We start from the raw sequence: 60,948 nt of genomic DNA, 5'->3' as shown, positions 1-60,948 counted from the left end.
GCTGTGTCCGACTCTTATTCACTCCATGGACTGTAGCCCACCAGGCTGCCCTGTCCATGGAATGCTCCACGCAGGAACACTGGAGTTGATAGCCATTCCCTTCTCCAGGGGATCTTCCGGACCGAGGGATCGAACCTGGTCTCCTGCATTGCAGGCAGATTCTTTACCGTCTGAGGAAAAACCCGCATATGGTTAAAAACAAATGTAAAACATACTAGAGAAAAGTGCCAAGATAAAACTTCCTTTCCTTTCATATTGCAAAAGTTTCAAGAGTAATTTAAAGATTTTTGTGCAACATAGAAAGTGCAAGTTGTCTGCAGAAACTAATTCAACAATGTTTAATAGTGGTAATAAAAGGTCTTTGGTAAACAGACATTTCTCCAGTTCCTGTAGCCTTAAAGAGGAGGGAAAACCCTCAGGCAAAAGACCTTCTCACATCTGACAGTAACATCCTGGATGGCCTGGAAGCTCAGACAAGCACTTGGCGGGAAAAGAATAAACACAGACCAAAATCTCACAATCTGTTTCTGTTTAGTTTATAAACTGCGACCGAGTCCGGCAGCTTTCGTGCCTTGTGGGACTTGAAGTCCGGAGGGGAGAAGCGATCAGGGTAGCCGAAGCGTCGAAGCCGGCGGCCCCTGCAGGTCTGAAGAGTAAGGACTACAATTCCCGACACACATCCCGAGGCCGCGCCGTAATTACCGGCAACCAACCGGACCGGAGCAGGATTAGCTCCAGCCCCCGGCTCGGGAGGGCTGCCTCCACCAATGGCAGCGCTCTCAGTGCTGAGCCTGCGGGTTAGGTTGTGAGGCTCCGGCGGGGGCGGGGAGGAGCCGAGGGGGTTCTGAACGAGCTCGGCTGCTGGGTGGGTCGGGGCGTTCGGCGCGCCCTTCATTGAAGCGGCGGTGGCCGGGCTGGGCGCCGGGAGTGGGAAGCGACGGCGCGGCTGGAAAATGCCAGTCCATTCCCGAGGGGATAAGAAGGAGACGAACCATCACGATGAGATGGAGGTGGACTACGCCGAAAACGAGGGGAGCAGCTCCGAGGACGAGGACACCGAGAGCTCGTCGGTCTCCGAGGATGGAGATAGCTCAGGTACGCGACCCAGCGGGCTGGGACCCCGAGTCCTCGCGCCAGGCTAGCGACAGGCCGCTCTCCGCACGCCGGGCAGCTGCGTCCTGCTGGGAGAGCGGGGCGGGGAGAGAGGGAAGGGGCGGAGACTGGCTCCCGGCCCTCCGTGGCACCCAAACTGTTCGCGGGGCGCTGCCCAGCTCCTGGCGGGTCCCGGTTGACGGGGCGGAGCGGGGCAGGGCGCGGGCCTGGACTAGTCCGGCTCACGGACGATGCTTGGTTCCGTTCTCGATCCGCCCCGCCCTTGGGACCTCTGGGTAGTGCCTCGGGCTATCCGGAGCGGAAAATGTCCCGCATCTTGTCTGGGAGACGCTGGAAATGCCTCCTCTCCCCACACCGCCGACTTCTTATTTTGCACCTTTGCAGCTCTTCTCAGCGTGTGTGGGTTGTCAGGATCCGAGGGTACTCACTCTTGGCTGGTTTAGAATTTATTAATGTCAGCTTCCAAGTCAGCGTGTCAGTCCGTACTGGACATTCGTCCTCTTTCGGGGAGCTGACGTGGGAGCTGGGTCATCTGCATCATTTCTGTGAACTTTTCAAGACTGAGAAGAAGAGCCCAACATCAGGACTGATTGGAGATCTTCATATGCTTATAAATAACTGGCTGGTTTTTGGCAGCTTTGAAGCTCTCCAAATCTTCTCCCCTGCAATCTTTTCTAACTTTGTGCTGGTTTTTTTGTCTGTTTATTTGTTTTTGTTTTCTGTTTTGAAGGGAGTGGGATGGGGCAGAGTGGAGGGGGGCAGGTTAACACCTTAAATCAATTTTTGCAATCTTTTAGGAATGGTTATTTTAAAAAGAAATTTATGATTACCTGGGTTCTTTTCCTTCTATCCATACGATGAAGATGAGACTTATTTCTTTGTTTTGGCCTGATTTTGACCATGTGAAGCAAGGATTGATGACAGGTTGACGACAGCCTATCACCGTGACACTGTCTTTTTTAGGCTTCCCTTTCAAAGAAAACCTCCATGGAAGTGTGTCATTTCAGTCAATAAATCGGCCACCCCGAATAAGTGTTTCTGGGTGACTTCCTTTTGCGGTATTGGGTTCTACTCAATGGAAGCTATAAATAGTTATGATCTGACCACAATTAAAGAGCTGTCATAGGTCACCACTTGATTCAATTGCCAAATGAACACTTATTTATAAACATTACTGTGGAAATTCAGAGGTAGAGGAAATCTTTTCAGTACAGGGTGATCAGCAAAGGCTAGTGGGATTACCTAAATTATCTTGAAGAGTGGGTGGAATTTGGATTGGAGTGGTAAAGTTCAGGTATTTCTGTAGAAGAAGCAATGTAAGAAAAAGTGCAAGGCCAGAGCTTAAGCCTTATTTAAAAGAGTGAGAAAACCAGTTTGGTTGGGAGAAGGATTTGAGCTAGAAAAGGAAAAGATATAGGTGTGAAAGACTTGAGAAAAAGCAGAAAGTGGGATTGATGACTACAAGTTTAGGAGTCAATGTAAGAAGAAAAACCCAAATACAAGGAGAATGGTGGTAGTTTGAACAGAAACAAACAAAAAAAAAGATTTGAGATGAAAGTAGAAGATAACGTATTACAGACATGTTTTCAAGGTCCTGATGGTATATTTGAGTCAGAGTGCCCAACTGACAGGTGGTAATGTGGCATTGGAGCCCGCCTGGGATGGGAAGCATAATTTGGAATTCACCTGCTTAATCATGAAAATAGGTGAGATTTCAAAAGTGAAGAATACAGAGAATATCTATACTATATGTGAGTACGTTTTCTGGATCTGTAAAACATTTTATCTTCACTTGTTCTTTGTTTTTGTTTTTATGGGAGTTAGGATCTCTCAAAATGACATCTATTTACTAAAATTCTGCCTCTCTAATTTTTATTTTGATCCTGTGGGTTTTTATTTTTTTTAACTGTTTTTTGTTCTGTCCCCCAAAATAATGGACACATTAATTTATGAAGAATATGATAATGATTTGAAGCACAAGTCAAATTTTTTAAGTACAAAGAAATTAAAAAAAATTTTCAGTTGTATGTTGCTTTTGCATCTCTTTTCTACCATTTATCTTGCATGTTAAACTCCCACAGTTTTATTCTTCTCCAGCCTGGGTACTGGGCCAGTCTTAAGGCTACAGAAAAACTCTATCTAGAGATATTGGGGAGTGAATCATCTTGAGGGACCACATTTTAAAGAGTCAAGGAATAAGCTCTTAAGAGCCAGAAATAATTTTAATCTGTTTCAGAAAAATTAAAAAAAAAATCATACTTTCTTGCTGTAGAAAGTAACTGAACATAATTTAATTTTTTCTCATAGTTTGACCTTTATTTGATGATGATCAATATGAACATCATTTTGTGCTTAAGTTATTCTGATGTTGTCAGCTATATGTGATATATTGACAAAAACAGACAATGTGAAATATAGGAGAGAGCTGGTAGCTGTCAATTGTTTTCCTTGAAAAGTTTGCTTGTCTTCCTCCTTCCTCTTTCTCACTGACTGACTGTAATGTGGGGAGCGGGAACAGTGGGGACCTAGGAGTAGGAAACCGAGATACTCTGTGCTGAACATAATGAGATTAGTTTTCTTTTTTTATTTGACTTGCAAATTATCCATGTGAGCATTCCATAAGCGGAATTCCCTAAGTATTCTTAAGCAATATTAACCTTTAAAGGACATAATCATTTTGGTGCTTAAGTTCTGGTGAGTTGGTGAAAAACAAGCCAAAAGTGGACTAATTACTTTATAGTTACAGTTTAAGGTCAGCCTTTTTCTTTTTGGCTGTGCTACAGCACGTGGGAACTTAGTTCCTTGACCCGGGATCAAACCTGTGCCCCTTACACGTGGGAGCACACTCTTAACCACTGGACCCCTGCCCCATCAGCCCTTTAATAAAATGATTTAAGAGTGAATAAAGAGGCTTCCCTGGTGACTCAGTGGTAAAGAATCTGCCTGCCAATGCAGGAGACACAGGATTGATCCCTGATCTGGGAAGATCCCACATCCTGTAAAGAACTGAGCCCATACACCACAACTATTGAGACTGTGTCTAGAGCCCAGGAGTCGTAACTCCTCAGCCTGAGTGCCGCAGCTGTTGAAGTCTGGGCTCCGTGGAGCCTGCGCCCTGAAACAAGAGACGCTGCCACAGTGAAAAGCCCATGTGCCGCAACTAGAGTAGCCTCCACTCATTGCAACTAGAGAAAGGCCCACACAGCAACAGAGACTCAGCATAGCCCAAAATAAATAAATACAATTATTTTTAAAAATGAATAAAATTAAGAACTAGCAACTCTTTTAACTCTTATCTGTATTTTACATTAAATCTACAGTGGAAATTATTTTCGATAAATGTTTAAGTCCTAAAGTACTACTTCTTTTTTTGTTTTTTTTTTTTTAACCATTCTAATTAACATTCCAATGTATTTGGAACATAGCATTAGTTTTATCTTTGATATTTGCATTTTGTTAACAGAAATGGATGATGAAGACTGTGAAAGAAGAAGAATGGAATGTTTAGATGAAATGTCCAATCTTGAAAAACAATTTACCGATCTCAAGGATCAGTAAGTGGTAATTTCTGAAGATCACTGTCACTGAATCTCAACCTTGTCACATGTATACTGGCATGAGAGAAATTATATTCATTCTAAACTATTTTCCTTTTTGTTTTTTATGGAACTGACTGACCTGAAAAAGGCTTCAACTGTTGTTTGCCTGCTGAAGGCCTCATTAACTAATTAAAGGTTTTGAGACTGGTTTTGGGGGGGAATTTAATAAGATTTTTATGTGGGTATTGGTAATGAAAGTGTTTTCCTTGGATCGCTGCACCCTTGGTTCTAATATGCTTCATTCATTCCTTTGTTAAATAACTGAATAAAGATAACATTTTTGTAAAAATTTGAGAATAAGAGTTATTTCCAAGAGATGGCATGGTGATTTTTATTTATATCTTAACATTGGATAATGTATACATTGCATGTTTTCACATGCATTGTTTAGTTTGTAAGGTTGGAAGATAGTTTTATCTCTCATTTACTCTTGAGAAGATTGATCACACAGGTTAAGTGATTTGTTCATAGTTTATCAGAAGGTGATAAATTAAGCCAGGCTTTGCATCTTAGGTGCTATCTATCGTGTTCCTTCCACTAAGGCACATTACTTTGGAGGAATCATGGTGGAATCACAGGGCCTGAATCCAGGCTTTCTTGACAGATTTAAAAAATATAGTAATAAGTTCTTTATTATCCACTGTAAAGGTTGAATGAGCAGTATATAAAATTCCCAGCTATTTGTCTGACATGTAGTGTGTGTTTACAGATACTGTTTTTTCCCCCTCTTTATAATGCCAAAACTCTTACGTAAAGTTGGTAACGCAAGAAGGAGCTCCAGTGATTGGAGAGAATAGAATAGATGCAGATTTTAAAGAAATCTTAAAGGTGAACATTCAGTTTGGAACTTGCTGGCAAGGTCATGGGGCATGATATACTTTAGGAAATATAAATGAAAGGGAGAAACCTTTGAGACCATAGATAGCTTAACTTATTCAGAAGCTGCCTCATCAGTTTATGGATTCTTTGTGATTTTGCTGCTTGTCCTCTTTCTCAAACTTCTTCCCTAGAGAGGCCCAAAGAAGAGATGAAAGCCCATTTAATATCTGGAATTGCCAGCCTGAAATAAGACAGATTTCATTACCAGACGAATCCTGCTGTTTATGCCATTTCTGGTGTTAACTTTCATTGGTATTAGTGATGAATATATAGATAATGTTCTATGCTAGTGTGACAAATTAATATAAGTAATCCAAAATAATCCATAGTGTAAAATTTTGCTTTTAAAAAGCATGATATTTTTTAATGCTAAAGATTTACATTACTAATTTGAAGTTAAAATTAGTTTGGATTCCCAGGAATCCATTATTTGGGCAATACAGAGAGTTCATTCAGTTCATTTGGGATCATTCTGGAAAAGAGGAAGCAAATTTGTATTTTAGCATAAGAAATCCATGAATGAGTGATTCTTAAACAGTTATTTAAGATACACGTTATTGAGCTTTTATAGAGCCTTTTTTGGTTATCCAAGAAATGAAAATTGTTGTAAAGCTCTAGTATAATATATTACATAGGATAAGTTTGCATCTAGTGAGTCATTTGGTCTAATCTTGTTCCCCTTGGGGCAGGCAGTTGCCTTGGTTTTTGCTTTCTCATGGCTCACCATGATCACCAGCCAGTTCCCCCTATCAGCATTATTCATTTCTGAAAGTATTAAAAGTAGACTAATTAACACTATTTAATAGGATTCTTTCTCAAGGAATTGGTATCTATAAATATGTTTTTGAAAAAAAATCTTGGCACAAGGTTTCTAATTATTTTTTTGTGTCTTACCCTGTTGCTTTGTTTTTTATTTTTGTCTTCTCATACTGTGTATCTCTTTAAGCTGTCTCAAATCCTCTTTGGAAGAGGTGGGAAATATAATATTAATAATAATAATAATAATAAATATCCTGCTTTGCCTGTTCTAGCACTATAGGGCACATATAGCACTCCTTTCCTAAGGCAGAAAATCCACAACTTGCAGTTTGTGAAGTGGTGGAAGGTGAGTTCTTCCACCTTCTTAAAAAGAAAGAGGGACTTGTCCCACCTACATGTCCATTCATTTCCGTGTTCAGCATCCAGCAAACATTAATTAGCTTCTGTTCTGTGAATAGTATTGTGGTTTCTGCTGCAGGACTCATGATCCTTGCCTTTGATGAGTTTATACTTGATTCCAAGGTTGTAGAAGTTATACTGATTTTGAGGAATCTGTTTTTTTTTAAAGTGAGTTAATTGAATACTGTTAATTCACATATCCTTTTCATTCAGGATGTTCACCTATTCAGGATACCTTATTATCCATATTTTGTATGAGTTTGATGTTTTTCAGGTGCAGTCATCTTTTGTATTAGTTTTTAGCATTTTGTTTGAAGTTGTATTTATAATTTCAAAAACTATTAGTATTGTGTTATACTTTTTGGATTTCATACATTGTATGTTGAGTTTTAGAAAAATTTAACCCAGACATGATAATGTATTATTTTGGAAGTTGATTCAGATAATTTTTCCTTTCTGGTTGTAAAAAAAAGAATATTAACTAGTATGAACACTCAAACTTGCTTTATTCTTTTAAAATCATTATATAAATCGCTATGCTAAATAGAATGATCAATAATAGGCAATATTAGTTGTCTTAGTTGGTATTTTCAAGAGGAAAGAGTGGAATATTATATGAATGCCAAGTATCATGTTTTCAATGGTCAACTGCTATTTATACAAACAACTATAAGCATGATCAGTGGTTTCTCCTGGGAGTTACTACATGCCATCCTTATGATGTATTATGAGATATTCACCTATGATGCAGTAATAAATGGCAAAAAAATTTTTTATATAATGATCTTAAATTGTTAATCTGCTTTGAAATTTTAGGATATCTTTGAAATGCCACAAAACCAAGGTTAGAAACACTTCTCATAAAGAATGACAGTTTCAACATTTTCTTGTTAAAAAAGTTCTATCCTGCAGGACTATTGGTAAAAATAAACATTGAGTTGCCTCACATACCATCTTTGATAATCAAGCTGAAGGTGTTGGTGTGATGGCTGTTAGATTAGGTCTCTTTGCACGTAGACTCTTAAAAAGAGCAATGGGGATTCTTTGCCCCACTTTTCACTTCCCCATCTGCCGAGCAACTCATGTTGTTATAGCTTCTTCATTCACAGTCTAGATGAGCTGAGTATGCCAGGTCTTAAGTTCCCTAGCCTTTGGTTTTACCTTCATCACTAGGCTTCTTCTTTGTTCTCTTAAAAATTAAGTAGGCTGAATATTGTTATACTGACTCCTTTTCAGGAGATTTGGAGATTCAGTAGATTTCAGGGAATTATTTATTTCTGACAGCTAGTAATGCCTGTATCTAAATTACTCAAAATGATTTGTTCCTTTTAAACTCAGTGTTTATTCGACCTTTTCTCTTAGAATTGATTTATTCTGCAGTTAAAAACATCTACAGTGTCCAGAGGTAGTTATTTTGGTTGTATTTTTTTGATTTGTAAATTAACCATTAAAAAACGATATATCTAAAAAATAGAAAAATATTTCTTTTTGATTATTTGCATAAAAGTTAAATGATGTAACTGTGTTCTTGTCACCTGAGATCAAGGAAAAAATACATTTGGTAGGCTATTAGAATATGAAGGATATTAAGAGAGAATGTATAGAAATGGTAAATTGTTAGCCTTTGCTGGGCTTTTAAAATTAATATCTTAATTTTTGCTTTGTTAAGACTTTATAAAGAACGATTAAGTCAGGTGGATGCAAAACTACAAGAAGTCATAGCTGGAAAAGCACCAGAATATTTGGAACCACTGGCAACTTTACAAGAAAATATGCAAATTCGTACAAAGGTAGCAGGTAGGAAAGTGAAACATCTTTTCCATATAGTAGAATATGAATTCTTCAATAGATTTAAAAGGTGTTTGTCAAATGAGTGGTTGTTATTAATAGAAGTACAAATGTATTTACATTGACCAGATCATTATACTATCAATCAACCCACAGTTATTTTATTAAATGCCACCTGCTTTTCTCTGCTGCTGTGGAGGGTTAAAACAAAAAAGCCCTCAAATTGGTCAGAGTGTTGTTGAAAAGGTATTTCCACATGTGAAACAATTAGAAACCAGGATATTTTCATTAAGAGATACTGTTACTACCATAGTTTATTTTTCTATTAATGTTCAATTTAAGTCCTCTTAGTATTTTCATCTTTAAGAGTGATAAAGAGCTCTTATTTATAAAGCATTAAAAAAAATTGATCAGGATGTTAAAGAACAGGGAATTAACCTTCAAACCTGTAGTTCAGTTATAAGTTTTTATTTTGAAAAGTTTGGTGACGCATTTGTGACTATGAATAAATGAAGATGTATTTTATTTGTGTGGTTAAATTTCAGTCTTCTGTTTGTAACTGGGATCTGGCCTCAGAATTGTGTCCTACCATGCCTAACAAAGGATATATCTATTTGAAGATCATTTAATGATTTTTCACAGTCAAACTAAAAACTGAAATTTACTGGAGATACTGATTGTTTTCTTTTTGGGGAACAATAATTGATCTTCATACACCTGTTATTTATTAATAATAAGTATGGCATTGTTGATAATAGGTTCTTCTTATACTGAATCCTCCTTAAGCCGAATTTTAGTCTTGAGTGCTTAATATTAAGTGTATAGATAATGTGATGCTTAATCTGCTATCTTTGCATATTGACTTAGACATCCTTAAAAGTAAACATGTCCTTAGTTTTATTTGACATTTGAAAAGAACTAAGTGAGACTTCCTAATGTTTTGAAAATATTACTTGAGTCAGTTATTCACTTTGCTGCTAGCTGGCCTCCTTTACTTTTTGATTGTACAAAGAGCCATGTGTGTGATTGTGTTGCTGATGGCATAGTTCCAGATATCTGTTCCTTGCCTTTACTGTATAGGAAAGAGTATTGCAGTTCTAGGGGCAGCTATGGCATAGAGTTAAGTATGTACATCTAGACCTCTTTGCCATTTTTATGATGGTGTATTTGCATGGCCTATTTTATGTGTTTTTTTTTAGGGTGCCTATTTTATGTGGTTGTTTCGGTACCTCTAAGTTAAACTGTCTTGACCATCCATCCTCTAGGTAAAGCTCTGTCAGGAGCACTCAAACATTGTGTTAATTTATAAATTTTGTTATATTAGTTTATACATTTAGTCTTCTTGGAAGCTTTGGACTCTGAAAATAAGTAATAGTTAAAAAAGAGTGGTTTCGATGGTTATGGTATACAGTTGTTAGTTTGGGTATGTGTGATTGAGAAACCAGAGTTTTTTGACTCTGTTACCCTTATGAGTCCTGAGACATTGTTTTTCATAGGTGAAGAGTTTTATTTTCATTTTAATCATTCTCTATCAAGCATTTAGAAATATTCTTTAGAAAAATGGGTAGGAACTAAAATTTGTTGTGTAGTTCCTCTCTAGCTCTTAAATTCTTAGTTTTGTAGTCTTCTTTGACATATATTTTGACTAAGCCTTGTTATTTCTAGTTTTTAAAGGTAAAGTTAGACCTACCAATTTCTTCTTGATTCATTTTATAAAATAGGACAGAATTCTTAGAGGGAAGTGATAATGAAACTCCTTGTTGCTAACATAATCAGAGTAATTGTGTTTGGTTGCAGGAATCTATAGAGAGCTCTGCTTAGAATCTGTAAAGAACAAATATGAATGTGAAATTCAAGCTTCTCGCCAGCATTGTGAGGTACTGTTATTTTGCTTAACTTTTAAGCTGATTTCAATTCTTCAAGTCTTCTTCTGAGTGCAGCAGTTAAAAAAGTAAAATAAATGAAACAAAATTGAATAGTACTTTAGCTCAGCCCGCTTATGCAATTTTTTTTTAATACAGTTTCACTGGAAGCTATATTGGAAATAGGACACAAAGAAAGAATCATACAAAAGAACTAGTGATATAATTTTAGAAGTTTTGCAGCTGTCACCTTAAAAAGACTTTGTAATGATTATGTCATCTGGCATCACCAAATAGTATAATTAATATAATGTTAAAGACTCAAAAAATGTATATCCAGTACTGTTAATTTCTCAATTTTTAGATCTGTTTCCACATCTTAGGGCAAAATTCTCTATGGGGGAAAAATGGATTCTCTGTATTCTGTTTATTTTTAATAGCACTGGAAAACATAGTGTTGATTTTGCAGATAACTTTTCATAAGACCTAGACAAGATCTATTTATAAATAACTAGTGAAAATAAGAACAAGTTCTGTGATGATTCTTATCTTAATGTACCATATCTTTATAAACTACTAAAATACTGGGAGTAGACAGATATAAAAATGATGGAGCTTGTGTCATTTTCTTGGTTATAACTGTGATGAAACATCTTTCGATGTTTACTGGCTGTTTGGAATTTCTTTTCTAAGAAGTACCTGTACATATCTTTTGCCTTTATGTTGAGCTTTTAGTCTTTTCCTCATTAACTGTAGAGATTCTTCATATATTCTGGATACAAATGCACTGCTGGTTATAAGCTTTGCAAATATTTTTACCCAGGCAGTGGGGTATCTTTTTCACTCTTTTTGATGACCTTTTAAACAAAATTTCACATTTTAATGTGGTTGAATTTATCATCTTTCCTTTATAATACTGTATCTGTTTCTTGTGTGTTCCCCACTTTGAGTAAAATGATATGTTTTCTTTTAAAATTTGAAATTTTGCTTTTTATTGCTAAACTACCTTTATTTCATTTTTCTGTGTGATTAAAGTATGGATCTAAGTTTACTTCTTTGCTTATGGATAGGTAATCTCACTGTTTATTACATACTTCATTGTTTCCCCACTAATCAGCAATTCCATCTCTTTTTTATACCAAATATCCACATATGTGCTGGCTTGTTTTTAGTGTTTTTTCCATCTGTTCCAGTGATCTCTTTGGCTCCTCTTGCACCAGTATCACAATTTCTCTTTTTACAGCTTTCATTCTAGTACGTTGATGACTCAATAGCCTAATAATTTTACCTTGCTCATTTTCTTCTTACAGTTGCTATTATTATTAATTTTACTTGTTGTTTAGTAACAGCTTTTTAAAAATTACCTTTTTTACTTTTTATTTTCTGCTGCTGCCTAGAAAAGTGAGCTTTATATATTGAAGAGTTTATATGAGTGAGTTTATATATTGATACTATATCCAACCATGTTACTCTTTCTTAGACTGTAAATAATATAAATAAATCATCATATAAATAATAATGTGATTTGTGAATAATGCTGCAGTGAAAGTGATGTATGTATTCTTGGCACCCTTGGTGAAGTTCAGTTGACCATACATGCATGGGTTTGTTTTCAAGGCTCTCTTATTTCTGTTCCATTGGTCTAAGTTTTATTCTGTTACCATATTGTTATAATTACTGTAGTTTTATAATATGTTTTAAAATTAGGAAATGTGAGGCCTCCTCACATTTGTTCTTCTTTCTCAAAATTGTTTTGGCTACTTGGGATCCTTTGTATTTCCATATGAATTTTAGGATTGTTTTTTCTATTGCTGTTAAAAAGTCATTGGAATTTTGATAGAGGTTACATTGATTTTTTTAAATTGCTTTGGGTAGTATGGACATTTTAACAGTAGTAAGTCTTCCAATCTGTGAACGTGGGCTCTCTTTCCACTTATTTGTATTTTCCTTAATTTCTTTCATCAGTGTCTTATATTGTCAGTATACAAGTCTTTCACTTTATTGTATTCCTAAGTATTTTATTGTTTTAGATACTCTTGTAAATGAGATTTTTAATTTCCCATATCTCCTTAATTCTATCAGTTTTTGCTTTATATATGTGTATATACATATATATATATATATATAGAGAGAGAGAGAGAGAATCTGTATTAGCACACACATATTAAAATTTTTTTATTTTTAATGAGTGTAACATTTTATCCTTTTTTTATACCCTTCTATCTCTGTAACAGTGATTTTTGCCTTAAAGTCTATTTTGTCTTGATAGTTAAAGCAGGTACCCTAGTTTTATTTGGCTTGTTTTTTCATTCTTTATTTTTTTTCCTCTCAACTTCTTTCTGGCCTTGTATTTTAGGTGTATTACTTATAAATAACATATACCTTGATTTAAAATAAAACCATTCAACAATTTTTGTCTTTTAACTGATAAACTTAGTCCAATTATTTTGATATTTAAGTCCAGCCTATTCTGTGTTTTTAATTTGTTCTGCTTTATCCTTTTTAAAAATTCTCTTCTGACCTTTTTTTGGTAAGTGTGTGTGATTTATTGAATTTTAAAATTACATCAGAAATGTATGTCCTCTATTTATATTTTCATTGATTACGTTCACACTTTCCATTTCTATATTTTAAAGATTATCTTAAATTTTCAGTATGCATACCTCCATTAGTAGAATCTAAATACCAATCGATAGCTCTGTCCTTCTTGATAGAATTCCTATATAAAGGACCTTAGAACTTTAACTGCAGTTACTCCCTCCCAAATTGCAAGTTATAGTTGTTGACAATTTCTTACATTTCTTACTTTAGATGAGACATTACTCTGATCTCATAGATTTAGTTCTGTTTAAGTTTATCCATATTTTATTAACACTAGCTACTTGTTAACTGTTTTTTAATTATTAAATTAATTAATTAGTTTGTATCAGATCTTAGTTGTGGCATGCGGAATATTCACTGCTGTATGAGGGATCTTCCTCTGTGGTACCTGAGCACTAGAGGGCATAGGATCGGTAGTTGCCACATGCAGGCTTAGTTGCCTGGAGGCACATGGGATCTTAGTTCCCCAACCAGGGATTGAACCCACATCCCCTGCATTGGAAGGTGGATTCTTAACCATTGGACCACCCTTGTTCATTGTTTTTTAGCTGCGACCCTTCCCTGCAGGTTTATGTTTTGCTTTTTGAAGAATATCCTAGGCATTCTTTCCCTGAAAGTCTTTTAGTTCAGTTTTTATTTGTTCAAAAATAGCTTTATTTGTAAACATTGTGGAATAACAGTTTAGGGGGCTATAACATTCTAGGATGACAATTATTTCCTGTTAATATTTTTAGGATCTTGCTTTCCACAGTCTGTGCTAGATGCCTACAATCATTTGTAGATAATTTTTTCCCTTCCCCTCACTGGCTGCAAAAACTCTTCTCTTTGTTGTTCTTTAGTTTCTGTACTGTGTCTCCACAGGATTATTTTTCTCTCCTGACTTGGATTTGCTGTGACTTCTGCATCTCAGACTTTGTTTTCCATTAATTCTGTTTTATGTTTTTTTGTTTGTTTGGCTGCGAGGCATGTGGGATCTTAGCTCCCTGACCAGGGATCAAATCTGCACTGCTTGCATTGCAAGGTGAAGTCTTAACCACTTGGACCGGCAGGGAAGTCCCTCCATTAATTCTGAAAATTTCTCAGCTGTTAACTTTTCTGGTATTGCCTTTCTTCCATTGTCTTTACTTCCATCTTCTAGAACTCTAATAAGTCATATGTTAAGTCTTCATTCTGTCTTTCATACTGCTTAATAGTGAATTCATATTTTTATTCAGTAAGTCATTATCAGACATTCTTCAGAGCCTAATTCTGCTGTTTCTTATTTCTGCCAAACCTCACAGTTTGTTTCCTTATTTCCTGATTCTGGAGGCTTTATTGGTAGGAATTCTGTGAGCCTTGGACAGAAGACGTGGCTCTTGAGATTGTGTGTATGTGTGTGCGTGCATATGCTCAGTCATGTCTGGCTCTTTGCAACCCTGTGGACGGTAGCCCACCAGGCTGCTCTGTCCATGGAATTCTCCGGGCAAGAATACTGGAGTGGGTTGCCATTTCCTCCTCCAGGGGAATTTTCCCAACCCAGGGATCAAACCCTGTCTCTTGCGTCTCCTGCATTGGCAGGCAGGTTCTCTACCACAGTGCCACCTGGGAAGCCCCCTTCAAATAGTATCTGCTGTTTTTTCTGCTGAGTTGTTTTAGCCAGGTATCCTCATCTGCCACCAGCACATGACTGCTTTAGTTTTTTGGCTTGGGATTTTCTGTGTTTAAATCTCAGATATGTAGAAGTCAGACCTGAGATGATACATGTTTAGGGAAAACTTTTTTCTCCACTTATGCTCTATGCTAAGAGATTTCCCTCAGGTGGATCGTTTAAGTCAGTCTTTTCATAAAATGTCGTAACCCTTCAGAACCATGCAGGGATCTCAGTTACCTCCAAGATCTTTCTCTTTTAACCAAACAGCCACTAAAAACCATGCCTCCTCTGTTCAGTAACCAGCAAATACCCTCAAGGAAACCACAGTTTCAGTATCAGGTTAGCATGCTGGTTTCTAGCTCCTTGTTTATGTTTGATCCTTGGGGAGATCTCTTATTTTCTTGAGAGATTAGCTATATCTTTAAAAAGATATTTTGTGGTATTCTATCTAGAATGTCTAAATGTGTTGGGAGTTTTATTTAGTTTTGTTTTTTGTGAATATATAGTGTACTGCATTGCTGTAAATAAAAGTCAACAAGATACATTTAAGTAATGTTTTTTACTTAGGCAATTGTATTGATATTCTTTCTCTTCCATCATTTTTCAGCTTTGACAGTCCTCGCTTCTTCATAGAGATGCTGAATATTTACCTCAATTTCTTCTGGTTTAGTTATGGTTTGATGTTTTAAATGTTTAATATATAATTACTATTATAATTAATCTGTTTAATTATATAGTTAATCTGAAAATACTCACCACTAGCTCAAGGGCATTTTAGATAGGAAATAGAAGGTGAATAGGAACTTTAAATATTTAGAGTGTTATGTATTTTACATTCGCTCTCATTTTAATCCTGACAACAATTTTATAGAATAGGAATTGTCTTGGTTGTTATGAATAGGTTAACAAAGACTCAGAGAGGTTAAGTAATTTGCTTGCGAGTCACACAGTTAATAAGCAGCAGAACAAGGATTGAAATCCTTTGTTTGATTTTTGTAGTTATTTATGTAGTTTAGTGTTAAATCTGAACTTTGTTATACAGGGCTTTGTATCTGCTTATTCCTTAGTTCTTCATTTGACTCGTATATTAATAATGGAAATAACCTGAGGGGCAAGGGAAGTGGGAAGAAGGAAGGCATACTGCCAGTTGTCAGAGTAAAAGTTTGATTAGCAGCAGATAGAAAAGAAGGGCCAGGACCAGAGACTAGACAGGTTCACGCAGGTTTGCACACAGAGAGTATACAGAGGCAATCAAGGCAGCAGATGGTTTGTGTCAAATTAAGGAAGAAAATCATATTTATAGAATACTATAAAGTGCCTCACACACTAAGATAGGTAGAGATGCTTTATTTAGGTTATCTCATTTAAGCCTCCCCGTAGAGCTGGAAATGAGTTTTAAGATGTGATGGCAGGTGGTAGCGAGGTTTTAACCAGGCCCTTAGGGTTCAGGGTTAGCGTTCCTATTTTTAAAAATTGGTGAGAGCTCTTCAGAGCTCTGATTTTTTTTGGCTTTCAATTCATTTGATTATTTTATTCTGATTATAACATTAGTAAGTGTTTGATGAGAAAGCTTGAGAAATAAGTCTAAAGAAGAGAATAAAAGCAACCATAATCTACTAAGCAGAAGTAATCACTGTTAATAAGTGTGCATGCATGCTCAGTCGCTCAGTCATATCCAACTTTTTGTCACCCCATGAACTCTAGCCCACCAGCTTCCTCTGTCCATGGGATTTCCCAGGCAAGAATACTGGAGTGGGTTGTCATTTCCTTCTTCATGGGATCTTCCCAACCCATGGATTAAACCTGAAGCTCCTGCATGCAGACAGATTCTTTATCACTGAGCCACCCGGGAAGCCCTAAGTGTGCGTATGTTTGTATAATTGTTTTTCACATAGCTGGTGTGACTGTGTATACTATTTGTATCCTAACTTTTTTATAAGCAGCATTTCATAAGCATATCCTTATTGCTCTAAATACTTTTTTTTAAGGGTCATTTGTGTTTTATTGTTTATTTTTAAAATTAGAAGATGGTTCTTTTAAGGCACTTGCCTGCCATCTTCTTGATCAGCTGGCCCCCCCCAAAAAGTCTCTTTCTTGCCTCAGCCCCTTGTCTCTTAGATTCATTGGCCTGTTAGGCAGTGAGCAGATCAAGCTTGGATGCAGTATCAATTTGGCTTAACTAGCCAGGAGCCTGCTGCTCGTGGCTAGCTGATCCTAATCAAGGAATATTGGGGGAAGACCCTGGCAGCTGCTGGGACCATTTGTCCTGAGGTTCTTTCCTTTAAGATTCCCTACAGTGGCCTGGCTGCCCTCAGTGCTTGGCAGTTGAGAAAAGGAACAGACAAACTTCTACTAGTTGACAGACTCAGATTTTGTTTGTAGGGATTCATTAATGACAAACCCAGCCCTGCATGAGATAGGTCTATAATCTTTTCAGAAACTCGACATCTTCCAACTCGGTTCAAAACTGAGTGAGCATCCAGGAAACCACTGGCTCATTCACTGCTCTGATGAGGTCTCAGCTTTGGAACCCAGAACAATACAGAGTTATGCACTTAAAGCTCAGAAGGGAATGCAGAATAGTATGTGCAAGGTCAAGCCATGCTCCTTAGCACTTTAAGAGATCAAGCCATGAGCCTTTGGAGTGGGAGCACTGCCTCTAAGACTCTAGGCTACCAGAGAACTAACCTTCAGTTCAGTTCAGTTCAATCGCTCAGTCGTGTCCAATTCTTTGCGACCCCATGAATAGCAGCACGCCAGGGTAACCTTAGGTGGTATCAAATAGCAAGAACTCACACAAAGGAAACCTCTGGAATACAAGACCCTGCATCACCCAACCACCAGTAGCACCCTGTGCAGGATGCCTCATCTAAACAACAAACAAAACAAAAATATAAACCAAATCATCAGTAGACAGGAGTACCACTTCATCCAGCCTTGCCCATCTGAGGAAAAGCAAACAAACACACAGCACAAATCTCACCCTATATGAAGCTTACACAAACCACTGGGACCAACCTTAGGTGGGCAGAAACCAAAGGGAAGGAAGAATTCAACCTGGAAGCCTGGGAAAAGGAGACCTCAAGCACAGGAAGTTAAAAAAAATTAATGAAAAGGCAGAGAAATACCACATAAATGAAGGAACAAACTAGAAACAAAGAAGTCCAAATAAATGAAGAGGAAATAGGCAAACTACCTGAAAAAGAATTCAGAATAATGATAGTAAAGATGATCAAAAACTGTGAAAACAAGATGGAGAAAATACAGGAATCAATTAACAAAGACCTAGAAGAATTAAAGAATAAACATGCAGAGACAAACAACACAATTACTGAAACTAAAAATACTCTAGAAGGAATTAGTAGTACAATATCCAAAGCAGAAGAACGAATCAGTGAGCTGGAAGATAAAATGGTGGAAATAACTTCTTTAGAGCAGAATAAAGTAAAAAGAATGAAAAGAACTGAGGATAGTCTCAGAGACCTCTGGGACCATATCAAATGCACCAACATTCGAATTATAGAGGTCCCAGAAGAAGAAGAGAAAAAGAAAGGGTATGAGAAAATTTTTGAAGAGATTATAGTTGAAAATTTCCCCAACATGGAAAAGGAAATAGTCAATCAAGTGTAAGAGGCACAAAGAGTCCCATATAGGATAAATCCAAGGGGAAACATGCCAAGACACATACTGATCAAACTCACAAAGACTAAACACAAAGAAAGAATAATAAAAGCAGCAAGGGAGAAGCAGCAAGTAACATAAAAGGGAAACCACATGTGCTTAACAGCTGATCTTTCATCAGAAACTCTGCAGGCCAGAAGGGAATGGCAAGATATATTTAAAGTACTGAAAGGGAAAAATCTACATCCAAGATTACTATACCCAACAAAGATCTCATTCAAAATTGATGGAAAAATAAAATGCTTTTCAGACAAGAAAAAGTTAAGGGAATTCAGTACCACCAAACCAGCTTTACAACAAATGTTAAAGGGACTTATATAGTCAAGAAATATAAGAGAAGAAAAAAGATCTACAAAATCAACCCCAAACAATTAAGAAAATGGCAATAGGAACATATATATATATATATATCATAATTACTTTAAGTGTAAATGGATTAAATGCTCCAACCAAAAGACACAGACTGGCTGAATGGATACAAAAACAAGGCCAATATATATGCTGTCTATAAGAAACCCACATCAGATCTCAAGACACATATAGACTGAAAGTGAGAGGACAGAAAAGTATGTTTCATGCAAACGGGAAGCAAAGCTGGAGTAGCAATCCTCATGTCAGACAAAATAGACCTAAAAATAAAGAATATAATGATCACTATGTAATGATCAAGCAATCAATCCAAGAGGAAGACATAACAATTGTAAATATCTATGCACTCAACATAGGGGCACCACAGTGCTGACATTAGATATCAGTTACAAGAAAAAAACTGTAAGAAATACACACACATGGAGATTAATCAACACATTTCTAAATAACCAGCAGATTACTGAAGAAATCAAAAGGGAAATAAAGAAATTTCTAGAAACAAATGACAATGAAAACACAACTCAAAACCTATGGGATGCAGCAAAAGCAGTTCTAAGAGGGAAGTTGATAGCAATACAATCCTACCTTAAGAAACAAGAAAAACATTGAATAGACAACCTAACTTTACACCTAAAACAACTGGAAAAAGAAGAACCAAAAAACCCCCAAAATTAGTAGAAGCAAAGAAATCATAAAGATCCAAGCAGAAATAAATGAAAAAGAAATGAAAGAAATAGTGGGAAAGATTAATAGAACTAAAAGGTGCTTCTTTGAGAAGATAAACAAAATTGACAAACCTTTAGCCAGACTCATCAAGAAAAAAACAGAGAAGAATCAAATCAACAAAATTAGAAATGAAAAAGGAGATATTACAACAAACAGTACAGAAATAAGAGACTTATGAGCAACTATATGACAATAAAATAACCTGGAAGAAATGGACAGATTCTTTAAAAAGTTCAATTTTCCAAGACTGAACCAGAAAGAAATTATGAACAACCCAATTATAAGCACTGAAATTGAAGCTGTGATCAAAAATCTCCCAAAGAACAAAAGCCCAGGACCAGATGGCTTCATAGGACAATTCTGTCAAACATTTAGAGAAGAACTAATGCCTATCCTTCTAAAACTCTTTCAAAAAATTGCAGAGGAAAGAACACTTCCAAACTCATTCTACAAGGCCACCATCACCCTGATACCAAAACCAGACAAAGACAACACACAAAAAAGAAAACTACAGGCTAATATCACTGATGAACATAGATGCAAGAATCCTCAAAAAGTTTTAGCAAACAGAATTCAGCAACACATCAAACAGCTCATACACCATGATCAAGTTGGGTTTATTCCAGGGATGCAAGGATTCTTCAGTATATGAAAATCAATCAATGTGATACACCATATTAATAAATTGAAAGATTAAAAACCATATGATAATCTCAATAGATGCAGAAAAAGCCTTTGACAAAACCCAGCACCCATTTATGATTAAAACTCTTCAAAAAGTGGGCATAGGAGGAACCTACCTCAACATAGTAAAAGCCATATATGGTAAGCCTACAGCAAACATTATTCTGAATGGTGAAAAACTGAAAGCATTCTGCCTGAGATCAGCAACAGGACAAGGGTGTCCACTTTCACCACTGTTATTGAACATAGTTCTGGAAGTCCTAGATACAACAATCAGATAGGAAAAAGAAATAAAAGGAATCCAGATCAGAAAAGAAGTAAACCTCTCACTGTTTGCAGATGACATGGTACTGTACATAGAAAACCCTTAAGGTAGTATCAGAAAATTACTAGAGCTAATCAGTGAATTCAGCAAAGTTGCAGGATACAAAATCAATATGCAGAAATCACTTTCATTTCTATATACTAACAAAAATCAGAGAAATTAAGGAATCAATCCCATTCACCATTGCAACAAAAGGAATTAAATATCTAGGAATAAACTTATCTAAAGAGACAAAAGAACTGTACACAGAAAATTATAAGACACTAATGAAAGAAATCAAAGATGACATAAACAGCTGGAGAGAGATTCCATGTTCCTGGGTAGGAAGAATCAATATTATGAAAATGACTATACTACCAAATGCAATCTACAGATTCAATGTGGTCCCTATCAAATTACCAGTAGCATTTTTCATAGAACTAGAACAAAAAATTTCACAATTCATATGGAAACAGAACAGACCCTCAATAGCCAAAGCAGTCTTGAGAAAGAAGAATGGAGCTGGAGAAATCAACCTTCCTAACTTCAGATTATACTACAAAGCTCCAGTCTTCAAGATAGTGTGTTACTGGCACAAAAACTGAGATATAGACCAATGGAACAAGATAGGTACATATACACCATGGAATATTACTCAGCCATTAAAAAGAATTCATTTGAATCAGTTCTAATGAGACGGATGAAATTGGAGCCCATTATACAGAGTGAAGTAAGTCAGAAAGATAAAGAACAGTACAGCATACTAACACATATATATGGGATTTAGAAAGATGGTAATGATAACCCTATATGCAAAACAGAAAAAGAGACACAGATGTACAGAACAGACTTTTGGACTCTGTGGGAGAAGGCGAGGGTGGGATGTTTCGAGAGAACAGCATCGAAACATGTATATTATCTAGGGTGAAACAGATCACTAGCCCAGGTTGGATGCATGAGACAAGTGCTCGGGCATGGTGCACTGGGAAGACCCAGAGGGATAGGGTAGAGAGGGAGGCGGGAGGGGGGATTGGGATGGGGAATACATGTAACTCCATGGCTGATTCATGTCAATGTATGACAAAACCCACTACAGTATTGTAAAGTAATTAGCCTCCAACTAATAAAAATAAATGAAAAAAATAAAATGAGAATGAGAGGAAAAAAAAAAAAAGCCAAGAAAGAAACCCATGCACCTATGGGTACCTTACTTTTGACAAAGGAGGCAAGAATACACAATGGGGCAAAGACAGCCTCTTCAATAAATGGTGCTGGGAAAACCGGAGAGCTGCATGCAAAAGAGTGAAATTAGAACACTTCCTAACACCATACACAAAGATAAACTCAAAATGATTTAAGAGCTAAATGTAAGACGAGAAACTATAAAACTTTTAGAGGAAAACATAGGCAGAACACTCAACATAAAAGCAAGATCCTCTATGACCCACCTCCTAGAGTAATGGAAATAAAAACAAAAGTAAGTAAGTGGGACCTAACTAAACTTAAAAGCTTTTGCACAGCAAAGGAGACTATAAGCAAAGTGAAAAGACAACCCTCACAATGGGAAAAAATAATAGCAAATGAAACAACTGACAAAGATTAATTTCCAAAATATACAAGCAGCTCATACAACTCAATGCCGGAAAAACACACAGCCTAGTCAAAAAGTGGGGAAAAGGCCTAAACAGTCATTTCTCCAAAGAAGACATACAGACAGCTAACAAACACATGAAAAGATGCTCAACATCGCTCATTATTAGAGAAATGCAAATCAAAACTACAATGAGATCCTGCTTCACATGGGTCAGAATGGCCCTCATCAAAAAGGCTACAAACAATAAATGCTGGAGAGGGTGTGGAGAAAAGGGAATGCTTTTGCACTGTTGGTGGGAATGTAAATTGATACAGCCACTATGGAAGACGATATGGAGATTCCTTAAAAAACTAGGAATAAAACCAGAATAAAACCAACATATGACCCAGCAATCCCACTCCTAGGCATATCCAAAACTGAAATAGACACATATATCCCATTGTTTATAGCAGCACATTTATAATAGCTAGAACATGAAAGCAACCTAGATGTCCACTGACAGATGAATAGAAAAATAAGTTGTGGTACATATACACAATGGAATATTACTCAGCCATAAAAGGAAATGCATGTGAGTCACTTCCGATGAGGTGAATGAACCAAAAACCTATTATACAGAGTGCAGTGAGTCAGAGAGAGAAAGATAAATATCATATTCTAATGCACATATAGAATCTAGAAAAATGGTACTGAACAATTTACAGGGCAGCAGTGGAGAAACAGACATAGAGAATAGACTTATGAACATGGGGAGACGGGAGGAGAGGGTGAGATGTATGGAAAGAGTAACATGGAAACTTACATTACTATATGTAAAATAGACAGCCAACAGGAAGTTGCTCTATGGCTCAGGAAACTCAAACAGGGGCTCTGTATCAACCTAGAGGGGTGGGATGGGGTGGGAGATGGAAGGGAGGTTCAAAAGGGAGGGGGTATATGTATACCTGTGGCTGATTCATGTTGAGATTTGACAGAAAACAACAATTCTGTAAAGCAATTATCCTTCAATAAAAAAAATTTTTTTCTTCTAGTTTTATGAAGATGTAATTGACATAGAGCACTGTGTAAGTTTAAAGTGTGCATCACAGTGATTTAATTTACAAGCATCATGATATAAATTTAATGGGCATCCATCATCTCATATAGATACAAAATTAAAAAGTAGAAAAATAAATTTTTCCTTGTGATGAAAACTCTTAGGATTTACTCTTTTAACATTTTGCGTATATAACACACAGTGGTGTTAATTATATTAATCATGTTGTACTTGTTTATTTTATAACTGGAAGTTTGTACCTTTTGACGGCCTTCAACCAGTTTCCCCCTCCCTGAATACTCTTAAAAATCTGCTTTTACTGGGTAATGTGTATACATATTTCTGAAAGCACAGGCTTATAATGCAAAACAGCAGTCTCCACTCCCATCTCTGTGTTCTACATGCAAGCAGCAATTGTCTGTCTAAATCTTTTATCTACTGCTTCTGAAGTTTAGCCTCATTTCTAAATAATATCAGTTTTGTATAGTACCGTTTGAAAGCTGAGGATTCCATAATAGTTTCCCTCATCTCATTCTTCTAATGTTGTTATGTCATAGTTTTTGTTTTTGTTGTAACAATAACTATTTTTTACTGATCCCAGAGTTATGCTTTGCTCAAACTTCCCTTCTTGTACAACTATTTTTTTTTAACCTTGGAATTAATTGCTTCATTTATTGTTAGTTTTTTCTTATTTATCAGTTCTCCCCAGAGACTCCAGCAGATTTATGAAAACCTGCACTGCCATTTTCCACATGGTCAGATGTGTCAGGTAATCCATGAGACCCATTTCCTTCTGGAGTTCTCCATCCTGGGAGCAAGTCTTCCATCCCTAGACCCTGTTCCTTTCTGCTCCATCCTTCAGATACTTTCTATGCCAGCTGCTTCTCTGTCTTCATGGGTATCTCTTCACAAGTAAAGTAATTCCCTTTAACTTCTTTCCCTGCTATAGTCTTGTTTTCTTTTTTCAGTTTTGTTGGGTAGCTTCTTGGGAAAAAGTGTGTAGAAGTTAGTTGTTTGAGATTTCTTGTGTTGGTTATCTATTGCTTTATAATAAATTACTCCAAAATTTAGTCACTTGAAACAGTAATCAGCATTTTATTTTGCAGTCTCTATGGTCAGGAATTTGGGAGCATTAGCTGGGTGGTTCTGGCTCAGGGAATCACATGAAATTGCCGTGAAGAGGTCAGCCAGGGAAGCAGCTATTTGAAGGCTTGACTGGGACTGCAGAACTGCTTCTACGGTGACTTAAAGGCTGGCAGGTTGTTGCTGGTTGTTGGTTGGAAGCCTTATTCCCAAAGGCCTCTCCACAGGCTGACTGAGGGCTCCCATGACCTTGTGACTAGCTTCTCCCAGAGTGATGGTTCACAAGAGCAAGACAGAAGTGATAGTGTTTTTAATAACCTAGATTTCTTCCACATTCTGTTCATTACAGATGAGTCATTAAGTCCTGCTCACTTTCAAGGGGACTGGAATTAGGGTCTACCTTTTGAGGGAGGCATGTCAAAGATTTTGGGGACATGTTTTAAAACCCTTACATCCTTCATGTCTGGAACCATCTTTTAACTCACCCTTCAGAGTATGGAATTCTAGATGGTAAGTAATGATGTTTCCTCAGAATCTTGAAGGCAGTTTTCCATTGTTTTCTAGCTTCCAGTATTGCTTTGAGAAGCCTGTTATCATTGTGAATCCTGATCCACTGTACATGACCTGTTTTCTTCCTGAATAGCTGTAAGATGTTTTCTTTATCCTTGATGCTATGGAACAGCAAGGTGATATGTGTGTCTCTTTTCATTCATGTGAATACTCAGAGGAGCATTTATATCAGGAAACATATCTTTTGTTCTGAGAAGTTTCTTATATTGGTTCTGCTCCATTGTTTTCTGTTTTCTCATTTTTTTTTTTTTTTTTTCCCCATTTATTTTTATTAGTTGGAGGCTAATTACTTTACATCATTACAGTAGTTTTTGTCATACATTGAAATGAATTAGCCATGGATTTACATGTATTCCCCATCCCGGTCCCCCCTCCCACCTCCCTCTCCACCCGATCCCTCTGGGTCTTCCCAGTGTACCAGGCCCGAGCACTTGTCTCATGCACCCAACCTGGGCTGGTGATCTGTTTCACCCTAGATAATATACATGTTTCAATGCTGTTCTCTTGAAACATCCCACCCTCGCCTTCTCCCAGAGTCCACAAGTCTGTTTTATACATCTGAGTCTCCCTTTCTTTTTTTGCATATAGGGTTATCATTACCATCTTTCTAAATTCCGTATATATGTGTTAGTATACTGTAATGGTCTTTATCTTTCTGGCTTACTTCGCTCTGTATAATGGACTCCAGTTTCATCCATCTCATTAGAACTGATTCAAATGAATTCTTTTTAATGGCTGAGTAATATTCCATGGTGTATATGTACCACAGCTTCCTCATCCATTCATCTGCTGATGGGCATCTAGGTTGCTTCCATGACCTGGCTATTATAAACAGTTCTGCGATGAACATTGGGGTGCACGTGTCTCTTTCAGATCTGGTTTCCTTGGTGTGTATGCCCAGAAGTGGGATTGCTGGGTCATATGGCAGTTCTATTTCCAGCTTTTTAAGAAATCTCCACACTGTTTTCCATAGTGGCTGTACTAATTTGCATTCCCACCAACAGTGTAAGAGGGTTCCCTTTCTCCACACCCTCTCCAGCATTTATTGCTTGTAGACTTTTGGATAGCAGCCATCCTGACTGGCGTGTCCTGGTACCTCATTGTGGTTTTGATTTGCATTTCTCTGATAATGAGTGATGTTGAGCATCTTTTCATGTGTTTGTTAGCCATCTGTATGTCTTCCTTGGAGAAATGTCTGTTTAGTTCTTTGGCCCATTTTTTGATTGGGTCATTTATTTTTCTGATATTGAGCTGTATGAGCTGCTTGTGTATTTTTGAGATTAATCCTTTGTCTGTTGCTTCGTTTGCTATTATTTTCTCCCAATCTGAGGGCTGTCTTTTCACCTTGCTTATAGTTTCCTTTGTTGTGCAAAAGCTTTTAAGTTTCATTAGGTCCCACTTGTTTATTTTTGCTTTTATTTCTAAAATTCTGAGATGTGGGTCATAGAGGATCCTGCTGTGATTTATGTCGGAGAGTGCTTTGCCTATGTTCTCCTCTAGGAGTTTTATAGTTTCTGGTCTTACATTTAGATCTTTAATCCATTTTGAGTTTATTTTTGTGTATGGTGTTAGAAAGTGTTCTAGTTTCATTCTTTTACAGGTGGTTGAGCAGTTTTCCCAGCACCACTTGTTAAAGAGGTTGTCTTTTTTCCATTGTATATCCTTGCCTCCTTTGTCGAAGATAAGGTGTCCATAGGTTCGTGGATTTATCTCTGGGCTTTCTATTCTGTTCCATTGATTTATATTTCTGTCTTTGTGCCAGTACCATACTGTCTTGATGACTGTGGCTTTGTAGTATAGTCTGAAGTCAGGCAGATTGATTCCTCCAGTTCCATTCTTCTTTCTCAGGATTACTTTGGCTATTCGAGGTTTTTTGTATTTCCATACAAATTGTGAAATTATTTGTTCTAGTTCTGTGAAAAATACCGTTGGTAGTTTGATAGGGATTGCATTGAATCTATAGATTGCTTTGGGTAGTATAGCCATTTTGACAATATTGATTCTTCCAATCCATGAACACGGTATATTTCTCCATCTGTTTGTGTCCTCTTTGATTTCTTTCACCAGTGTTTTATAGTTTTCTATGTATAGGTCTTTTGTTTCTTTAGGTAGATATACTCCTAAGTATTTTATTCTTTTTGTTGCAATGGTGAATGGTATTGTTTCCTTAATTTCTCTGTTTTCTCATTGTTAGTGTATAGGAATGCAAGAGATTTCTGTGTGTTAATTTTATATCCTGCAACTTGACTGTATTCGTTGATTAGCTCTAGTAATTTTCTGGTAGAGTCTTTAGGGTTTTCTATGTAGAGGATCATGTCATCTGCAAACAGCGAGAGTTTCACTTCTTCTTTTCCTATCTGGATTCCTTTTACTTGTTTTTCTGCCCTGATTGCTGTGGCCAAAACTTCCAAAACTATGTTGAATAGTAGTGGTGAGAGTGGGCACCCTTGTCTTGTTCCTGATTTCAGGGGAAATGCTTTCAATTTTTCACCATTGAGGGTGATGCTTGCTGTGGGTTTGTCATATATAGCTTTTATTATGTTGAGGTATGTTCCTTCTATTCCTGCTTTCTGGAGAGTTTTAATCATAAATGGATGTTGAATTTTGTCAAAGGCTTTTTCTGCATCTATTGAGATAATCATAGGGTTATGATTTGTTAATGTGGTGTATTACATTGATTGATTTGCAGATATTAAAGAATCCTTGCATTCCTGGGATAAAGCCCACTTGGTCATGATGTATGATTTTTTTAATATGTTGTTGGATTCTGTTTGCTAGAATTTTGTTAAGGATTTTTGCATCTATGTTCATCAGTGATATTGGCCTGTAGTTTTCTTTTTTTGTGGCATCTTTGTCTGATTTTGGAATTAGGGTGATGGTGGCCTCATAGAATGAGCTTGGAAGTTTACCTTCTTCTGCAATTTTCTGGAAGAGTTTGAGTAAGATAGGTGTTAGCTCTTCTCTAGATTTTTGGTAGAATTCAGCTGTGAAGCCATCTGGTCCTGGGCTTTTGTTTGCTGGAAGATTTCTGATTACAGTTTCGATTTCCTTGCTTGTGATCGTTTTGTTAAGATCTTCTATTTCTTCCTGGTTCAGTTTTGGAAAGTTATACTTCTCTAAGAACTTGTCCATTTCTTCCAAGTTGTCCATTTTATTGGCATAGAGCTGCTGGTAGTAGTCTCTTATGATTCTTTGTATTTCAGTGTTGTCTGTTGTGATCTCTCCATTTTCATTTCTAATTTTGTTAATTTGGTTCTTCTCCCCTTGTTTCTTAATGAGTCTTGCTAATGGTTTGTCAATTTTGTTTATTTTTTCAAAAAACCAGCTTTTAGCTTTGTTAATTTTTGCTATGATCTCTTTAGTTTCTTTTGCATTTATTTCTGCCCTAATTTTTAAGATTTCTTTCCTTCTACTAACCCTGGGGTTCTTCATTTCTTCCTCCTCTAGTTGCTTTAGGTGTAGAGTTAGGTTATTTATTTGACTTTTTTCTTGTTTCTTGAGGTAGGCCTGTAATGCTATGAATCTTCCCCTTAGCACTGCTTTTACAGTGTCCCATAGGTTTTGGGTTGTTGTGTTATCATTTTCATTCATTTCTATGCATATTTTGATTTCTTTTTTGATTTCTTCTATGATTTGTTGGTTATTCAGAAGCGTGTTGTTTAGCCTCCATATGTTTGAATTTTTAATAATTTTTTTCCTGTAATTGAGATCTAATCTTACTGCACTGTGGTCAGAAAAGATGACTGGAATGATTTCAATCTTTTTGAATTTACCAAGACTAGATTTATGGCCCAGGATGTGATCTATTCTGGAGAAGGTTCCGTGTGCACTTGAGAAAAAGGTGAAGTTGATTGTTTTGGGGTGAAACGTCCTATAGATGTCAATTAGGTCTAGCTGGTCCATTGTGTCCGTTAAAGTTTGTGTTTCCTTGTTCATTTTCTGTTTAGTTGATCTATCCATAGTTGCGAGTGGGGTATTAAATTCTCCTACTATTATTGTGTTACTATTAATTTCCTCTTTCATACTCGTTAGCGTTTGCCTTACATATTGCGGTGCTCCTATGTTGGGTGCATATATATTTATAATTATTATATCTTCTTCTTGGATTGATCCTTTGATCATTATGTAGTGTCCATCTTTGTCTCTTTTCACAGCCTTCATTTGAAAGTCTATTTTATCTGATATGAGTATTGCAACTCCTGCTTTCTTTTGGTCTCCGTTTGCGTGGAATATTTTTTTCCAGCCCTTCACTTTTAGTCTGTATGTGTCCCTTGCTTTGAGGTGGGTCTCTTGTGGACAGCATATATAGGGGTCTTGCTTTTGTGTCCATTCAGCCAGCCTTTGTCTTTTGGTTGGGGCATTCAACCCATTTACATTTAAGGTGATTATTGATAGGTATGGTCCCATTGCCATTTATTTTGTTGTTTGGAGTTCACTTTTATACCACCTTTCTGTGTTTCCTGTCTAGAGAAGATCCTTTAGCATTTGTTGAAAAGCTGGTTTGGTGGTGCTGAATTCTCTCAGCTTTTGCTTGTCTGTAAAGCTTTTGAGTTCTCCTTCATATCTGAATGAGATCCTTGCTGGGTAGAGTAATCTAGGTTGTAGGTTATTCTCTTTCATTACTTTAAGTATGTCCTGCCATTCCCTTCTGGCCTGAAGGGTTTCTATTGATAGATCAGCTGTTATCCTTATGGGAATCCCTTTGTGTGTTATTTGTTGTTTCTCCCTTGCTGCTTTTAATATTTTTTCTTTGTGTTTGATCTTTGTTAATTTGATTAATATGTGTCTTGGGGTGTTTCGCCTTGGGTTTATCCTGTTTGGGACTCTCTGGGTTTCTTGGACTTGGGTGGCTATTTCCTTCCCCATTTTAGGGAAGTTTTCAGCTATTATCTCCTCGAGTAACTTCTCATGGCCTTTCTTTTTGTCTTCTTCTTCTGGGACTCCTATGATTCGAATGTTGGGGCGTTTCACTTTGTCCCAGAGGTCCCTGAGGTTGTCCTCATTTCTTTTGATTCTTTTTTCTTTTTTCCTCTCTGCTTCATTTATTTCCACCATTTTATCTTCTAACTCACTTATCCTATCTTCTATCTCTGTTATTCTACTCATGGTTCCCTCCAGAGTGTTTTTGATCTCATTTATTTCATTCTTAATTTTTAATTGACTTTTTAAATTTCTTCTAGGTCCTTGTTAAACATTTCTTGCATCTTCTCAATCTTTGTCTCCAGGCTATTTATTTGTAACTCCATTTTGTTTTCAAGATTTTGGATCATTTTTATTATCATTATTCTAAATTCTTTTTCAGGTAGATTCCCTATTTCCTCCTCTTTTGTTTGACTTGGTGGGCTTTTTTCATGTTTCTTTAGCTGTTGGGTATTTCTCTGCCTTTTCATCTTGTTTAGATTGCTGTGTCTGGAGTGGGCTTTCTGTATTCTTGTGGTCTGAGGTTCCTTTTTATTGTGGAGGTTTCACCCAGTGGGTGGGGTTGGACGATTGGTTTGTCAAGGTTTCCTGGTTAGGGAAGCTTGTGTTAGCGATCTGGTGCGTGGAATTGGATTTCTTCTCTCTGGAGTGCAATGGAGTGTCCAGTAATGAGTTTTGCGATGGGTCTCTGTGTTAGGTGTGACTTTGGAGAGCCTGTATGTTGACACTCAGGTCTATGTTCCTGCGTTGCTAAAGAATTTGCGTGGTATGTCTTGTACTGGAGCTTATTGGCTCTTGGGTGGTGGTTGGTTTTGGTGTAGGTATGGAAGCTTTTGGATGGTCTCTTATTCCTTAATGTTCCGTGTAGTCAGGAGTTTTCTGGTTTTCTCAGGATTTGGGCTTAAGTCTCCTGCCTCTGGATTTCAGTTTTATTCTTCCAATAGTCTCAAGACTTCTCCAACTATACAGCACTGATAATAAAACTTCTAGGTTAATGGTGAAAAGATTCTCCACCGTGAGAGACAACCAGAGAGGTTCACAGAGTTACATGAAGAATAGGAGAGGGAGGAAGGAGATAGAGGTGAGCAGGAGGAGAAAAAGGGGACTCAAGAGGAGAGAGACAGATCTACGCAGTTATCTGTTCCCAAAGTGTTCTCCGTAGCCCAGACACCCACAAAGATTCACAGAGTTGGATTAGGAAGAGAGGGGGAATGGAGGAAATAGAGGTGTTCTGAGGTAGAAAACAGAGAGTCAAAAGTGGGAGAGTATCACCACACTCCTGAATAGAAATGGGAACTGAATATTGGATTCTTAAATGACCAAAATTTATATCACATACTACTGAAAAACAGAGATTGAAAATCTAGTGTAGAGGTTAGACTCTTTGAAATACAATATTTAAAAACAAAAACACACAAAAAATTTAGAACTGTATATGAAGTTTGGTTTAAAAATAGGGTTTCTCTCTCTCTTTTTTTTCTTTTTGGCAAGGTTATAGTGAAATGAAAATGAAAATTAAGGAATAATAGAGGAGTATTAGAGGACTTTAAAAGGAAATAGGAGAGAAAAACAAGAAAAAGAAAAAAAAAGAAAAAAAAACCTTTTTTTTCCCTAATTAAAAAAATGGTAAAAATATATGAAAATGAAAGTTGAGGAGTAATGGGGGAGTAATAGGGAATTTTAAAAGAAGATAAAAGAAAAAATTAAAAAAAAAAGGAAAGAAAAAAAAATATATTTTTTTAAATTAAAAAAATACATGTACATATATATCTAGGAATTTCTCTGGAGTTGTGGAGTTGTTGCGGTCAGCGTAGGTTCAGTTCAATTTCAGATAGCTCCTCTTTCCAGCTTACACTTCTCGATATCTGTAGGCCCCTTCCTGTGTAGTCGGTGTTACCTTCAGGGAATTTAATCTGTTGCACCGGCCGTTCCCTTTGTTTATTTGGCTTCTGTTTGCCGTGTCTTTGGTGTCTAATATCTGCCTTGACACAGGCGGGCGGAGGCGATCTCCTATTTAGGTTCTCTAGTTCAGTTCAGTCCTGCTGCGGGGAGGGCGGGGCGCTGCAGACAGATACCACTCTGTGTGGATAGCGCTCACCGTGTTCCGGTCACACTGGGTTTGCCCCGCTCACGGGTGTCAGTGCTTTCACCGTCTACACTGCTCAGGCTCCCGGCTGCTCTATATGGAGCGGGCCCTGCGTTGAGTGCGGTTCCAGTTTTCGGGTACTCCACAAAAGCGCGGATTCGGTTGCGCCTGCGCTTTGTGACTTCCCCGGCCTGAGCGGCCCAGACAGCCAGAGGCTTGGGCGCACTCTCCCAGGATGTGGCGCGCCTTTTCCCTCCGCGTCGAGCGGCCCAGGTAGCCAGAGGCTTGGGCGTACTCTCCCGGGTGCAGCACGCCTTTTCCCTCCACGGCGAGTGGCCCAGGCAGCCCAGAGGGTTGGGCGCAATCTCCCCGGGTATGGCGCACTTTTTCCCTCCGTGGCCCCAGCACGCACCGCCAGTCGGGTCTCAGGAAGTCTCTAGCTAGAACCCGGAGGCCTGTTTGCAGTGTGGGAGGGGGTGGCTTCTCAGGGGCTGAGTTTGCCCCTTTCCCCTCCCCCCTGCCTCCTACCTCCAGCGGGGATGGGCCGGCTCTTCTCTGGACATTCTCAGTCCCTTTGTTTTGCGAACCGCCGGCAGTGTGCTCGGGCCAGTTAATTTTGTCCCTTGCTATCCCCCAGTTTAAAAAGGCTCCCTCCGATTGTTCTCAGGGTCTTCGGGCCGGTCCTTACCCTAAGCAATGCCGCCCGCTCCTCTCCGTTCCGCCCCGCTTGTTGCTGGCGGGTACGGGCGTCTGGGGTACTTTTCCGCTGGGAGTTGCTTTTAGGCACGTAATCTGTGGGCCTTGTTTAATTTTTCCTCCCAGTTAGAATGCCGAAAACTTCCCCCAGTCCCACCAGTGAGAGGGTTTCCTGGTGATTGGAAACTTCCTCTATAAAGACTCCCTTCCCGGGACGGGTCTCCGTCCGTAGCTCTTTTGACTCCCTTTTTATTGTTTATATTTTGTCCTACCTCCCTTCGAAGACAATGGGCTGCTTTTCTGGGCGCCTGATGTCCTCTGCTAGCGATCAGAAGTTGTTTTGTGAAATTTGCTCAGCGTTCAAATGTTCTTTCGATGAATTTGTAGGAGAGAAAGTGGTCTCCCCGTCCCATTCCTCCGCCATCTTGGCTCCTCCTGTTTTCTCCTTTTGGAACTCTTATTGGTTAATTGCTGAACCTCCAAGATTGATCTTTGAATTTTCTTATATTTCATATATATTTATATTATTACATATTATGTAAATCTTACATATTATATTTTTATTGTGCTTCCCTCCACCTCCTCCCTTCATTCTTATTTTATTCTTTTTATGAGTATATTCAACTTTCTTTTCCAATCCTCCTACTAAATATTTTATTTCCATTCTGTATTTAATTTCCAGGAGCTCTTAAGTCCTCTGATTACCCATGTTTTATATTTTTTCCAACTCCTATTCTTTTCTCATGGGTGTGATCTCATCCCTTTATGGGTCTTAAATGCAGTTGTTTTGAACTTTTTTTTCTGTATCTTGTTTCTGTTTCTTTATACTTCTTTTTTGTTCATTTGTCTCCGTGTCTTTCGTTTTGATGCTTTTCACAAACAACTGGCCACCTTTGGCCATCATTCATATCTAGGAGTGAGTCAATAAAATCTGCCTGTGTGCAGAGCTTGTCAGCTGCTGAGCTCTAGAAGTTTTCTTCTCACTGGTGAGCCTTTCTCTCTTTGGGGCTTCCCATGTATTTTCCCCTATCCAGACCCTTCTTCATTTCTTTCTAGATTTGGAAGTATGACTCAGACTTTTCGAATATTCCCCCTTCTCAAATTCTTTCTTTACAGAGTGCCTGCATGTGTATAGTGTACATAATGCAGATCTTGGGGTTCTGTCTCAGTTTATTTATCATGCTCAGAGGTTATGGCATGGCATTGTGCTCCTTCCTTTGATAACTATAAGTGTAGTTTGTTGATTTATTTTGTACATGTTTTCTGTTTACTTCATTATGTCTTCGGGAAGAGAGATTTTATGATCTGGATTCATTTGTAATTTTACTGTAGCAGTTTTCCCCTACTTTTTGAATTCTGAATGTTTGTTATCTACAGAGTAGTACAATAATTTCTGTAGCCAATACTCTGTTATTGGATTTTACTTTGTTCCTGGTTTTATGCATTGTGAGTATTGCTGTTGTGGGCATCTTTTTCCATGCAATATTGGCCAAGGTTGTTATTTCTTTAGGATGGAATCCTCAGTGTAATTACTAGATCAAAGGATATAGTCAGTGAAGTCCTTAAAACTTATTTGTAAGTTACTTTCTAAATTGTTGAGTTGGTTTGTATTCTCTGTATCAGTTGGCATTGTTTATTTATTTATTTTAAATTAATTAATTTATTTTAATTGGAGGCTAATTACTTTACAATACTGTGGTGGTTTTTACCATACATTGACATGAATCAGCTATGGGTATACGTGTGTCCCCCATCCCGAATCACCCCTCCCCACCTCCCTCCCCATCCCATCCCTCTGGGTTGTCCCAGTGCACCGGCTTTGAGCACCCTGTCTCATGCATCAAACTTAGACTGGTGATCTATTTCACATATGGTAATATACATATTTCAATGCTATTCTCGCAAATCATCCCACCCTCATCTTCTCCCACAGAGTCCAAAAGTCTGTTCTGTATATCTATGTCTCTTTTGCTGTTTTACATATAGGGTTGTTGTTACCATCTTTCTAAATTCCGTATATATATCTGTTAATAAATACTGTAGTGGTGTTTTTCTTTCTGACTTACTTCACTCTGTATAATTGGCTCCAGTTTCATCCACCTCATTGGAACTGATTCAAATGCATTCGTCTTAATAGCTGAGTAATATTCTGCTGTGTATATGTACCACACCTTTCTTATCCATTCATCTGCTGGTGGACATCTAGGTTGCTGCCATGTCCTGGCTATTATAAACAGTGCTGCGATGAACATTGGGGTACATGTGTCTCTTTCAATTCTGGTGTCCTCAGTGTGTATGCCCCACAGTGGGATTGCTGGGTCATATGGCAGTTCTATTTTCAGTTTTTTAAGGAATCTCCACACTGTTCTCCATAGTGGCTGTTCTAGTTTGCATTCCCACCGACAGTGTAAGAGGGTTCCCTTTTCTCCACACCCTCTCCAGCATTTATTGTTTGTAGACATTTTGATAGCAGCCATTCTGACTGCCGTGAGATGGTACCTCATTGTGGTTTTGATTTGCATTTCTCTGATAATGAGCGATGTTGAGCATCTTTTCCTGTGTTTGTTAGCCATCTGTATGTCTTCTTTGGAGAAATGTCTGTTTAGTTCTTTAGCCTATTTTTTGATTGGGTCATTTATTTTTCTGGTAGGCGTTTTTTATAATTGAAAAGGATAAAACAACTTTGCCAAGTGAAGAATAGTATTACATACTGCACATTTAATTTGCCCTTATATTTGTCTCTTCTTTTGGCTGTTTTTGGTAGTGAGTATGGTCTCTTCTTTTGGCTGTTTTTGGTAGTGAGTATGGACAGTATTTAGATTTTTCTTACTGATTTATCTATGCTTGTTTAATTTCATCTGATGGTTTTAAGGCTTTGTCATGTTGCAGATATTTTTTATTGCTTTCTTCTTACCTTTGTTTGCTTTTTTAATGTGTCTTTAACTTCTATGTGCACAAATAGTTTTTTAAAACATAACTTGTAAAAAAAAACTTGTCCTTCAGATTTTTGGGCTTTGAAAAGCTTTCTTCATCCCAACATACTTCCTTTAAATTTCATTGTATAAATTTGTTTAGTCCATTAGTTTTTTTGTATAACATAAGGCAAAGAACCTCATGTTATAGAATTTTTTCTCTGCATCAGTTCAGTTCAGTCACTCAGTCATGTCTGACTCTTTGTGACCGCATGGACTGCAGCATGCCAGGCCTCCCTGTCCATCACCAACTCCCAGAGCTTGCTCAAAGTCATGTTCATTGAGTCGGTGATGCCATCCAACCATCTCATCCTCTGTCATCCCCTTCTCCTGCCTTCAGTCTTTCCCAGCATCAGGGTCTTTTCCAGTGAGTCAGTTTTTCGCATCAGGTGGCCAAAGGATTGGAGTTTCAGCTTCAACATCAGTCCTTCCAATGAATATTCAGGACTGATTTCCTTTAGAATGGACTGGTTGGATCTCCAAGGGACTCTCAAGAGTCTTCTCCAGCACCACAGTTCAGAAGCATCAATTCTTCAGCTTTCTTTATGGTCCAGCTCTCATATCCATACATGACTACTGCAAAAACCATAACTTTGACTAGATAGACCTTTGTTGGCAAAGTAATGTCTCTCCTTTTTAATAAGCTGTCTAGGTTGGTCATAACTTTTCTTCCAAGGAGCGTCCTTTAATTTCATGGCTGCAGTCACCATCTGCAGTGATTTTGGAGCCCTGAAAAGTAAAGTCTCTCACTGTTTCCATTGTTTCATCATCTATTTGCTATGAAATGATGGGGATGGATGCTATGATCTTAGTTTGCTGAATGTTGAGTTTTAAGCCAACTTTTTTTTCTCTGTACAGTTAAACTCATTTTTCTCTTGTCATTTATTATCATCTAGTTTTCAAATGATTTGAAAAGTCACTTTTTTGTAACATTTTCCACAACTGGAGTCTGTTTCTTGGCTTTTAAATCCTATTCTGCTTATCTTTTTATTCTAATGCAGCATACTTAAAAAAACAAAGACTGTAGCCTTATTAATATGTTTTGTTTTTTCTCTGGTAATGCTAGTCCTTGAAAATCTCCCAAGATGCTAGTTCAGGTTCGAAACTGTGAGGTGTCTTAGTCAGGGAACTGCCAAGAGGCAGTTGGTTCTGAATCCAGGCCAGAGGGAGACCAGTGCAAACATGGAACCTTGGAGCCACTTTCCTGGCACTCCCTAACATGGCCCTGATGAGAAGGAGCATGATCTCAGTTGGTGAAAGGGGTCGGTGAGCAGGTTCACTAAGTATACGTGTGAAGATTGGAGGAGGGTGGGATTTTGAAGCCAAATATGTAGTTACAATTAGTAATACTTTAAAAAAGCTAAATTACCTATTGAGTATAGAAGGCTCTAGAGGCACCAAAGCAAGGGAGTTTGAATGCCTCTTTCTTTCTGGATGGCTTTTTACTTGCTTCATTTATGACTTTCTTTCCTTCTCATGGAAGGCTGTTGAGAGGCTGGGGATAAGGAAGAGAAGAACAAAGAATAATGAGGATAGAGTCAAGACACTTCTATTTGTGTAATTTAAAATATACCTATAATATTTTTTAGAGATGCCTTCAGAACTTCAAATGTTTCAGTCCCATTGTACCCTTTTTTTTTTTAAATTGTAAACAATGACTGGTAGGTTTATTTCAGAATTTCTGCTTGGCCTAGGGCAAATATATCAATGGAATACAAAGAATTTACCAGCTTAAAGTCCATGTTCTTTTTTTTTTAATGGTAATTTTTACAAAAAAATTTTTCATTGAAATATTCTTGAAAGCAAAGTCTTTATCACTCCTGCTTAGCTTTCAGAGTCCTCTTTGGTTGGAGAATCTGGTTCTATTCATAGCCATCACACAATCTTGACTGTGGCTGCAGGCTGTTCTTGCTTCTTATCTGCTATGTAACAGTTCCCAATTCTTGTAGTACAATGTAGATAATGCTAAACTATTCAATAAAATTTTACCAAAAGCAGAGGAGTAAGTAAAAGGACGTTAGCATAGCGAGTAACATGTAATGAGATAATTTTTCAAAGGAGATCTAGTTTTAGCCTTCTTCAGCTCTGCTTTCTCTCTACCTCTGGGATTGCTTCAAATTTACAGAAACCATCTTTTCTCTACCACTTGGGAGAACCTTCAAGCATATGTAGACTCTAAATTTCAATCCCCAAAAAAGAAGACTTCATGATTGACACTGGGAATGCTGAAAATGGGCATGACTTATGCCTTCCACGAGAAATCATAACTAACTGTATTCCAGTAGCTACTATGAGACAGTCATATCTAGCTATATCCCAACAGGCTATTGTCTTTACTAGAGATATGCATGTGGTAGGTGGGTGGCAATCTGTCACAGCCTTTTAGATGATAAATCTATGTGTAATTTATCATATAAAATTATAGTGGGAAATGGCAACCCACTCCAGTATTCTTGCTTAGAAAATTCCATAAACAGAGAAGCCTGATGGACTATAGTCCATGGGGTCACATAGAGTTGGACACTACTGAGTGCACACACACACATTATATTGATGCTCATCTTGTGGCTTTTAAAATAAAGAATACAGTATTTTATAATAAAAACAACAGTGGACTAGAATAAGTAGACCTCGATTCTAGTCTGATTTACTAGTAAACAGTCTTGTCTCTTAGCCAGTGGCTCAGTCTTTCTATAGTTTTGTTGAAAGATTGGGATATAATTAGCCTGTAATTTTACAATTTTATCTTTAATTAAATTGTTTAAATAATTATAAAATTTATACTTGAATTTTTCTCTTGATATATTAATCTCTTTTAATATGATTGACATATTAGTGAGGAATTGTTCTGATAGGAGAAAAAATAGCTTGTTTTACAATGATACATTTTACAGGACAGGATAGGAGAAAAAATAGTTTGTTTTACAGTGATACATTTTACAATACAGGCTCTCCATTGTGCCGACAGGGGACCTGCCTGTATTTAAAAGGGGCTACAGGAGCTCACTGTGAGTTTTTTATGAAGTACATATTTGCCTCTTTATCACATGCAGATTTAGATGTTCTTTTTTTTTTTTTTTTTTTAAGATTTAGATGTTCTTAAACAATTTAATTGTGTGTAGTTCACTGTATACTTAGATTCTGTACTTTCTAGTCTTCGTTCATTCATATATTTGACATTTCATCATTAAAATTTTTAAGTTGAATTTCAACAAAAGCACCATATGTTAAAATACTTGAAGAGTGAGTTATTTGGTACTGTTAGTTAAATATGGAACGATTCTTTTCTTCCTACTTATGTGTGATCTGTTTTTTTTCTCCCAGAGTGAAAAGCTGTTGTTATATGATACAGTACAGAGTGAGCTGGAGGAGAAGATCAGAAGGCTTGAAGAGGACCGGCACAGCATTGATATTACCTCAGGTAAAGGGAAGGCTGTGATTCATGTGTGAGCGACACTGAACCTCTGGTTTACTGAGGTGTCTCATCACATCTCGTCTCCTATACAAACGGTATATAAATCAGGTGTCCTAAAGAGCGGGCAGGAGGAAGACTGCTAAAAAATTTGCTGTGATTGTGAGTGTTGCTTTAATGGACTCATACTTCAGAAAGATGTAGAAAATGAAGCACATGAAAAGGAATAAAACAGAAGTACGACAGAACAACAGGCATAAGAATAATGTACTGTAAGAACAGTTAAGAATATTACTACAACAGAAGAGTAGTATTGGAAGACAGCTACAGTATATATTCTTTCCTCTTAAGTCTTGAAAGATTGTCACGTGGAAGAAGGAATAGAAGCCTTTTCTCTTGGTCCTACACAAACTAGGACAAAAGGATGGATATTATAAGGAGGCAGATTTTTGTCTCAAAAAAGGGAAATATTTATTAACAATTAGATTAGGCCAAAGTGAAATTGGCTTTTTCAGGGAAAGGCTTTCTACACCTTGGAAGATTTCCTGGGTTATCCTATGATTCTTGCGTGTGTACTGTGTTACTTGTTATAAATTCTGTTTCTCCAGTATGGAGAAGGCAGGCTCCCGTGCCACTGTTCCATTAGTTGGGTGACCATGGGTGACAGTTGTTTTAGCTTTTCTGAGTCAGTCTGTTCATATGATTGAAGTAATGAAACTGTCTGCCTGAGAGGTAACTTTGAAGATTAGTTGAGACCACTCATGTGATGAATATTTAAGTGCCTGACATTTATGTTCATCAGTTACTAGGCGTTAAGTGCCAAATTGAATTTTGCTCTAATGAAAGCAGAGGAAAATTCATGAATATATAGCTGCTCATGAAATTATATCTAGTCATATATATATATATAGTATATACCCATATTTATATCATATAAACATAGCCACCAATGCAGTTTTGCTACTATGAAATTATAGTCTTTTTTCCCCTTTGATCTCAAGAAATCAGATAATACTTAATTTTTATTTACTTGCCAGAGCTGTGGAACGATGAGCTTCAGTCAAGAAAAAAGAGGAAGGATCCTTTCAGTCCTGACAAAAAGAAGCCAGTTGTTGTGTCAGATATCCTTTTTCAAATTTTCCATGTTTTTTTAAAATTTTTTGTTGTTGTTTTAATGTACTTTTTTGCACTGTGCACTCTGTAACTTTTATTAGTATACATTGTCTTCATTTGCATAATCCTGTAATAAGAAAAGATGATTTTAAAAAATGATTGAAAGCAGAAGGGTATAGTTTAGATTAAGCGAGGTAGAGAGGTTAAGAAATTTAGCCATGATCTCAACTTTGAAAATTAATATGGCTTTGTAGATCACAAGGGCTTTGAAATGAAGCAGCTGTTTATTATATAGCATGATTGGTTAATTCTCGTGTACTTTTTAACATTTTTAATGTCTCTGAAACTGGTATGCCTTTAAATTAATGTATACATTCAATCTTGGCATTCCCTATGGTACCCTCCCCTGGCTCCTGCTTTCCCCTCACCCACCTCAAAATAGTGATTAGGTTGTTGGTGTATCTTACTGTCAGAGACACCATAGGATTAAGAGAATATAGTTATAATATCTGAAGTACTAGAACATACTTATGCCGGTACTAAGTTTTTTGAAAAACAGTTTGGAGTCAGAATTCAGCATGTTGAAGGTTTCTGTCTTAAGTCATTCTTCCAGTCTCTGAAAAACGGAAATTTGGAAGTGTAGTTTAAAATCGAAATTCTTATAGCTAAACTGACCTTGACTTTTCAACGTCCGTATATAGTTTATATGTTACAAGATCTTGATATTCTTGAAGACTGGACAACAATAAGGAAGGTATGATTAAAGAGCAATGGAATTCAAGTATATTTTTTGTAGTCTACTTTTTAAGAGTCTATAATTTTTCACTAATATATCAAAATATTGTTATAAATATGCTTTACTTTGCAACAGTCTCTCTAAGGCAGTCATTACTAATACAGATAACTGTGGATTGCAAGAGTATTTTAAGAGAGGCATGTTAACTGTTTGATTGTATTTTTTCCTGTGATAATGTAATTAATCATTTATGCAAAAGTATGGAAAAGTGTTTAGGTTGCCCCAAAATAGTAATGAATTACCATTCTGTGCCTAGTTCTTAGCCTGGTACTGGCTCACAGAAGGCACTCAGATATATTTGTTGAATGAATGAAAGTTGAGTGAATATTTGAACCTTTATTATACATTTTTGCATTTTGTCATTAAACATTGAAATGTTAGAAGATTTTCTGTGCCTGTTTAAAAGTGGAGACTTATTTTCCCATTAAAATTTTCCATTCTCAGAAGCTTCTCAGTTGAGAATTTGAGATTATATTAGGTATTGATAACATCTCTAGAAGAAATTTTTATTCTTTTTATATTCCCATGGTTTTAGACATTACCAATTTATTGAAGCAGATCATGTTTCACTGTGTTTGTTATTAAGCTTGTAAGTTTTATATATTAAATGGATATCGAAATATACTTTGATTTTGAACTCAGACATCTTTCTTCTTTTTTTTTTTAATTAAGGCAATGGCTACACTTGGTCCACATAGAGTGAAAACAGAACGTAAGTCATTTTGTCTGAGTTCAGAAATCTTCTCTTTGGAGACTTTTAAAGTCATCTACATATTAAACCACTCCCCCATCACTGGTTTCATTTCATCAGTGGACACTATATGCAGAACTGTGAAAAATTCTTCTGGAGTATTTGCCTCATGTAAAAGTTTTGCAATTTCTAAATGGAATGTATTTCTTCTTTTAGTGTTTCAACTGCATTACAATTGCTGATAATGGATCAGTAATCTTAAAAGTATTTATTTAGTGCTTTTTAATGGGCTCAATAATTCTATAGGGGAGGTGTCTGGAGTCCGTGGATGGCCTTCAGAGAGACTGTGAATAGGAATTGTGGAATTTCAATTCCACAAGCCTCTGGAATTGTGGGCAAAATTACTTCTGTATCTATATTTTCTACGAGAGAGATTAGAATGCTTGCAGTGGGGTTCATCAAAAATCCAGAAATCACTGCCAAAGTAGTGACAGACATTATTGTCTAGAATAATTTCTCTGTTCCTACATTCTTTCACTATATAGATTTGAGCCATGGATTCCTTTAAGAGTCTCACTACACTGTTGAATGCGTCTCCTCCCCAGCCCCTGTTATCTTTAGCATGTGTATTCTTTGTTTTCTTCATGGCACTTACCACAATTTGTAATTTTTTGATTGTTTACATGTTTACCTGTCTCCTGAGAGAATCGTAAGCTCCACAAAGGTCAGAAATCTGTCTGTTTCAGTCACAGTGCTCAGAAAACATTTGTTGAATGAATGAATGAGTGAATACTTACTGAAAACCTTTTACATACCAGGCACTTTTTGAGGTCAGTGAATGCAGTGGTACAAGACTTGAATCTTCCTGGAACTTCCTTGAGGGAGGCAGAATGATAATGTATATGTAAATAGATAACTAACTAGATAATGACAAATTGTAATAATTGCTATGAAGGAAATATAAAGCTGTGAGAAAGATTAACGAGGAGTGGGTAGAGTGGTTGGGGAAGACCTTTCTGAGGTGGTGACATTTGAATGATGCAGAGGGGCGTATTTAATGGTGTGCTTTTGACAGTGTGCTTCCATAAAGAATTTTTTTTTTTCTGCATGAGTTTATCTGATGAATCTCAAACCATTTCTAGAATTTCAAAATGAAAATTCTACGGAGGGCATTTGCTTTTTAGAATCAAAGGCCTGGGAAATTCTTGGAATATATGTTAAACTTTGCTTTTTTGAAAGTGTCAGTTGAGACAGTAAAAAGTGTCAGGCAAGACAATATGAACAAGTATAATTTTCAGTGGAATTATGATAACTTAGATTTTAAATCTTACTTAAAATTGGCACTAGTAAAGCAGAATGCATCATCTCTCCTCCTTACACTTGTCTAGTTATTGATTTATTATATATTGTTTGTGTGTGTGTTAGTCATTCAGTTGTGTCCGACTCTCCGTAACCCCATGGACTGTAGCCCATCAGGCTCCTCTTTCCATGGAATTTCTCCAGGCAAGAATACTGGGTTGCCATTCCCTTCTCCAGGGGATCTTCCCCACCCAGGGATTGAACCTGAGTCTCCTGCTTTGCAGGCAGATTCTTTGCCATCTGAGCCATCAGGGTTTTTCAGTGGAAATATGACAACTCAGATTTTAAATCTTACTTAAAACTGGCATTAATAATGAGTAATATATCTGCCCTCTTGCACTTGTCTAGTTAATTGATTTATTATATATTGTTTAGCTTTATTAAATAGCTCTATTAAAAACAGTGAATTATATAACAAATGTAGGAAATGAAATTCTCTTTGTTTTTATTAGATGTAGATTTGTTATCTAAAAAATATTTTTAGTGTTTTTTCACATATATGCGTGGATTGGTATTAATGCTTAAGTGTTCTGCACTTTTGTTCTTCTGATAGTGTCTTATTAATATAATGGTTTTTGAACTGATCCCTTTAGCACCCGTGAAACTGGAAAAACACCTGCACAGTGCTAGATCTGAAGAGGGAAGGTTATACTATGACGGTGAATGGTATATACGTGGACAGACGATATGTATTGACAAAAAAGATGAATGTCCTACAAGGTAAAAAGCCTTTATTGTTTCAATGCTGCTTAGTATTAGAGTGTACTACGTTGTTGTTGGTAAATTTTTGCTGCTTGTGTAGTGCATTCATAATACATTAATATTTGCCTATGGATTTCTTTCTTCTCGTGATGTATGATTTGATTAGCATGTTTGAACACCGGTGTTATGTTATTCACTAGAGTTACATATTAAGTTCATAGACACAAGCATTAACGTAAGTGAAAAGATTAGAATTATTTAGCCAGGTAAGAAATCCCATTTGTTAATTCTTACAGTAGATGACTTGTTATGGTTCTTGTATTATGACCTTTAAACCAGACTACTATGAATTTGACAGTGTGATTCCACCGTGTGGCTCTTAATTCTTAACTTTTGGAGGAATATTTTAGTATTTTGTATAAAAAAAATCGCATCTATTAGAATGGGAAAGGAATTGAAAATTAATGAAAATTTAGAGTGATGGTAATTAAAGTATAACTTGCAAACTGAAAATTGCCTTTTAAAAGATTCAACCTGTCTGGGCTTAAATAAAGTTTGTATAGTTATTTATAGAGCCTTCTAAGTTTTCTCTGGTGTGACCTTTGGAAAATATTAATGTGCCTCACTTCTTTAGTTCCTTTAGTAGTTTTTTATTTAATCCTCAGAGTTTTTTTTGTCCTCTACAATAAGAAAATAACTTTTTCTAGGTAGTAATAGTAAATAAAGTGTTTGCATTTAGTATTAAGTACTCATTTCAGGAGCAAACTTTTCTCATAAAAGTCCATTGAGCTAATTAATTACTAGGTTATATATATAATGCCCCTGGGTTTTTTGCTTTATCTTCTTGCTTTTGAGTCATATAACTGCTACTATTTAGAATCTGTGTGTGTGCATGCTAGTTGCTTCAGTTCTGTCAGATTCTTTGTGATCCCATGGACTACAGCCTGCCAGGCTCCTCTGTCCATGTGATTCTCCAGGCAAAATACTAGAGTGGGTTGCCATGCCCTCCTCCAGGGGATCTTCCTGACCCAGGGATCGAATCCATGTCTCAGATATCCAATATTGGCAGGTGGGTTTTTTACCACTAGCACCACCTGGGAAGCATACATATTATATTATAAATATATGTACATATATATATATATAAAATACCCCTGGCTTCTTTGCTTTATCTTATTGCTTTTGAGACTTATAACTACTACTGTGTAGCATAAATGTGGTTAGAAAGGAAATGCTTGTGCTCAGTCACTAAGTTGTGTCTGACTCTTTGCAACCCCTTGGACTGTAGCCAGTCAGACTCCTTTATCCATGGGACTTCCCAGGCAAGAATACTGGAGTGGGTTGCCATTTCATTCTCCAGGGGAAGGCTCCAGGGGATCTTCCTGCACCATAGATCAAACCCTTGACTCCTGTATTAGCAGGTGGATTCTTTACTATTGAGCCACCAGGGTAGCCCTAAAAAGGAGATAAAATAGCATAAAAGAGGATTAAACATAAACATAGTTTTAGAAAGACTTCTGTTAGGTTGGTGCAAATGTAATGTGGTTTTGGACTGTGAGTTTTAAATCATTGTTACTAGGTTCAAACACATCTTTATTAATCAAAATAGGAACCATTACAATCAACACATTTTTGCCAATGAAAAATGAGTTTATTTCTGTAGCACAAAAATCCATGCTTCGAGATGTGATGAACTCTTTCTTAGAAAACATTTTCTGCACCCTGCTGGTTGTAGAAGCGTTTTCCCCACGAGAAGTTGTTGAGATGCTTGAAGTGGTTGTCAGTTGGCATGAGGTTAGGTAAATATGGCAGATGAGGCAAAACTCGTATCCCAGTTTGTTCAACTTTGAAACAGTGGTGGTGTGATGTGCGTTTGGGTATTTTCGTGGAGAAGAATTGGACCCTTTCTGTTGCATGCTGGATGCAGGCATTGCAGTTTTCAGTGCATCTCATCAATTTGCTGAGCATACTTCTTAGATCTAATGGTTTCATCAGGATTCAGAAAGCTGTAGTGGATCAAATGGGCAGCAGACCACCAAACAGTGACTGTGGCCTTTTTTGGGGGTAAATTAGGCTTTGGGAAGTGCTTTGGAGCTGCTTCTTGGTCCAACCACTGAGCTGGTCATCCAAAGTATTGGAGAATCATCTTCAACATCAGTCCTTCCAATGAACACCCAGAACTGATCTCATTTAGGATGGACTGGTTGGATCTCCTTGCAGTCCAAGGGACTCTCAAGAATCTTATCCAACACCACAGTTCAAAAGCATCAATTCTTCAGCACTCAGCTTTCTTTATAGTCCAACTCTCACATCCATACATGACTACTGGAAAAGCCATAGCCTTGACTAGATGGACCTTTGTTGACAAAGTAATGTCTCTGCTTTTTAATATGCTGTCTAGGTTGGTCATAACTTTCCTTCCAAGGAGTAAGCATCTTTTAATTTCATGGCTGCAGTCACCATCTGCAGTGATTTGGGAGCCCAAAAAAATAAAGTCAGCCACTGTTTCCACTGTTTCCCCATCTATTTGCCATGAAGTGATGGGACCGGATGCCATGATCTCAGTTTTCTGAATGTTGAGCTTTAAGCCAACTTTTTCACTCTCCCCTTTCACTTTCATCAAGAGGCTCTTTAGTTCTACTTCACTTTCTGCCATAAGGGTGGTGTCATCTGCTTATCTGAGGTTGTTGATATTTTTCCCGGCAGTCTTGATTCCAGCTTGTGCTTCTTCCAGCACAGCGTTTCTCGTGATGTACTCTGCATAGAAGTTAAATAAGCCTTGACGTACTCCTTTTCCTATTTGGAACCAGTCTGTTGTTCCATGTCCAGTTCTAACTGTTGCTTCTTGACCTGCATAGAGGTTTCTCAAGAGGCAGGTCAGGTGGTCTGGTATTCCCATCTTTTCCAGGATTTTCCACAGTTTATTGTGATTCACACAGTCAAAGACTTTGGCATAGTCAGTAAAGCAGAAATAGATGTTTTTCTGGAACTCTCTTGCTTTTTCGATATCCAGCGGGTGTTGGCGATTTGATCTCTATAATCAGTGTTGAGTTCTTCAACAACTTCTCGTGTAGTTGTAATAGGATCAGCTTCGATGATGGCTCTCAATTTCGTTGTCAACTTGTGGTGACTGGCCGCTGTACTTCTCATCTTCAAGCTCTCGGCACCTTTGCAAAACTTCTTGAGTCACTACTATACTGTATGTTCATTAGCAGTTTCTGGGTCAAATGCATTGATGTTGTGAGTTGTCTTTGATGCTTTATGACCCATTTTGAACTCGAATGAGAAAAATCACCCAAATCTGCTTTTTGTCTAGCATCATTTCCCTTGTCTAAAATAAATGTAAAATACAGAGCCAAGTAATAAGTCATTAGCAAAAATACATAAAGTGAGAAATGTATATTAAAAAATGATGTATAACATAACACATTTATTTAAGAATGTATTCCAATATCAAATGGCAAAGTTCAACAATGCAAAACCGCAGTTACCTTTGCACCACCCTAATATATAAAGATTAATAGTGTTTAAAAAAAAATCTGTTTGAGTATCATAGATGCTTGACACTGGGAATTAAGATTTGTATTTAGAACATATCCTACAACCATATCAATATGAGTTGGAGCTGTAATACCATAGATAAGGAGTGGTTTTAGCTCCACTTTTTTGTCTTTTGGAGGTGGAGTGGGAATGGACAATGTGCTTTTAATGGTTCCAAGAGTAAAATTTAACAACTCTATTAAGAAAAGAAAGGAGACAATTGTGTTGCTGAATGTGGTATTTTTGGCCGCATGCCCTGCTAGTAGCATTCCGATAAATGACAATTACATACCTGAGTCTGTCCTTACAGTCCAGCTATTGTGGTTTTATAGCTAATGCTCTAAAATGAGTGGAGGAGGCAGACTGTCATTCATTCATTCATATTTTTTTTTCTTTTTAGTGCTGTAATTACAACAATTAACCATGATGAAGTTTGGTTTAAGAGGCCTGATGGAAGCAAATCTAAGCTTTACATTTCACAGCTACAGAAAGGAAAATACTCAATTAAACATTCGTAATCATGATTTAAGTGTTATCTAAATCTACCTTATTAGTGTTACCAAGTATGATGTGCCATGGGAATAAAAAAATGTATTCATTAACTTAATATTCTCATTAAATCATGAGAGACTGTGTATTTATAGGTAGTATTCTAAGTAAACCTCATGTTGATATGTTATTAAAAGAGACAGTAATAAAAGTTTAGTCATGATCATTACATTTATTTGCCTTTTTGATCCAATGACCAATAGGTGTATATGGTAGGGGTTTCTTACTAAATTTTTTTCTTTGGTTTTTATGTAAATCTGTCTTACCTTTAGTGAACTGTGTTAGCAATGGCTACATTTATCTGCAGTTTTCTTGATTTTCAAGATCTTTTCTCTGATCATGTATTTGTAAATAAGCCTGATAAGATGTTTCCTATAAATGGTTTGTAATAGCACATTCGTGTTAAATCAGAAATGAAATTTAAACGTATATACGTGCATATGTATAGATGGCTTCATCAGCTTATTTAGAACTGATGGCCTTACTTTACAATCTTATTTTACCCAAAATTAAGCTATTGGGCTTGAAAGCTAAAAGGAGCACTTTTATAGACTAGCAGCTTTCCTTCTCCTCTTCCTTGATTGTATGGTTGTGACCTATTTTTACAGATCATACTGTATGTTGATTAGCAAGATTAGTGTCAAGTAATAACATGCTTCTTCCTGTGTTTCTTGTGAATCTTTGGAGGGCAGGTATTGATGCCTGATATTTATGATACAGTATGTAAGTGGGTGGACAGTAACTGACAGTATTGTGGTACTTGCTATACATGTCTGATCTTTTGAAACAGATTTTTTAGTAAGCATTTTCCAGAGGTAAAACTAGGTTCATATCCTAATTTTATTTCTAGGGCAAAATAGACAGGGATGATCTCCTTGAATCTATTCCCAAATTAATACTTTTATCTTCGGTGTTTCTACACTTTAAGGCCACTTCGTGCAATTTAGAAAGTATTGGCCTCTCTTCCCCTAGTCACATTCAGAATTAACTTTTAAAACCTCGGGAACAGTACAGAGATTGAAACCCTCAATATGGCAGCACAATTGGCTGTAGTATGTATTAGGGTACAACCAAATCAGGTATTCCTGGCGGTCTTATGCACTTTAATTTCTGTTATATTGAGACTTAAGAGAATGAAGAAGAGATCTACTTGTTAACACTTAGGGCAGGAATATCTGCATTTTTCTGTTTGTTTTCTCACTGTTTTACCTCTGCAGACATCTTCCTGTGCAGATCACTACTTCAAAATTGCCAAATGTTAATTAAAATATTTGACTTCTGAAATTCCTTGTCAGCAAAATTATGAATGTTGTTCTGTTTCTAATTAACCTTAGCAAATGTACATAATGTCATAATCTGATAGTATTTGACAGTACTTATGTATACAATGTTTCATAAGCATTTTTAATAAGATTTGTATTTTTAAATTTAGTATATAATAAAAAGATGTGTTTGAGTGTCATTCGTAGTGTCTTGAATGACTTGTGCATGAGTTCTTTTATTTATAACCTGTCTACTTCTGAGAAGGATTTGAGCCAGTTAACATGAATAGATATGGAGTGTTGAACAAATGTTACTGCTTCTCTATTTCAACTTCTGTTGCAGATATTTAAGATGGCTAAGTTATACTTAAATATATGCATATATGTTCTACTTTAATAAAAATATATTGAATAAGTTCTGAAATTTTAAGTAAAAGTCTTTATTTTAAAAACCATGATTTAGCACATTTACTTTCAGAACTTCAATGTTTGTATCATATAAAACAAATTCCATAAAATTGATACTGATTGAGGTAAGCATATGCTTGTCTGTGATTGAAGTACTATAAAATAGATTTCATTTTGTCAGTTTGCCATTTGACTTCTGGTCAAATAGTTTAGTTTAGGGGAACTGTTCAGTTCAGTTCAGTTCAGTTGCTTAGTCGTGTCCGACTTTTTGCAACCCCATGACTGCAGCACGCCAGGCCTCCCTGTCCATCACCAACTCCCGGAGTTTACTCAAACTCATGTCCATTGAGTTGGTGATGCCATCCAGCCATCTCATCCTCTGTCATCCCCTTCTCCTCCTGCCTTCCATCTTTCCCAACATCAGGGTCTTTTCCAGTGAGTCAGTTCTTCGCATCAGGTGGCCAAAGTATTGGAGTTTCAGCTTCAGCATCAGTCCTTCCAATGAATATTCAGGACTGATTTCCTTTAGGATGGACTGGTTGGATCTCCTTGCATTCCAAGGGACTCTCAAGTCTTCTCCAACACCACAGTTCAAAAGCATCAATTCTTCGGTGCTTAGCTTTCTTTACAGTCCAATTCTCACATCCATACATGACTACTGCGAAAACCATAGCCTTGACTAGAGGGACCTTTGTTGGCAAAGTAATGTCTCTGCTTTTTAATATGCTGTCTAGGGGAATTGTTAGAATCTGCAAAATGTGATGTAGCAACTGCTGGTAACCTTACAATCAGCCTCTGTCTTAGGATCATTATGTGGCCTTTCCTGTCTTAACTTCCAGGATTTCATGTTTAGTCTATCCCTCCCCAACATTTCCCATTAAAATAATGTAATCATTACTAATCTAGTTCATCACTAAAAATAGTTAGCGAACGGTAAATGCACACTCCTTTTTGTCCCTTCTTCTCACTGGCCAGAGTACTTTTCATTGCAAACTTCTTTCACATAAAAGTCGTTTTGATATATGTATGGTTACTCAGTACTCAGATACCTCTGGACAGAACCATATACAATCTTAAATAATTGATAATTATTTTTAAAAGAAGAACAAGAGTGTTGTCTGTTATTTCTGAATTTGATTTTGGATCCACTAAGTCCAGTACACTAAAATTGAATTAAAATGAATTTATAAGATAAGGAAAATGGATGTAGGATAAATGTATACACTAGTTAGGATTTATGTGGTTTCTTGCCAAGTTGGAATATAAACAATTTTAATTGCTAAAGATGAGGAAATCTGAAGTATTTTTAAAAGGACATGCAAGCTCAGAGTGGAGTTAGGGAAAACACATGTTCCTTACGTTGTCTTCATGGATGAACTGCCAGAAGTATGCCTGATACATCAGGTGGGATTAACTGAGGCATTTCCATCATTGGTCACTGTGGCTCAGAGTCTTGTCCTTTACCTTCATAGGCCCCAGAACTTAAACTTTATCCATATGCCCTTTTGTGGGCTGAATTGTGTCTGCCCCTCCCCCAAATTCATTTGTTAAAGCCATCATACCCATTACCTCAAGACGTGACTGTATTTGGAGATGAGGCCTTTGAAGAGGTGATTAAGTTAAAATGGGTGTTTACATTAGGCCCTCATCCAGTCTAATGTCCTTATATTTTTTTATTTTCAAAATTTCTTTTGAGGAAATTTGGACACAGAAAAATTTGGACAGCAGATGTGTGCACGCAGAGGAAGACCATATGAAGACAGAAGTCTACCACCTGCAAGCCAAGGAGAGAGGCTTCAGGAGAAACCAAACCTGCTGACACTGATCTTGGATTTCTAACCTCTAGAACTGTGAGAAAATGCATTTCTGTTGTCTAAGCCACCCAGTCTGTGGTATTTGTTACGGTGAGTCTGTCAAACTAGTAACACGCCCTGAGTTGACCACTGGGAAAGTTAGACCAACTCACTCACAGTGGATTGAAGTGACAGCTGCGTGTCAATTTAATAATTTACATTGGGAAAATAGCTGAGGAGGAGACCTGACTCAAGTCAACTACTTGGCATATTGTTTCCTTCTAGGAAAATCTGTGTGAAATCAAACTTGGAATCCAAAGATTAAGTTTTGTTGAAACCTTAGGGAGTCCACCCATCCTCTCATTATGCAGGACACATTGTTATAATCTGATTTTTAAAAAATTCTATTGAAGTGTAATTGATTTACAATCTTAGGTTAATTTCTACAGCAAAGTGATTCTTGTATACATATAATTCTAATTCATATTCTTTTCCATTATGGTTTATCACAGGATATTGAATATAGTTCCCTGAGCTATACATTAGGACCTTGTCATTTATCCATCCTGTATAGTTTGTATTTGCTAGTCCCAAACTATGAATCCATGTTTCCCTAACACTGCTTCCCACTTGGCAACTGCAAATCTGTTTCCTATGCTTGGAAATCTATTTCTGTTTTATATATATGTTCATTTATGCTTTATTTTAGATTCCACATATAAGTGATATCATATGGTATTTGTTTTTCTCTTTCTTACTTCGCTTAGTACGTTAATCTCTATGTCCATTCATGTTGCTGAAAATGGCATTATTTCATTCTTTTTATGGTTAGTAATCCATTGTACATATACACCACATATTTTTTTTTTAATGTGTATTTTTACTTACTTGGCTGTACTGGGTCTTAGTTGCAGCATGCGAACTTATGTTGAGACATATGTGATCTTAGTTCCCCCACCAGGGATTGAACCCAGGCCCTGTGCATCGGGAGCACAGAGTCTTAGCCACTGCATCACCAGGAAAGTCCCAACACCACATCTTCTTTTTCCATTCATTTATTGATGAATATTTGGGTTGTTTTTATGTCTTAGCTATTGTAAAATACTGCTGCTATGAACATAACATAGAGGCGCATGTATCTCTTTTAATTACAGTTTTGTCTGGATGTATGCCCAAGAGTGGGATTTCTGAATCATGGAAACTCCATTTTTAGCTTTTGATTTGGTTTTTCCTAGTGTGCTGCTGACTGGGATCTCACTGTGAAGGCCAGATGCACAGCCCCCCTCTCAGTTCTTTCTATACTATGTACTTTGCCCCTCTGCCCTGTTTATTGGACCAGTGTGATCGCTGGCTTGTGAGCAGCCAGCAATAATAATGCTTGTAATTTGAACGCCTGCCATGTGCTGGGAAATTTTTTTTAATTAATTTATTTTTTATTGAAGGATAATTACTTTACAGAATTTTTCTGTTTTCTGTTAAACCTCAACATGAATCAGCCACAGGTATACATATATCCCTTCCCTTTTAAACCTCCCTCCCATCTCCCTCCCCATCCCACCCCTCTAGGTTGATACAGAGCCCCTGTTTGAGTTTCCTGAGCAACACAGGAAATTCCCATTGGCTCTCTATTTTACATATGGTAATGTAATGTAAAGAATTGATGCTTTTGAATTGTGGTATTGGAGAAGACTCTTGAGAGGCCCTTGGACTGCAAGGAGATCCAACCAGTCCATCCTAAAGGGGATCAGTCCTGGATGTTCATTGGAGGGACTGATGTTGAAGCTGAAACTCCAATACTTTGGCCACTTGATGCAAAGAGCTGATGCATTAGAAAAGACCCTGATGCTGGGAAAGATTGAAGGCAGGAGGAGAAGGGGTTGACAGAGGATGAGATGGTTGGATGGCATCACTGACACAATGGACATGGGTTTGGGTGGACTCCGGGAGTTGGTGATGGACAGGGAGGCCTGGCATGCTGCTGTTCATGGGGTCGCAAAGAGTCGGACATGACTGAGCGACTGAACTGAACTGACTCATTGTAGTTTTGATGTGCATTTCCCTAATAATGAGCGATGTTGAGCATCTTTTCATGTTTGTTAGCCATCTGTATGTCTTCTTTGGAGAAATGTCTATTTAGGTCGTTTTCCCACTTTGTGATTGGGTTGTGTGTTTTTCTGGTTTTGAGTTGTATGAGCTGCTTGTATATTTTGGAAATTAATCCTTTGTCCAATGTTTCATTTGCTATTATTTTCTCCCATTCTGAGGGTTGTCTTTTCACTTTGCTTATAGTTTCCTTTGCTGTGCAAAAGCTTTTAAGTGTAATTAGGTCCCACTTGTTTACTTTTGTTTTTATTTCCATTACTCTAGGAGGTGGGTCATAGAGGATCTTTCTTTGATTTATGTCATTGAGTGTTCTGCCTATGTTTTCCTCTAGAAGTTTTATAGTTTCTCATCTTACATTTAGGTCTTTAATCCATTTTGAGTTTGTCTTTGTGTATGGTGTTAGGAAGTGTTCTAATTTCATTCTTTTGCAGGTAGCTGTCCAGTTTTCCCAGCACCATTTATTGAAGAGGCTGTCTTTGTCCCATTGTATATTCTTGCCTCCTTTGTCAAAAATAAGGTATCCATAGGTGCATGGGTTTCTTGGCTTTCTATCATGTTCCTTTGGTCCGTATTTCTGTTTTTGTGCCATTACCATACCGTCTTGATGACTGTAGCTTTGTAGTATAATCTGAAGTCAGGAAGGTTGATTCCTCCAGCAGCATTCTTCTTCCTGAAGCCTCCTTTAGCTATTCGGGGTCTGTTGTGTTTCCATATGAATTGTGAAATTTTTTGTTCTAGTTCTGTGAAAAATGCTACTGGTAATTTGATACAGATCGCATTAAATCTGTAGATTGCATTTGGTAGTACAGTCATTTTCAGAATATTGATTCTTCCTACCCAGGAACATGGAATATCTCTCCATCTGTTTATGTCATCTTGATTTCTTTCATTAGTGTCTTATAATTTTTTGTTACAGTTCTTTTGTCTCCTTAGGTAAATTTATTCCTAGATATTTAATTTTTTTGTTGCAATGGTGAATGAGGGTAATTCCTTAATTTCTCTTTCTGATTTTTCATTGTTAGTATATAGAAATGCAAGTGATTTCTGTGTATTGATTTTGTATCCTGCAACTTTGCTAAATTCACTGATTAGCTCTAGTAATTTTCTCATACTATCTTTGGGTTTTCTGTGTCCAGCATCTTGTCATCTGCAAACAGTGAGAGTTTTACTTCTTTTCCATTCTTGATTCCTTTTATTTCTTTTTCTTGTCTGATTGCTGTAGCTAGGCCTTCCAGAACTATGTTGAATAATAGTGGTGAAAGTGAACACCCTTGTCTTATTCCTGATCTCAGGGGGAATACTTTCAGTTTTTCACCATTGAGAATAATGTTTGCTGTAGGCTTATCATATATGGCCTTTACTATGTTGAGGTAGGTTCCTTCTATGCCCATTTTTGAAGAGTTTTAATCATAACTGATGCTTTTGAACTGTGGTGTTGAAGAAGACTCTTAAGAGTCCCTTGGACTGCAAGGAGATCCAACCAGTCCATCCTAAAGGATATCAGTCCTAAATATTCATCGGAAGGACTGATGTTGAAGCTGAAACTCCAATACTTTGGCCACCTGATGTGAAGAACTGACTCATTTGAAAAGACCCTGATGCTGGGAAAGATTGAAGGTGGGAGGAGAAGGGGATGACAGGGGATGAGATGGTTGGATGGGATCACCAACTCAATGGACATGAATTTGAGTAGGCTCTGGGAGTTGTTGATAGACAGGGAGGACTGGCGTGCTGCAGTCAACGGGGTTGCAAAGAGTCAGACACGACCGAGCGGCTGAACTGAGCTGACTGAATCATAAATGGGTGCTGAGTTTTGTCAAAGGCTTTTTTGCATCTATTGAGATTATCATATGGTTTTTAATCTTTCAATTTGTTAATATGGTGTATCACATTGATTTTCGTATATTGAAGAATCCTTGCATCCCTGGAATAAACCCAACTTGATCATGGTGTATGAGCTTTTTGATGTGTTGCTGAATTCTGTTTGCTAAAATTCTTTTGAGGATTTTTGTATCTATGTTCATCAGTGATGTTGGCCTGTAGTTTTCTTTTTATGATGTTGTCTTTGTCTGGTTTTGGTATCAGGGTGATGGTAGTCTTGCAGAATGAGTTTGGAAGCATTCCCTCTGCAATGTTTTGAAAGAGTTTTAGAAGGATAGGCATTAGCTTTTCTCTAAATGTTTGATAGAATTTTCCTGTGAAGCCATCTGTTCCTGGGCTTTTGTTTTTTAGGAGATTTTTGATCACAGCTCCAATTTCAGTGCTGGTAGTTGGGTTGTTCATAATTGCTATTTCTTCCTGGTTCAGTCTTGATTGAACTTTTCTAAGAATCTGTCCATTTCTTCCAGCTTATCCATTTTATTGCTGTATAATTGTTCATAACAGTCTGTTATAATCCTTTGTATTTCTGCATTGTCTGTTGTAACTGCTCCTTTTTCATTTCTAATTTTGTTGATTTGATTCTTCTTTTTTCTTGATGAGACTGGCTAAAGGTTTGTCAATTTTGTTTATCTTCTCAAAGAACCAGCTTTTAGTTTTATTAATTTTTACTACTTTTTCTTTCATTTTCATTTATTTCTTCTTGGATCTTTGATTTCTTTCCTTTACTAATTTTGGGTTTTTTTGTTTGTTTGTTTGTTTTTCCAATTGTTTTAGGTGTAAAGTTAGGTTGTCTGTTCAATGTTTTTCTTGTTTCTTGAGGTAGGATTGTATCACTTTAAATTTTCCTCTTAAAATGGCTTTTGCCGCATTCCATAGGTTTTGAGTTTTGGTGTTTTCATTGTCATTTGTTTCTAGAAATTTTTTGATTTCTTCAGTAATCTGTTGCTTATTTATAAATGTGTTGTTTAATCTCCATGTGTTTGTGTTTCTTACAGTTTTTTTCTTGTAATTGATATCTAGTCTCATAGCGTTGTGGCCAGAGAAGATGCTTGATACGATTTCAGTTTTCTTAAATTTACTGGAGTTTGATTTGGGACCCCAGATGTTGTCTGTCCTTGAGAATGTTCCATGTGCACTTGAGAAGAAGTTCAGTTCAGTTCAGTCACTCAGTCGTATCCGCCTCTTCGTGACCCCATGGACTGCAGCACGCCAGGCTTCTCTGTCCATCACCAGCTCCCAGAGCCTACTCAAACTCATGTCCTTCACATTGGTGATGCCATCCAACCATCTCATCCTCTGTCTCCCCTTCTCCCACCTTCAATCTTTCCCAGCATCAGGGTCATTTCTAGTAAGTCAGTCCTTTGCATCAGGTGGCCAAAGTATTGGAGTTTCAGCTTCAGCATCAGTCCTTCCAGTGACTATTCAGGACTGATTTCCTTCAAGATTGACTGGTTGGATCTCCTTGCAGCCCAGGGGACTCTCAAGAGTCTTCTCCAACACCGCAGTTCAAAAGCATCAGTTCTTCAGTGCTCAGCTTTCTTCATAGTCCAATTGCAACATCCGTACATGACTACTGGAAAAACCAAAGCTTTGACTAGATGGACCTTTGTTTTTAGTTCTTCTGCATTTGGATGGAATGTCCTGAAGATATCAATGAAATCCATCTCATCTGATGTATCATTAAGACTTCGTTTCCTTATTAATTTTCTATTTTGATGATCTGTCCGTTGGTGTGAGTGGGGAGTTAAAAGTCTCCTACTATTATTGTGTCACTGTCAATTTCTCCTTTTATGTCTGTTAGTGTTTCTCTTATGTATTGAGGTGCTCCTCCGTTGAGTGCATTTACAATTGTTATGTCTTCCTCTTGGATTGATCCCTGGATCATTATGTAGTGTTCTTCCTTACCTCTTGTAATCTTCTTTATTTTAAGGTCTATTTTGTCTGTGTGAGCATTGCTACTCCAGCTTTCTTTTGCTTCCCATTTGCTTGAAATATAATTTTCCATCTTCTCACTTTCAGTCTATATGTGTCTTGAGGTCTGAAGTGGGTTTCTTGTAGACAGCATATATATGGGTTTTGTTTTTGTATTCATTGAGCCAGTCTGTGTCTTTTGGTTGGAGCATTTAATCCATTTACATTTAAAGTAATTATTGATATATATGTTCCTATTGCCATTCTTAATTGTTTGGGTTTGATTTTGTAGATCTTTTTTCTTCTCTTGTATTTCTTGACTATATAAGTCCCTTTAACATTTGTTGTAAAGCTGGCTTGGTGGTACTGAATTCTCTTAACTTTTGCTTATCTGAGAAGCTTTTTATTTCTCCATTAATTTTGAATGAGATCCTTGTTGGGTACAGTAATCTTGGTTGTAGATTTTTCCCTTTCAGTACTTTAAATATATCCTGTCATTCCCTTGCCTGCAGATTTCTGCTGAAAGTTCAGCTGTTAAGTATATGTGGTTTCCCTTTTATGTTACTTGTTGCTTCTCCCTTGCTGCTTTTAATATTCTTTCTTTGTGTTTAGTCTTTGTGAGCTTGATTAGTATGTGTCTTGGCGTGTTTCTCCTTGAGTTTATCCTGTATTTGACTCTTTGTACCCTTTGGACTTGATTGACTATTTCCTTTTCCATGTTGGGGAAATTTTCAACTATAGTCTCCTCAAAAATTTTTTCATACCCTTTCTTTTTCTTTTCTTCTTCTGGGACCTCTATAATTCGAATGTTGGTGCATTTGATATGGTCCCAGAAGTCTCTGAGACTGTCCTCAGCTCTTTTCATTCTTTTTACTTTATTCTGCTCTTCAGAAGTTATTTCCACCATTTTATCTTCCAGCTCACTGATTCATTCTTCTGCTTCAGATATTCTGCTATTGATTCCTTCTAGAGTATTTTAATTTTAGTAATTGTGTTGTTTGTCTCTGTATGTTTTTTCTTTAATTCTTCTAGGTCTTTGTTAATTGATTCTTGCATGTTCTCCATTTTGTTTTCAAAAGATTTTTGATCACCTTTGCCATCATTATTCTGAATTCTTTTTCAGGTAGTTTGCCTATTTCCTCTTCATTTATTTGGACTTCTGGTTTTCTAGTTTGTTCCTTCATTTGTGCAGTCTTTCTCTGCCTTTTCATTATTATTTTTTTTTAAGTTATTGTGTTTGAGGTCTGTGTTCCCAGGTTTCAAGGAAAGTTGAACTCTTTCCTTGAAGAAAATCAAATTCTTTTCTTCCTTTTGGTTTCTGCCCTCCTAAGATTGGTCCAGTGGTTTGTGTGACCTTCATTTAGGGTGAGATTTGTGCTGAATTATTGTTTGTTTGTTTTTCCTCTGATGGGCAAGGCTGAGTGAGTTGGTAATCCTGTCTGCTGATGGTTGGATTTGTATTTTTGTTTTATTTGTTGTTTACATGAGGTATCCTGCACAGGGTGCTACTGGTGGTTGGGTGATGCAGGGTCTTGTATTCAAGTGGTTTCCTTTGTGTGTGAATTCTCCCTATTTGATACTCCCTAGGGTTAGTTCTCTGGTAGCCTCGGGTCTTGGAGTCAGTTCTGTACTCCAAAAGCTCAGGGCTTGATCTTTGGTCAGGAACGAAGATTCCACACATGGTTTGTTATGGCATTATGTGAGCTAAAAACAAATATCCAAAAATGAGAAACCAAAGATGAACCCCAGACAAATGTCAGTCACAAAATCAGGCAAATAATAATTAAAATAATGAAACATACACATATACGTACACACTCATGAGCAATGTGAAAACAATCCAATAAATATAAAGTACAGTAGATTGACCCGGCGAACAAAGGAAATAAAAAAATATGTTTATCAGTTAAGAACAAAACTAACTTAAACACAAACTGGAAAACAAAACTAAAGCAAGGTGCCAAGTGGGGAATAAATCAATGAAAACAAAACTGACAAATATGTTGAGAGGGAAGGAAAGAAAGTAAGTCTAGTATGCAAAGTTATTAGAGGTTGATGAAGAAGATTTACCTACATTAAAGATTAACTGCAAGGGGAAAAGAACAGTAGTAAAGGCAAATAGAGGAATAAATGTATAAAAAATATAATAGGTTTAAAAAATTAAAAATATAAAAAAGAGAAAGGAAATAGAAGAAGAAAGAAAAAGGGAAAAAGAAAATTCCACAGAACTGCAAAACCCCAACATAGAGGCAGAGGTTTATAACAGCAATAGAAAGTTTATAACAACAATAGAAAGTATATACACATATACACCCATAGTCAGAATCAAAACAGTCCAACAAAAATAAAGTACAATAGGTTGACCCAGTGAACAAAGGAAACCAAAAATTATATCTACCAGAACAAAAGTAATTAAAGCACAAACTGGAAAACAAAACTAAAGCAAGGTGCCAATTGGGGAATAAAGCAATGAAAATAAAAGTAACAAATATGTTGAGATGAAAGGAGAGAAAGGAAAGAAAGAATAGATATGCAAAGTTAAATAGAAGTAGATAAGGAAGATTTATATACATTAAAGATTAACTGCAAGGGGAAAAGAGCAGTAGGAAAAGCAAAAGAATAAATGTAGAAAAACTAATAATAGGTTTAAAAAGTTAAAATTTAAAAAGAAAGAAAGAAAAGAGGAAAGCCCCACAGAACTGCAAAAGCCCAACACAGAGGCAGAGGTTTATGATAATAAAAAAATGTGACTGAGAAAAAAAGAAAAAAAGCTTGAAAGCTTAATTGGATTTCTTAGTGCCAATAACATTCGACAACTACAACAGAGGGGGTAAAAAAAGGGGGGGGGGCCCAAAGAATCTACATAACAAGTCAAAAAATAAGAATAATAATGTTTTCCTTGAATCACTGCTGTCAGAGTCCTTTCCCTCTCTGGGAGTCACAGTCTACCTTCCCTCTGTAGAATGACCTCTAACACTGTGCTGATCTCTGGACCTGCTGTGGGCGTAGCTTAGATTCTAATCTGGTCCTACGCCTCTGTGTTCTTGCCTCCAGTATCGACAGCTATCAGAGCTAGTGCATTTCTTTCATGGGAGCTCTCAATGGCTTTTTATATATTCCATCGACAGAGTCTACTTAGTTGATCGTGTGGATTTAATCTGCAGCTTGTACAGCTGATGGGAAGGTTTTGGGTATTCTTCCTTAGCCACACTGCCCCTGGGTTTCAGCTGGTTTTATTTCCACTTCTACATGTGGCTTGACCACTGGGGTTTAGCTCCTGAGGCTGCCCTGGAGGACTTGGGTTTGCCCTGGTGAGGGCCAGGTGTGGAGGTGGTGCAGCTGCTTGGGTCGCAGGGGTTCTGGCAGCACCAGGTATTCAAGGGGTTTGGCAGCTAAGGCAGCAGGAAATAGAATGCTCTAGAAGGGTATGGCAACCAGTATTGGCCAATACCCTCTCAGTATTCTTGCCTGGAGAACCCCCTTTCTGACAGAGAAACCTGGCAGGCCACAGTCTACGTGGTTGTGAAGAGTTGGACACAACCAAAGTGACCCTGCATGCATAGAGGCAGGACTTTTTTTTTTTTTTTTGCCTGTGGCAGCTCTGCCCCAGTGAGACTTGAGCGTGAAGGTGGTGCAGCTGCTTGGCTTGCGGGGACCCTGGCGACGCCAAGTGTGCAGGGACATGGGCTGCCTCAAGCGCAGGAGTTAGGGCCCTGTCAGGGTCTTTTTTCAAGCCTCTCTAGCTGGCGATCAGAAGTCCTCTTTGGCCAGTCTTTCTCCATAGCTCCACCCCATTCAGGCACTTAGAGGGTGCCCTTGCCTGGGGTCCTTCTCTGTTGTTTGGTGCATGGGGCACCCCTGGTTGGGGTCCTACTCTGTAGTTCCATGGGTCAGGTGTTTGGTAGGCCAGCCTCTCTATTGTTCAGCTGCCGACGCTGGTCTGTGGGAAGAGAGAGGCTACGGTGATGGCTCTACCCCCCATGCATGACTCAGCAGTGTCACCTTGCTTCCACGGCTGCTTGGCTTTCCTCCACCGGCATTTCCCACCACGATCCCCTCCCTCACATCCCCTCACTC

The 60,948-nt window shown here is 37.3% G+C and overlaps 1 protein-coding gene across 2 annotated transcripts; it reads left to right on the top strand.

The window, feature by feature from the left end:
- The first annotated feature begins 843 nt into the window (after positions 1-843).
- BRMS1L (BRMS1 like transcriptional repressor) lies at positions 844-48,975 on the top strand. Of its 2 annotated transcripts, none has more exons than XM_070478026.1 (10): positions 844-1,095; positions 4,577-4,667; positions 8,419-8,546; positions 10,335-10,414; positions 38,676-38,772; positions 39,801-39,884; positions 40,566-40,630; positions 41,345-41,384; positions 42,110-42,193; positions 43,316-43,404. In XM_070478026.1, exons 1-9 carry the CDS (start codon positions 954-956, stop codon positions 42,142-42,144), a joined length of 762 nt encoding a protein of 253 aa, XP_070334127.1. In that variant the 5' UTR covers positions 844-953; the 3' UTR covers positions 42,145-42,193; positions 43,316-43,404. The 2 variants fall into 2 exon arrangements, with proteins under 2 accessions (XP_070334127.1, XP_070334126.1); XM_070478025.1 differs by lacking the exon at positions 42,110-42,193 and adding an exon at positions 47,365-48,975 and having other exon boundaries at positions 847-1,095; positions 43,316-43,442.
- Positions 48,976-60,948: the final 11,973 nt, after the last annotated feature.

Source organism: Odocoileus virginianus, chromosome 16, assembly GCF_023699985.2.
Source record: "Odocoileus virginianus isolate 20LAN1187 ecotype Illinois chromosome 16, Ovbor_1.2, whole genome shotgun sequence".
In the NCBI taxonomy this organism is placed as follows: Eukaryota; Metazoa; Chordata; class Mammalia; order Artiodactyla; family Cervidae; genus Odocoileus; species Odocoileus virginianus.
Note: the sequence above shows the minus strand (reverse complement) of the source record. Positions and strands in the feature narration are given on the sequence as shown.

Excerpts from the sequence above, each read along its gene's own strand:
- BRMS1L (XM_070478025.1), top strand. The coding sequence starts at position 954 with ATGCCAGTCCATTCCCGAGGGGATAAGAAGGAGACGAACCATCACGAT. Across the intron at positions 40,631-41,344 it reads ACTGGACAACAATAAGGAAG|GCAATGGCTACACTTGGTCC; the intron begins GTATGATTAAAG and ends TTTTTAATTAAG. Across the intron at positions 43,443-47,364 it reads AAAGATGAATGTCCTACAAG|TGCTGTAATTACAACAATTA; the intron begins GTAAAAAGCCTT and ends TTTTCTTTTTAG.